Here is a 60,948-nt window from a genome sequence, read left to right as displayed (position 1 = left end):
AAACTAGCGAAAATTTGTAATGTTATTGCAGCTTTAGGCCAGGTTATGCATATACATGCATGCATATATATGCAGTGGATGCTGTTGAGTGTGTAATTATTAACCATATAGCGTTACTATAGAAGTCACTGGGAAAAGATTTTGTTGAATGTAACCTCAATGATAAGTGTACCTTATCTTGGATATATTGTTTGTCAAACAAGAGACAGGGGCCCCTGGAGCAGGATAGGGATTTTACTGAAACATCGGAGCCACATGTACATATATAAACTGTATGGCCCCGATATTTCAGAAACAGGACAAACCTGGGCCTGTGCAAAGGGAAACAACTCTGCACGACCCCCACACAAGATCCGCAACTGAAGAAAATGCCCACAGCCGGAGTGAAAGAAGCAAATAGCAGATCGTGTGTGTGTGTATATATCACATACTTCGCAGTTTGTGTTGTTCCTGGTGTATAACCCAAACTATTTGTTGGAGGTTGCACTCCCAACACGAGTCACGTGTTTGCATTCACACCAGCTGAAGATGAGTCAGACCGGACAATAGGGGATGGTCTTTGATATTTAGAATTATGACCTGACATCTCTAAATGAGCATCGGACAACAAGGTCACATCCAGGTCACATCCAGGTCACACCCAGCTTCCGTGCGATCTCATCAGACTTCCACATCGTCCCCAAGATAAAGCTAAATAATGTTTATTTCTTCTGAAAAGCAACCCCAAAGTATCTTTATTTCAGAGCTAAAAAGCTTGCAATAAATAAAAATATAAAATAAAGATGAATTGTTTTTGTTATAACAGGGAATAAATGATAGTAAAACGGCGCCTAATTATGTGATGTCAATGTTTTTTTTATAAGAACATATCGAATTGTAAGGGTGCAGGCTAAAATGGCACCTCAACAAAACGTCACCGATTTCTCTGGCGAAAACGGCACGGCATTTGGCGAAAACGGCTACTATGTGTCGGGCGAAAACGACACCTCTCTTTGTAATAACGATAACAAGATTTTTGTAGTAATATATATGGTTTATTTACATGGTATTTGATGTATTTACATGTCATTTGATGTATGTGATGTATTTACATGGTATTTCCTGTTTTCACAGATAAGTAAATATGTTCATACAGTTTTGTGGCTTGTCCGTCTTCATCCTGTTCACAATATTGGCCCATGGGGCCTCTCTGATCAGCTCTGGGATCAATCTGTATATACCCAGGGAGTGAGTGAGTGAGTGGGTATGGTTTTACGCCGCTTTTAGCAATATTCCAGCAATATCACGGCGGGGGACACTAGAAATGGGCTTCACACATTGTACCCATGTCGGGAATCGAACCCGGGTCTTCGACGTGACGAGCGAACGCTTTAACCACTAGGCTACCCGACCGCCCCATATACCCAGGGACTGCTCACCCACCTTGTTATTGATACGTCTGTGCCAACCTAAAGCGTGAGAAAACAGAAATTTTAATGTATAATAAAAACATTTTTATTGTTTAATATAGTTTAACTTAAATACAGTTTCAGCTTAAATTGAGTAAAGGTACTTAAAACTTCAAAGCGTATAGTGTTTTCACAATGAGTTAACTGCGCCTCCCAATCAGAGTCGGTGAGTAAATTGGATTAGGGGGCTAATTTCTTACTTGTTTTATGATATCTTATAATAGCCTCACTGGTATAAGCTATTCATTTTGTGATGTAAAATAATGCTGAACCTTAGATCAATAAATCGAAATTGTGATATCGGCAATTCATCTGTTCACATTAACTGCTTCCTTGATTGTGTAGATTAGGAATGTGGGGCTTAGGTTATTAGCAGGATGTCAAAATTTGCTTATGGAATGGCATGAATTCGTGAAATTCACTTTACCCATAACCTAACTGTGTGATAGACGTGACACAATCACGTAGCATATTGTTTGCGGTATGACTTAAGAAGAATTGTTGATATCACAAATTTAATTTTTAGGTATCAATATATATGTTTCGAATTTGTGATATGTAAAAAGACAGTGGTATCGAAAAGTTATTCATTTTATGATATCAGTAATTTTATGTTTTGATGTAGAAAAATACATCGGTTTAATTGATATTTAAAACATGTATTTGTGATAGTAATGAATTTAAATTTAACCTTTGGTTGTGGGTTCGAGAATCCCGGTTCGCTCCGATTATGTAGGAAGGGCGGAATACCAGCACTTTCGCCACCACTCGACCCTCCCGTAACCTTCGAGAAGAACGAGAATGACAAGAGTGCTCACGAATGACACAGCTTGGACAACAGCAACCACGGATTGAAATAAAATCAATCAGCATGTATGATATCATATTCGCCGAAGGAAGTTTTCAGATGTCTTCACTGGTCTGATTTCAAGTAACCTAGACTATTGCCAAAATCCCATTCTCTCATTCATGAGGAGAATTAATAGGGCTAGTTCAGAACTGTTGAATGGGCCATTCACAGCATATACACATGGACAAGTTGAGTATTTTTGAATTTGTCATTCATAGCATATACACAGGCACAATTTGGGTAATGTTGAATGTGCCATTCATAGCATATACACAGGCACAAGTTGGGTACTGTTGAATGTGCCATTCATAGCATATACACAGGCACAGTTTGGCTACTGTTGAATGTGCCATTCATAGCATATACACAGGGACAAGTTGGCTACTGTTGAACGTGTCATTCACAGCATGTACACGGGGACAAGTTGGCTACTGTTGAATGTGTCATTCATAGCATGTACAAATGGACAAGTTGGGTACTGTTGAATGTGCCATTCATAGCATGAACACATGGACAAGTTGGGTACTGTTGAATGTGTCATTCATAGCATGTACACATGGACAAGTTGGGTACTGTTGAATGTGTCATTCATAGCGTGTACACATGGACAAGTTGGGTACTGTTGAATGTGCCATTCATAGCATGTACACATGGACAAGTTGGGTACTGTTGAATGTGTCATTCATAGCATGTACACATGGACAAGTTGGGTACTGTTGAATGTGTCATTCATAGCATGTACCCATGGACAAGTTGGGTACTGTTGAATGTGTCATTCATAGCATGTACACATGGACAAGTTGGGTACTGTTGAATGTGTCATTCATAGCATGTACACATGGACAAGTTGGGTACTGTTGAATGTGTCATTCATAGCATGTACACATGGACAAGTTGGGTACTGTTGAATGTGTCATTCATAGCATGTACACATGGACAAGTTGGGTACTGTTGAATGTGTCATTCATAGCATGTACACATGGACAAGTTGGGTACTGTTGAATGTGTCATTCATAGCATGTACACATGGACAAGTTGGGTACTGTTGAATGTGTCATTCATAGCATGTACACATGGACAAGTTGAGTATTTTTGAATTTGTCATTCATAGCATATACACAGGCACAATTTGGGTACTGTTGAATGTGCCATTCATAGCATATACACAGGCACAAGTTGGGTACTGTTGAATATAATATTCAAAGCATATACATATTGACAATTTGGGTACTGTTGAATGTGCCATTCACAGCATATACACATGGACAAGTTGGGTACTGTTGAATGTGTCATTCACAGCATGTACACATGGACAAGTTGGGTACAGTTGAATGTGCCATCCATAGCATGTACACATGGACAAGTTGGGTACTGTTGAATGTGCCATTCATAGCATGTACACAGGCACAAGTTGGGTATTGTTGAATGTGCCATTCATAGCATGTACACAGGCACAAGTTGGGTACTGTTGAATGTGTCATTCATAGCATGTACACATAGACAAGTTGGGTACTGTTGAATGTGTCATTCATATCATAAACACATGGACAAGTTGGGTAATGTTGATTGAGCCATTCATACCATGTACACATGGACAAGTTGGGTACTGTTGAATGTGACATTCATAGCATGTACAAATGGACAAGTTGGGTACTGTTGAATGTGTCATTCATGGCATATATACATGGACAAGTTGGGTACTGTTGAATATAATATTCAAAGCATATACATATTGCCAAGTTGGGTAATGTTGATTGTGTCATTCATAGCATATGCATAGGGGCAACTTGTGTAATGTTTAATGGGTCATTCACAGCATGTATATAGAGGCAACTTAGGTACTGTTGAATGTGCCATTCATAGCATGTACACATGGACAAGTTGGGTACTGTTGAATGTGTCATTCATAGCATATATACATGGACAAGTTGGGTACTGTTGAATGTGTCATTCATACCATGTACACATGGACAAGTTGGGTACTGTTGAATGTGCCATTCAAAGCATATATACATGGACAAGTTGGGTACTGTTGAATATAATATTCAAAGCATATATACATGGACAAGTTGGGTAATGTTGATTGTGCCATTCATAGCATATATACATGGACAAGTTGGGTACTGTTGAATGTGCCATTCATACCATGTACACATGGACAAGTTGGGTACTGTTATATGTGCCATTCATAGCATGTACACAGGGACAAGTTGGGTACTGTTGAATGTGTCGTTCATATCATATACACATGGACAAGTTGGGTACTGTTGAATGTGTCATTCATATCATAAACACATGGACAAGTTGGGAAATGTTGATTGAGCCATTCATAGCATGTACACATGGACAAGTTGGGTACTGTTGAATGTGTCATTCATAGCATATACACATGGACAAGTTGGGTACTGTTGAATGTGTCATTCATATCATAAACACATGGACAAGTTGGGTACTGTTGATTGAGCCATTCATAGCATGTACACATGGACAAGTTGGGTACTGTTGAATGTGTCATTCATAGCATATATACATGGACAAGTTGGGTACTGTTGAATGTGTCATTCATATCATAAACACATGGACAAGTTGGGTACTTTTGATTGAGCCATTCATAGCATGTACACATGGACAAGTTGGGTACTGTTGAATGTGTCATTCATAGCATGTACACATGGACAAGTTGGGTACTGTTGAATGTGTCATTCATAGCATGTACACATGGACAAGTTGGGTACTGTTGAATGTGTCATTCATAGCATGTACACATGGACAAGTTGGGTACTGTTGAATGTGTCATTCATAGCATGTACACATGGACAAGTTGGGTACTGTTGAATGTGTCATTCATAGCATGTACACATGGACAAGTTGGGTACTGTTGAATGTGTCATTCATAGCATGTACACATGGACAAGTTGAGTATTTTTGAATTTGTCATTCATAGCATATACACAGGCACAATTTGGGTACTGTTGAATGTGCCATTCATAGCATATACACAGGCACAAGTTGGGTACTGTTGAATATAATATTCAAAGCATATACATATTGACAATTTGGGTACTGTTGAATGTGCCATTCACAGCATATACACATGGACAAGTTGGGTACTGTTGAATGTGTCATTCACAGCATGTACACATGGACAAGTTGGGTACAGTTGAATGTGCCATCCATAGCATGTACACATGGACAAGTTGGGTACTGTTGAATGTGCCATTCATAGCATGTACACAGGCACAAGTTGGGTATTGTTGAATGTGCCATTCATAGCATGTACACAGGCACAAGTTGGGTACTGTTGAATGTGTCATTCATAGCATGTACACATAGACAAGTTGGGTACTGTTGAATGTGTCATTCATATCATAAACACATGGACAAGTTGGGTAATGTTGATTGAGCCATTCATACCATGTACACATGGACAAGTTGGGTACTGTTGAATGTGACATTCATAGCATGTACAAATGGACAAGTTGGGTACTGTTGAATGTGTCATTCATGGCATATATACATGGACAAGTTGGGTACTGTTGAATGTGTCATTCATAGCATATACACATGGACAAGTTGGGTACTGTTGAATATAATATTCAAAGCATATACATATTGCCAAGTTGGGTAATGTTGATTGTGTCATTCATAGCATATGCATAGGGGCAACTTGTGTAATGTTTAATGGGTCATTCACAGCATGTATATAGAGGCAACTTAGGTACTGTTGAATGTGCCATTCATAGCATGTACACATGGACAAGTTGGGTACTGTTGAATGTGTCATTCATAGCATATATACATGGACAAGTTGGGTACTGTTGAATGTGTCATTCATACCATGTACACATGGACAAGTTGGGTACTGTCGAATGTGCCATTCAAAGCATATATACATGGACAAGTTGGGTACTGTTGAATATAATATTCAAAGCATATATACATGGACAAGTTGGGTAATGTTGATTGTGCCATTCATAGCATATATACATGGACAAGTTGGGTACTGTTGAATGTGCCATTCATACCATGTACACATGGACAAGTTGGGTACTGTTATATGTGCCATTCATAGCATGTACACAGGGACAAGTTGGGTACTGTTGAATGTGTCGTTCATATCATATACACATGGACAAGTTGGGTACTGTTGAATGTGTCATTCATATCATAAACACATGGACAAGTTGGGAAATGTTGATTGAGCCATTCATAGCATGTACACATGGACAAGTTGGGTACTGTTGAATGTGTCATTCATAGCATATACACATGGACAAGTTGGGTACTGTTGAATGTGTCATTCATATCATAAACACATGGACAAGTTGGGTACTGTTGATTGAGCCATTCATAGCATGTACACATGGACAAGTTGGGTACTGTTGAATGTGTCATTCATAGCATATATACATGGACAAGTTGGGTACTGTTGAATGTGTCATTCATATCATAAACACATGGACAAGTTGGGTACTTTTGATTGAGCCATTCATAGCATGTACACATGGACAAGTTGGGTACTGTTGAATGTGTCATTCATAGCATGTACACATGGACAAGTTGGGTACTGTTGAATGTGCCATTCATAGCATGTACACATGGACAAGTTGGGTACTGTTGAATGTGTCATTCACAGCATGTACACATGGACAAGTTGGGTACTGTTGATTGAGCCATTCATAGCATGTACACATGGACAAGTTGGGTACTGTTGAATGTGTCATTCACAGCATGTACACGGGGACAAGTTGGGTACTGTTGAATGTGTCATTCATAGCATATATACATGGACAAGTTGGGTAATGTTGATTGAGCCATTCATAGCATGTACACATGGACAAGTTGGGTACTGTTGAATGTGCCATTCATAGCATGTACACATGGACAAGTTGGGTACTGTTGATTGAGCCATTCATAGCATGTACACATGGACAAGTTGGGTACTGTTGAATGTGTCATTCACAGCATGTACACGGGGACAAGTTGGCTACTGTTGAATGTGTCATTCATAGCATATACACATGGACAAGTTGGGTACTGTTGAATGTGTCATTCATATCATAAACACATGGACAAGTTGGGTACTGTTGATTGAGCCATTCATACCATGTACACATGGACAAGTTGGGTACTGTTGAATGTGTCATTCATATCATGTACACATGGACAAGTTGGGTACTGTTGAATGTGTCATTCATATCATAAACACATGGACAAGTTGGGTACTGTTGATTGAGCCATTCATAGCTTGTACACATGGACAAGTTGGGTACTGTTGAATGTGTCATTCATAGCATATATACATGGACAAGTTGGGTACTGTTGAATGTGTCATTCATATCATAAACACATGGACAAGTTGGGTACTGTTGATTGAGCCATTCATAGCATGTACACATGGACAAGTTGGGTACTGTTGAATGTGTCATTCATATCATAAACACATCGACAAGTTGGGTACTGTTGATTGAGCCATTCATAGCATGTACACATGGACAAGTTGGGTACTGTTGAATGTGTCATTCACAGCATGTACACGGGGACAAGTTGGCTACTGTTGAATGTGTCATTCATAGCATATACACATGGACAAGTTGGGTACTGTTGAATGTGTCATTCATATCATAAACACATGGACAAGTTGGGTACTGTTGATTGAGCCATTCATAGCATGTACACATGGACAAGTTGGGTACTGTTGAATGTGTCATTCATAGCATGTACACATGGACAAGTTGGGTACTGTTGAATGTGTCATTCATATCATAAACACATGGACAAGTTGGCTACTGTTGAATGTGCCATTCATAGCATGTACAAATGGACAAGTTGGGTACTGTTGAATGTGACATTCATAGCATGTACAAATGGACAAGTTGGGTACTGTTGAATGTGTCATTCATAGCATATATACATGGACAAGTTGGGTACTGTTGAATGTGTCATTCATAGCATATACACATGGACAAGTTGGGTACTGTTGAATATAATATTCAAAGCATATACATATTGCCAAGTTGGGTAATGTTGATTGTGTCATTCATAGCATATGCATAGGGGCAACTTGTGTAATGTTTAATGGGTCATTCACAGCATGTATATAGAGGCAACTTAGGTACTGTTGAATGTGCCATTCATAGCATGTACACAGGGACAAGTTGGGTACTGTTGAATGTGTCATTCACAGCATATATACATGGACAAGTTGGGTACTGTTGAATGTGTCATTCATACCATGTACACATGGACAAGTTGGGTACTGTTATATGTGCCATTCATAGCATGTACACATGGACAAGTTGGGTACTGTTGAATGTGTCATTTATAGCATGTACACATGGACAAGTTGGGTACTGTTGAATGTGTCATTCATAGCATATATACATGGACAAGTTGAGTACTGTTGAATGTGTCATTTATAGCATGTACACATGGACAAGTTGGGTACTGTTGAATGTGCCATTCATAGCATGAACACCGGGACAAATTGGGTACTGTTGAATGTGCCATTCATAGCATATACACATCGACAAGATGGGTACTGTTGAATGTGCTATTCATAGCATGAACACATGGACAAGTTGGGTACTGTTGAATGTGTCATTCATAGCGTGTACATATGGAGAAGTTGGGTAGGTTGAATGTGTCATTCATATCATATACACATGGACAAGTTGGCTACTGTTGAATGTGTCATTCATAGCATGTACATGGGGACAAGTTGGCTACTGTTGAATGTGTCATTCATAGCATGTACACATGGACAAGTTGGGTACTGTTGAATGTGCCATTCATAGCATGTACACATGGACAAGTTTGGTACTGTTGAATGTGTCATTCATAGCATGTACACATGGACAAGTTGGGTACTGTTGAATGTGTCATTCATAGCATGTTAACAGGTACAAGTTGGGTACTGTTGAATGTGTCATTCATAGCATGTTAACAGGTACAAGTTTGGTACTGTTGAATGTGTCATTCATAGCATGTACACATGGACAAGTTGGGTACTGTTGAATGTGTCATTCATAGCATGTACACATGGACAAGTTGGGTACTGTTGAATGTGCCATTCATAGAATGTACACATGGACAAGTTTGGTACTGTTGAATGTGTCATTCATAGCATGTACACATGGACAAGTTGGGTACTGTTGAATGTGTCATTCACAGCATGTTAACAGGTACACGTTGGGTACTGTTGAATGTGCCATTCATAGCATGTACACATGGACAAGTTGGGTACTGTTGAATGTGTCATTCATAGCATGTTAACAGGTACAAGTTGGGTACTGTTGAATGTGTCATTCATAGCATATACAAGTAAGCATCAAGATGTCGCTAAATGCAATAAACCATCAGTCGGTGTCCATAAAGAAGACTTTAGTACATTTCCTTAAAACAAACTTCGTCAGAACATTTATGCAGGACATGAGTTTGATAAATTACTATATATATATATATGGAAATTTAAAGCAAGAAGTGTTTTTTTTATGCGATGATAAAATATAATATGAATAACATTAGGACATTCATGATTATGTATGAGGATGTATGCATGAATCATCCACGCGAATAGGATGCAGAACATCAACAAAACGCTAGCGTACCGGAAAAAATAATGAATAAATCATTGAATACATTTCCGGTAAGTGTATTCAAACATAAGTCTAGATATACAATGAACACTTTCAATAACCAGACAGTGTAATTACATGATTAACTTGCGTACTTCAGTATGGATTTGTTGACATGGTGTTTTCGGTGTAACGCACAATATACGTGGTGGTGTGGGTTATGACATGGTGAGTATAAAACCAACAATATCCTCGCTATATATCGTTGTGAAAGCGAATGGCTGGGGATACAACTAAGACTACTGACAAGACATATCTCTAAAATTGCATGTCAGCCCAACGTTTGAAGTCATATGAATATGTAAATTATGTCTAGTTTGATTGGCGTTAATATTCAGGTCAACAGTTACAAGACGTGCTGTCTTGTTATGCATGGACTTTATCATAACTGACATGTTCCGAACGTAACGTACGTGGTTGCAGTTAAGTCAGGTAATTCAAAGTTAAAGTGCAGTGATAGAACTAGACTGACGGTCAAAAGAAAGTATACATTGTTAGATTGTGAAGAGGTTTCAATTTCACGGCTCAATGAAACTGAATTTAGCTTGAAACGACTTCCAATCACACCCATCACCCCACAGTTTTGACAAGAGAGAGAGGGTCTCTTGGAATGGCGCTGTTTGGGGTTACGAGAGAGAGAGAGAGAGAGAGAGAGAGAGAGAGAGAGAGAGAGAGAGAGAGAGAGAGAGAGAGATTGAGTTGGGTTTAACGCCGCTTTTAACAGTATTCCAGTCATATCACGGCGTGTCAGCTTAATGTGGGAGGAAAGCCCGAAGTGATGCAGGTCTCATACGTTTACCACTTCGGTGAAACCCACGAGCACGGGTATGGAGCTGACAAACCTAGAAACATAATCAGGGCGAACCGGGATTCGAACCCAAAATCATAAGTTTCTGACATGCCCAAGGGACGCAACTCTGCACAGCGAATTGCGGCGCCTTAGACGACTGGGCCACCCGTGCCCCCGAGAGAGAGAGAGAGGGAGGTGTCTCTTGGAATGGTTGGAATGGCGCTGTTCGGGGCTACGCAGGTCCATGTTGCAGGAATGATGCTCGGTGAAGGTTACGGACTTTTATCCGGGACAGGCCACGAAGCGGTAGGCCACGTACGTGTGACCGTCCCGCACCGACAGAACTTCAAAATACATTACATTTTCTTTTTTCAAGCAGTCCAAGTCGATGCATAGTTTCTTTTGAACAGCAGTATATTTCCTATGTCGGGACGCAGTGATTGGATGACTTGCGTCTTGCGACAAAACAATGAGATGGCTTTGATTTGCATAAAATACATATCATCTGGCATGTTATTTTTAATCTCTTCTTGGATCTCTGGTTGTGAAAAATACCCATCACATTTTTGTCCCAGTCAGGTCAACTCGGTTTAATCCGGTCGTTGAGGTGAGCCGACTGCCGTGTGTTGGTTTGACAGTTTTCATCAACTCGGTGAAAAGGAGTTCAGCGCCTGGGTCGAACAGTGCTATCATGCACGACATGTCATCTGAGCGTTGGGTGAGTGAGTGAGTGAGTTTGGTTTAAGGCCGCTTTTAACAGTATTCCAGTTATATCGCGGCGTTTCAGCTTAATGTGGGAGGAAAGCCCGAAGTGATGCAGGTCTTAGTCGTTTACCACTTCGGTGAAACCCACGAGCACGGGTATGGTGCTGACAAACCTAGAAACATAATCGGGGCGAACCGGGATGCGAACCCACAATCATAGGTTTCTGGCGTGCCCAAGGGATGCAACTCTGCACAGCGAATCGCGGCGCCTTAGACGAATGGGCCACCCGTGCGTTAGGGGAAAGTCAAATGTGACTGCTCGTATAGCCGCTTTGGGTCGGGTGTATTCACAGACTTCGATCGTCCCTTGGGCACGCCAGACACCTATGATTGTGGTATCGAATCCCGGTTCGCCCAGCATCACTTGTGGCTTTCCTCCCACATTAAGCTGACACGCCGTGATATGGATGGAATACTGTTAAAAGCGGCGTTAAACACAACTCACTCACAGACCTCGATATGTCTGTTGTATTAAAGACAAATCAGATTGAGTCTGCAATTTCAATGCGTATTTCTAGCAGGACCAAACAGTTAGGACAGTTGTGAATCGATTTTATTTTTCAACATTTCACCAAATATAGCTGTTGTGGTATATTTGTCATAAAAATGGCTGGTTCTGTGTTCTTCACAAATGTGATTGCGGACAATAGATAATTCTGTATTTTATATTGGATTTATTCCATAATTCTTTGTCGCAATCCGATGTAATGCCCTGTCAACTGTGTTTGACATATGTTTAAAAGCATACAGTGTACATGGCAGCCCCGTCATGAGTGAGTGAGTGATGTTTTACGCCGCTTTTAGCAATATTCCAGCAATATCACGGCGGGGGACACCAGGAATGGGCTTCACACATTGTACCCATGTCGGGAATCGAACCCAGGTCTTCGGCGTGACGAGCGAACGTTTTAACCACTAGGCTACCCGACCGCCCCCCGTCATGACTGAACAAGCTGGATGCAAACAGCCTCATCAGGTCGTGAGTGTGAGTGAGTTGAGTTTAACGCCCCATTTAACAGTCTTCCAGTTATATCGCGACGTATCGGCGTGACACTCTACCCTGCGCGGTTCTGTGACGGTTCGGGTGCACAGTAGTGCTAGATCAACTCCAGACAGGCGGGATGAGGTAGGCACGATGTTGCTGCTCCCACAAGACTGGATACACTGTGTTTGTTTCTTGGGCTGTAACGATTCACTGATACCTACAATATCATCGATACTTAGATGCACACAATACTTGAATTGGCAGTGTGTAAGATCTCCCATCTCGTAAGAGGCGACTAACAGGATTGGGTGGTCAGGCTCGCTGACTTGGTTGATGCATGCCATCGTATCCCAATTGCGTGAATCAATGCTTATTATCCCAATTGTGAAGATCGATGCTCATGATATCAATCACTGGATTGTCTGGTCCAGACTCAATTATTTACAGACCGCCGTCCTATAGCTGGAATATTTCTAAGTTTGGCGTTAAACAACAAACAAACAAACATGTCTTTTGATATGATTCGGCCGGGGACCGAACCACCGACCTTCCACCCTCCTGTCAGACACTATCGATTAGACCACGGGGCCCTCGGAATTAAACAAAACATGGATAAAACAAACAGACTCCAGTTAATGGTTTAATTTATCTGACACTTCCAAATTACATAAAGGAATTTCTAAATTCATAATACTGTCACAATATTAATTAACCCATCAAGATTATTTTAACATTCTTTGGTGCAAAAGTCATGAAAATGCAAACCATCTATCAAACCGTTAATTAATGATAATCGCAGGGGTCAAAATTGACCCATTCGTGACTGCTCGCCTCTTTCCGTAAACTGCAAGGAGACCGTTTTTAGACGTTAGATGTTAGAGCACAATGTACCAATCAGAATGTACTTAGGAACATAAGTAGGTCGGTCAAATAATACCTCTGCAAGGTATTACTTATGGGTTACTTAGGTATTCTTCTAAGGGCCAAAAGATTGTAGAAAGTCATATTGCTGTTAAGATTATGTAAAAGCAGCCATCACATCATGTACGTCAATTATTGCCTCTATGGTTTCTTGAGAAGGAACCAAGTCAACAAGATGGCCGTCAAGAGGTCCCGGAAAGACACGAGTTGTCCCGAATGAACCTGACAAAGCTAGTCATTGAGTGTGTAAAACACAACGAAGGAATTACGCTGCTTAACACTCCCTTCAGCCATAACGGCGGAGTCCTGAAACACATGAGCATGGTCACGTGTTTAAAAACAGAATGGCAGTGATAAAAGTACGTCACATATCAAGGTCCATGCATCAGCGTGAACATATCGTCCAAGGCGCATCAATTGACGTCGATGTCGAAGTCGTTAATATGAGTCAACGTCGTTATCGACTGCTCTAAGCTCTAATATTGTTTAGCAATTACAAGATTCCACACCATGACGGTGAACGATAAGAGCGGTTCTAAACATTAACAAGGATATACAAAAAAATCGATTTCATACCTGAAAAGTGAGTGAGTATGGTTGTACGCCGCTTTTAGCAATATTCCAGCAATATCACGGCGGGGGACACCAGAAATGGGCTTCACACATTGTACCCATGTCGGGAATCGAACCCGGGTCTTCGGCGTGACGAGCGAACGTTTTAACCACTAGGCTACACGACCACCCCTCATACCTGAAAAAGAGTTGCTGTTCCCACAATATAAAGTGTAACTGTTATTTATTGACTTCAATTGAAAATCACCCTAAAAGTTGTGGGGTTACTTGCAGACATATTACGTCATCCCAAATTTAACTTCAGATTTGTATCTGACAAAGTTTGAGTGAGTGAGTTAGGTTTAACGCCGGTTTGAACCGTATTCCAGTCATGTCACGGCGTGTCAACTTAATGTGGGAAGAAAGCCCGAAGTGATGCGGGTCTCAGAAGAACTTCGGTGAAACCCATGAGCACGGGTATGGTGCTGACAAACCTAGAAACATAATCGGGGCGAACCGGGATTCGAACCCACGACCATGGGTTCCTGGCGTGTCCAAGGGACGCAACTCTGCACCGTGAACTGCCCCCGTTCCCCGATAAACTTTGAACTGCTCCATAATGTGAACACGCTGCTCAAGTTCCCGGATGTTCAGGTACACATTTAATAACGTAATATACATAACACAATTCACTCATCGCGTCATCTTGAAGATCATTATCAAGATATTTATCACTATTGTTTTGAAGTGAAGACATTACGTCATATTTCACACATAAAAATATTTCTTGATCTGTTTTTTTGTGTGTTCATTACTTTAGTCTTCAATAACGACGTACTTGTAATAAACTGTCCTGAATAAATAGCCTTGTTAAATGGGAAATATTATCAACAGCATCAATTAAACACATGCACAATAATGTCAATGGAGATATAATATTCGTTCAGTTACACTGATACCAATAAGAACAATGTCATAGCACTGAGAATCAATATTTTCTACAAGAACAAACCCATGAAGGCACCGTGAACAGTCATTCCTATGACACGTCAAAGATCACAATTATTCAATTATTAAGTTGTTTCTAGGGTTACTTGTATGTCAAATTTAGGGGAGATGACTCAATTTACGACCTCGCGTGATTTCATTTGAGACGAGGTTGTGAGTGCAATCCATAACGAGCTTCACGTTGTCAAGGTAATAATGAGGATGTTGATACGAGTCAAATCAGTTATTATCGGTTCATCGCAGACAGTGCAAACCGGCAAGATTCCCTGCGGCACTGCATATTGGAAACTTGGAAGCACGCTTGGCCATTCAGACAATGGCGGACAGTGTATTGGACAGATTGTACATCACAGCAAACGACAGCACAACAGTTGACGCTTGCCAGATCTTCTCGAACAGTACAATGTTCTGGGGAGGGTTCCGAAGCCTGTTGATCCTCTCCGCCATTGGTTCCAGCTCTTCGAACACGTCAATGTTAAGCTGGAAGGCTAGGCGAGCCTCTTGGAGAAGGTCGTCAAAGAGCTGCGGCTCCACTTCCAGGTTGTTGATCCTTCCCATCAGGTAGTTCTTGAGCCTTATGGCGTTTTGAACTTTGTCAAACTGGTAGAAGTACAGCCCCTCTCCGGAAGCAGGCATTGACATACAGCGAGACATCTTGAACTTCAAAACCTGTCCCCCCGAGAGATCGCCTAGGTAACGGACGAAGGAGTGGGCAAGAAGCAGACAGGGTTGCCTCTGACCAATCTCGTGTATGTGGTCAGCGTATTTCAAAGCCGCCTTGGTAGGTGTGATCGACTTCCTCCAATTACGACCATAGAAGTAGAGCAAATCCTTCTCCAGAGCGTCTACTCGATTCAGCTCGTCTGGACAGTACATCGGGCCATATATCGGGTCTTCCTTGAGCTGCTCCGTTTCCACCTCCAGTGCGGAGTAGATGACGTGCAGGTCGGCGAGGAGGAGGCGATACTGCGGCCTGGTTATCCGACTCTCAATCATCCTGAGGATGTAGGAACACTTCTCGGCTTTGTCGTGGAGGTCCATCGTTCCCTTCAGCATTGCCATCGCCAACATGTCCTTCTTCTGGGTAGTTTCGACCTCATCCTCTCCCGCCATGGTGATTTCTGAAAGGAACAAAACACCAAGTTAGTTCAGTATTATGAATAGCTAGTTCAGTATCATGAATATCTAGCTTAGTAGTATGAATAGCTAGTTCAGTATCATGAATAGCTAGTTCGGTATGATGAATAGTCAGTTCAGTATTATGAACAACGAGTATGGTTTTAACTTTTAGCTATATCAAAGATGGGCTGGGGAGTATTGTACCCATGTGGGGAATCGAACCCCGGATGAGTTGAGGCTGTCTTATCCATCAGGTTATACCATGGTAGATTCGGACAGACGAGTCCGTTCAGGTGCGGTGTTCACAACAAGGAATAAACCGTTCCTTGTGAGGACAGTTATTGACACGTGTTGTGTTGTGTTGTGTTGCGTTGTGTTGTGTTGTGTTGTATGTGTGTGAGCGCACAAGTCCGTTGTCATGCCGTTTTTTGTGTTCGTCCACTGAAATACCTAGCTCTATATTAACATGGATACCCCACTCAGACACAGTATACGGACTCCGACCAGTCCTTTTATCACGTTAGACCCGTGAAGATCCGGCTTAGAATAGGTCTTCAGCAACCCATGCTTGCAACTAACCGGATCGGGTGGTCAGGCTCGCTGACTTGGTTGATGCACGTGAATGTATCCGAATTGCGTGGATCGATGCTCATGATATCGTTGGTTGGTTGGTTTGTTGTTTAACGCCGCACTCAGCAATATTCCAGCTATATGACGGCGGTATGTATATTATCGAGTCTGGACCAGACAATCCAGTGATTAATATCATGAGCATCGATCCACGCAATTGGGATCGATGACATGCATCCCCCAAGTCAACGAGCCTGACGATCCGATCCCGTTAGTCGCCTTTTACGACAAGCATAGTCACGTTTTACGGCAAGCATGGGTTCCAACACATTATGAAATTAATTTCTTAAAATATAGACACTTTCTTGTTTAAGTTACTCTAAAAACGTAATTGTAAGCATGTTAAGCTAAAAAATGTATTGACCAAAAAAATCTGGGCCCCGTTGCGCGAAGCGATTTCAGCGCAAAGTCGATCATAATTCCTATTCTTTAACACTGACTTGTTGTGGGTGGGTTGTTGAAGACATATTCTAACCCGGAATCTTCACGGGTCAATACTCACTGGACACCAATATCATCAGAACTACTGTCGCCATAGATGTCCGTTCCAAAAATAATACCCCAAAAACGAGTTATATTTTCCTTGATCACTGGTTGTTCAAAAGCAACTAAAAACTATGGAAACCTTTCAGAAAGAACGGTTCAAATTATTGTTAGTGCTTTCGATGTGATTAAGATAATGTGAAATATTCATCCAAAAGGAGACTGCACAAGTCTATGGCCACCTTCGAGGTGAAGGTTCGGAGTAATAGTGGTGGTGGTATTCGTGTCACGTATGTCTAGATCTTTTATTGTTTTTACTCGCAAAACTAGTCCGTCTCTCACTCCATGAACCATATTATATCCCCCCCCCCCCCCCAGTTTCTCAAGGTGCCTTCCTTTTGGTGCGTGAGCGAGTGAGTGGGGCTTAACGCCACTTTTAACAGTATCCCAGTCATATCACGGCGTGTCAGCTGAATGTGGGAGGAAAGCCGGAAGTAATGCAGGTCTCATACGTTTACCACTTCGGTGAAACCCACGAGCACGGATATGGTGCTGACAAACATAGAAACATAATCGGGGCGAACCGGGATTCGAACCCACAATCATAGGTTTCTGGCGTGCCCAAGGGACGCAACTCTGCACAGCGAATCGCGGCGCCTTAGATGACAGGGCCACCGGTGCCCCCTCTTCCTTTTGTCATACAGCTTATAATCACATAGGTCAAGGTTGAGGGGATTACTGGTCTGTATGCTGATACTTTTCCAATAAGATAGACTGACCCAAACGAGTTTGTTGATCAGACACATACACACATTGATAAGGTCGGTCGGTTACCTGGACAATCCGAACGTGACATGTAGTCAAGTCAGCAGTTTCCTGGTTTAGAATACCACGTAGTGTCTCAATCGCGTCAAACAATATCAGGTCAACGGTCAAAGTGGGTTAGATGTCATGAACTGTACATACGTGTACACCTGGTGCTAATTATCTGTTCGTTACGTAATGCAGGGTGTTTCAAGAGTTCAACCATGCACGTACACGTGGTAGATCACATGTCCGAGAAACCTCTTGACCTGCCCAGCAACACGCGTGGCAACTATCCAGGGTTACAAATAGCTGTCTAGCTTGACCCCGTTCCAGACGGCGATCTTAGCGCCAAAACGACAGTCACGCCCATATTTTGACTGACGAAAGTCGGAGCGTTTTGTAGAACGGGCCATGCACTTTGTCACGCGGTAGGTCACATTTCAGACGGACAAGCAATTATTAATGTTTACTGTCATGTCACATAATAAACATTTAACGTTATGTGCGAACCTTAAATGGTAATTCCAAATCCAATTCATGGCGTCTCAACATTAATAATGCTATACAGGGGGTAGAATTAATAAACACCAATGTAACGTTGAAATTAGTCTGTCTTACAGACCCTGATACATTTATATCAACTACAGCCCATGCAAGTCTATAATGTTTGGCAAGTCTAGATTATCACTGGGCTCCCTTTTTATTAGATTTTTTATTAAGATAACTGAACAACTGTTTTTTTCTGTACGATATGTTCATTTCAGAGACTATATGTTAGTCTACGTTGAAATGAATACAGTTAGATTCGGCACACAAAATGAGAGTGGGTGGTAAATTATCTTTTGATAATTTTCGAAGCTAATGTTAGGCGATAATGATTGTGAGGATCGCGCATGGAATAATGTCAACAACATTAACAACATATGTTGTCTAATTTAGAACAAGTATTTGTCACAGAGTGACGAAATATCCCCCGCCATATACACCATAGTACCAAATATGAAGACAATCCAGCGATTAGTTCTTGAGATATTGTGGCAACACCGTTTTCCAACTCCAAAAACAGATTTGCCTGCTGTGACCTTGAAAATGGGGTCAAGGTCACCAAATCTGACAGGTGTATGCGGTGTCTGTATATACACTATAGTTCCAAATATGAAGACAATCCAGCGATTAGTTCTTGAGATATCGCGGCAACACCGTTTTCTAACTCCAAAAGCAGATTTGCCTGCTGTGACCTTGAAAATGGGGTCAAGGTCACCAAAACCGACTGGTGTCTGCGGAGTCTGTATATACACCATAGTTCCAAATATGAAGACAATCCAGTGTTTAGTTCTTGAGATATCGCGGCAACACCGTTTTCCAACTCTAAAAGCAGATTTGTCTGCTGTGACCTTGAAAATGGGATCAAGGTCACCAAAACCGACTGGTGTCTGCGGAGTCTGTATATACATCATAGTTCCAAATATGAAGACAATCCAGTGTTTAGTTCTCGAGATATCGCGGCAACACCGTTTTCCAACTCTAAAAGCAGATTTGTCTGCTGTGACCTTGAAAATGGGATCAAGGTCACCAAAACCGACTGGTGTCTGCGGAGTCTGTATATACACCATAGTTCCAAATATGAAGACAATCCAGTGTTTAGTTCTTGAGATATCGCGGCAACACCGTTTTCCAACTCCAAAAGCAGATTTGCCTGCTGTGACCTTGAAAATGGGGTCAAGGTCACCAAAACCGACTGGTGTCTGCGGTGTCTGTATATACACCATAGTTCCAAATATGAAGACAATCAAGTGTTTAGTTCTTGAGATATCGCGGCAACACCGTTTTCCAACTCTAAAAGCAGATTTGTCTGCTGTGACCTTGAAAATGGGATCAAGGTCACCAAAACCGACTGGTGTCTGCGGAGTCTGTATATACACCATAGTTCCAAATATGAAGACAATCCAGTGTTTAGTTCTTGAGATATCGCGGCAACACCGTTTTCCAACTCTAAAAGCAGATTTGTCTGCTGTGACCTTGAAAATGGGATCAAGGTCACCAAAACCGACTGGTGTCTGCGGAGTCTGTATATACACCATAGTTCCAAATATGAAGACAATCCAGTGTTTAGTTCTTGAGATATCGCGGCAACAAACAGGTGGGACGTACGGACGGACGGACGGACGGACGTACGGACGGTCGTGAATACTATATCCCCCGCTTCGCGCTTTCGCGCGGCGGGGGATAAAAATGACGAACATGGATTCCTACTCATAACCGCACTATCTTGTATCAAGGGCAATGGCTATATATTAAGTCCCTGCGCAGACAAAGGAAGCCCAGTGTACACAACTGTTATGTGTGAGCCATTAACCTGGGCACACAGCTGAAGAGATCCAGATATGCTTTTGGTGTTGTGGGTATTTTACCCATGCATTTTAAAATCATTGGGTATCAGTAATTCTATCTGGGTATTCAAATTTCTGTTACCCACTAGTTTTTAGACATGTGGGTATTTAAGTTAAATATTTAATAACACTATTCATCTAGTCCCTGCAAACTGGTGTCGAGTGGGTTCGAGAGCTTTATAGGACTCAAAAATACCACGATGCTTCCACAAGAAAGTGTGATGGCAAATGATCATGATCGTGGAGTTTGGTGAGGTTGACGGAATACCCGTTTATAATTTCAAAATAAGTTGCTGATTTGCTAATCGAATACGCAGGGTTACTTCACAATATTCTGATGATACGCACAAGTATTTTTGTAGCGTATCTGTGATGTTCGTTGCGTATTTGATACGCTTGGATTTTATTTTACTGCGTATTTCTACATTTCTTATGCGTATTTCACGCAGATACGCAGCTTATCTGGAGCTCTGCAGCTGTGTAGGCATTGCATTGGACTGGAGTCGAGCAGTGACGTCATAGTTAGTCCGGCAGAGAAATGAATATTTTACCCCAACCCAGAATTAGGGGATAAAGTTTTTTTTTATTGCTAGATTTGTTTAATGATGTACTCTAGATTATGAAACTGACTGATGACACTGTCATCTTTGGGCATTTTGAAATATTCAAGATGGCCGACAAGATGGCCGCCGAAACATGAAAATATCGCTACTTTGCTGATAGAATGGGAGATGGACTTACTTTTTGGTGCATATGACTAAAATTTTGCCATCAACTAATTAGAATATGTTATTCTAAATTAACGGGTGTCATTTAAAACATAATTTGATTCTTAAATAAAGCAAAATAATTGGAAAAATGGCTGCCGAAATGTGATAAAAATCAACAAATACGTGATGTTTTTAGGATTACTGATTTTTCTGAACTTTCAAATGTGAATATTGGTTCAAGTATTTCTTCACATACATACAGTCAGTATAGTTTTTTTCCTCCTCATCAATAGTGGTTAGTGAGTGGGTTGAAGCATACAGTCGTTGCTAGAATCGTGCACGTACAGATTACGTCATAATGCACCTTGAGTGAGCGAGTTGGGGGAACACTGAAGTTCGATCTCTATCGCTCACGGATCCTGGTACACATAAAGGAGCGAAACTCTCCATAGTAATTTGCGGGACATAAGACAACAGGGGCTACGCGTCAATATTATTTTGAACAATACCACATGGAATTAGTTATTTAACTGGAGCTTTAAGGTAATCCTTTAACGATGTTTCTTGATAGAATAAATGTTAGGGGTTTACACACAGATAGTCTTCAAGTCGTCCAATTGACATGAGTGAGTGAGTATGGTTTTACGCCGCTTTTAGCAATATTCCAGCAATATCACGGCTTCACACACTGTACCCATGTCGAGAATCGAACCCGTGTCTTCGGCGTGACGAGCGAACGCTTTAACCACTAGGCTACCCGACCGCCCCCCAATTGACATGAAGAATGTTTTGTTGTGGTCCCCTCCAGATTAGTAAATAGTAGACTCCTTAACATATGTAGCCATACGGAAAACAACAACCACGTGTAGCCCTTACGGCACTTGTAGCCATGCTATATTGTTTGTTGTTTGACGCCGCACTCACCAATATTCCAGCTCTATAACGGCGGTCTGTAAATAATACGAGTCTGGACCAGACAATCCAGTGATTGACACCATGAGCATCGATCCACGCAAATGAGTGAGTGAGTATGGTTTTACGCCGCTTTTAGCAATATTCCAGCAATATCACGGCGGGGGACACCAGAAAAGGGCTTCACACATTGTACCCATGTCGGGAATCGAACCCGGATCTTCGGCGTGACGAGCGAACGCTTTAACCACTAGGCTACCCGACCGCCCCTCCACGCAATTGAGATGCGATGACATGCATGAACCAAGTCAGCGAGCCTGACCACCCGATCCCGTTTGACGCCTCTTACTACAAGCATAGTCGCCAAATACGGAAAGAATGGGTTGCTGAAGACCTATTCGTCAAAAGCAGCCAAGTCATTGGATAGTACAAGGGCAACATATATCAAGTAATAAAGTGGAGAAAAAATGAAGAAAAGAGGTTCTAATGGAATGTAAATATATGGTGGCACGGGTTCCAGATGTTTAGCCTTTGATGAAACCAAAGATCACAAATATTGTTCTGATTCGAATTCCCGACCAACGGATCCGGACACGGCTAAGGGATGCAACTCAGTACAGTGAGTGGTGATGCAGAGTTCTAGAGCTTATCCATGTCCACATGATATCTATATTTCAAAAACAGGATTTCAAAACGGAACCAAATCAAACAAGAAAACAACGTTATTACTACCCAACGCCTTGGGGCACAGTAGAGTTTTGGTTGTTCATATGGCAGTGAAAAATATAAAGCTAGTGTTGAAAATCATGGAATAATGGCCTTAACTGGGTAAAAATACATGTAGCAAGGGACGTAACTCTGGAAAATAACATTTATGGCACAAATATGTTAATAGTTTTTCCCTTAGTTATACTGGCAAAGTTTCTTTCGTGTAACTTCGGTAGTTTCTGAGAAAACTAGAGACACTTTGCAATTTGTAAAACAAAACAGCAGAATTAAGTTTTTTTGAAATACCCAGACTTCCAAAGGCACCAGTTCAGCATGTATTTGACGCCTTGCAAAGATCATAATAAAATATTACACGATTTCAGAGTTTTGCTGCGAAAACGAAACGAACGGACGAACGGACGGACGGATAACGCCATTCCCATATCCTCCTCTCCCACTTAGTGGCGGAAGATATTGAGGAACCCACATCACCATGTAACATCAGTATTGACTACAGGGTCCCGTTCCACGAATCGATCGTAGCGTCAGAGATCGTAACTCCCATGCTTCACCATAGACCTACGCTGTCGTAGCGTCAGAGATCGTAACTCCCATGCTTCACCATAGACCTACGCTGTCGTAGCGTCAGAGATCGTAACTCCCATGCTTCACCACAGACCTACGCTGTCGTAGCGTCAGAGATCGTAACTCCCATGCTTCACCATAGACCTACGCTGTCGTAGCGTCAGAGATCGTAACTCCCATGCTTCACCATAGACCTACGCTGTCGTAGTGCTGAGACGATCGTAAATCCCATACTTTAACATAGACTTACAACAGACGAAGCGCGACGACCGCTTTGAGGCCTAGGGGTTATGTTTCACAAAGCGATCGTAGCGCTGAAGTGATCGAAACTCCCATACTTTAACATAGACTTACGACTGTCCTAGAGCTACGATCGCTTTGTGGAATGGGGCCTAGGTCCAAAGTCAGTTGTTTCGCATGGACGACGTCTCTGCGTTGTACTTCGTGGTCTAGTGGTAGAGCGTCCCCCCCGGAGAGCGAAAGGGTCGGAGTTTGATCCCGGACCGCGTCAAACCAAAAGACGTTGAAAGATGGTACTTGTTGTTACCCTGTCTGACGCTCGGCATTAAGGGGCTAAAACAAGGACTGGTCGACTCGGAGTCGGTATACTGTGTCTGAGTGTGGTGATAGCACTATAAATCGGCATCAGTCCTGACTAGTACAAACAGCCACACACACACACACGCACGTTTCTATGTAATTGCAATAGCCTTGAACGCGACGTTAAACCGTATTTCACCTCAAGTCGCCTTTCTCTACGTTGTACGGCCTGAGGTTCAAAACTGGGCTGTACCAGTGGGAACAACTGGACCGAAGCATGACCTAGCCAGGTGTCATAGGTCAAATGTTATAGGTTAACTGTTTTGAGCATCATAATCTATTGAGATATTTACAAAGGACTATTCATATTTTAAGCTGCTCGAAGGCAAATATTTAAAAAAAATATTTTTTGTATTTTATTATGTTGTCAATCTAGCAACTACTCAAAAAAAAGTAAAGAACACAATATATTTATGCGACGATCGTTGCTTTGTCATGGTTGGTGGGTATTGCAACACACTGCCTTCAAATTGTGGGTGTTGTTTAACTTGTTTTGAGTAGCATAAATAACTCCTTTAAGGAAAAACGTGCATTGTATATAATTTCAGGCGAAACTCAAAAACAAAAGTCATTTTTCGTTTTCGTCAGTGTTCTTGTTTTTGGTACTATGACATTGCGGCTGAATGGCTTTGTATTTTTGTTTGTTGTTGAACACCGCATTCAGCAAAATTCCAGCTATATGACGGCGATCTGTAAATACTATCCAGTGATTGACATCATGAGCATCGATCTGGGTAATTGGGATACGATGACATGCATCAACCAAGTAATTCGTAGCATTTAGAGCGCAGACTGTATTCGTAGCATTTAAAGAGCGTAGACAGTTTTTGTAGCAATAAGAGCGTGGAGAGTATTCGCAGCATTAACAGCGTTGACAGTTTTTGTAGCAATAAGAGCGTGGAGAGTATTCGCAGCATTAACAGCGTTGACAGTTTTTGTAGCATTTAGAGCGTCGATAATATTCGCAGCATTTAGAGCGTAGAAAGTAATTTTAGCATATTGAAAATAATCTCTGCCTTTAGATATAGTTGCCATAAAAAAATCTGTTAAACCAAGTTATATAACAGCCAGTCAGCCAGCCAGCGAGCCGTATCTCGCCCACGTACGGAAACTGCTCTTATTTGGAAATATCAGCAAACTTATGAAATCTTACAATGTTCATTTAATTCAAATAGATCGAAACACAAAATCGCAAATATCCCCGCTTCAGGAATCCTATGTCAATTCCCCACATCTGATATTTAAAAGTAGTCAGATACAAAAAGGAACCGAATACCAGTAATATACTACTCAAAAGAAGTTAAGGATCACCCGATTCTTCCATATTACTATAGTTAATCTCTCATGTCATGACAGATTAACTTTACCATTATGAAAGAATCGGGTGATCCTTAACTTCTTTTGAGTAGTATATACATATACACTAGACCCGTTAAGATCCGGGGTAGAATAGGCCTTCAGCAACCCATGCTTGGCGTAAAAGGCGACTATGCTTGTCGTTATATAGCTGGAATATTGCCGAGTGCAGCGATAAACAACATATCTCACTGGTCTTCATTGGTTTCAACAAACATATTCAACCATAAGCAAATACATTCGTCTGTGTAGGGAACTGTCGGAACCCCACATCGTAATACATGTACTGTACTTGCTTACCGACAACGTCAGCGCACACTTGCTGTCAACACTGATTTAATGTGAAAAAATATGTTTCGAGTTTCTATAGCAACGACTTTGACTTGGACTAAAATGGCGGTAGTGCTCGTTTCTGGAGCAGAACTTCAAAACCGTACAATAGTTTTTGACTTGCACACAACCGGACATTATTTCATGCTTGTTATATTTACTATCATGGTACACAATTTAACCAGAATAGCAAAGTTATATTTTTTACAAGAAACATGAAGATTAATTACACTTCGAATATGCAATATAACAAAACGATAACAGATAGAATAGTGTATATTGTTTTAGTAATCCTGAACCTTTTCCGACAGACTTTTTTTTATGGCAAAGTGGACCTAATCTTTGGTTACTTGGTTCAATTCAGGCCATTCAAATATTGCTACAGTCAGTTTGACTGTAGAATTTATTAATTGCATAAAAAGGCTTTGTTCTTTCTGCTTCACTTCTAAAGAAATCATACACATTCAACACCAACTGTTTAACATCTGCTGAGTAGCGCATCTTGTCATTGAATGAACACGGTCACTGTGTAGCACGTGCAGACCGTGCTTGCGCTGTTCCTTCCATGGTTTGTCCCCCTACGTGTCATGTACACATTTCGATACAAAACTACATGATAGTTTCTTAAAGAACTTCATCCGTCATGGGTCTTAAAATAAACAAAATTCAGATTTTGTTGGGTACAGGGTATTCATGGTCAATTACCGTATTGATGTTTCATACACTTTTCTGGATTTCGAGTTATTTTGCAATTCATCGTTCTCATTTGGAGTCAAACGGACTGTATCTAAAGTTTTAATATCTTCCACAACCTAACAAAAATGGATTAGCGCTATGTTATGGCATCAATGTTTTATTTCACACAAGGCACGAGATATAACGTAAATATTGACACTGAATTGGCGTATCATCAGACTGTATTGTTTGTTTATTTATTTAATGTTTAGCAATATTCCAGCTATATTTACTCTGTATATAATCGAGTCTGGGCCAGACAATCCAGTGATTGGCATCATAAACATCGATCCGCGCAATTGGGATCGATGACATGCATCAACCAAGTCAGCGAGCCTGACCACCCGATCCCTTTAGACGCCTCTTTCAACGAGCATAATCGCCCTATGCGGCAAGCATGGGTTGCTAGCTGAAGATCTGAAACGGCCTTGTCGGCGACTTAACGAGCGCTTCCAGTGGTGTCGTTTTCACACACCGGTGCCCCCATATAAACCTACATTTATTTGAAGCCAAACGATGCTCACCAGCTGTGTCGTTGCTCCGTTTTATGGGATGGAGTACAATGTAACGAGCGCTCTGTTACATCAACACGGGGCAATGACACTGACGTGATGGGAAACACATTGCTGAAGGCGTTATTACATCGATTGCAAAATCTTACACAAGCTTACAACAAAGTGACACGAACAATCAGCACGACCACACATATATACAATGGCAACATCAGGTGAAGACCAACTCTGCTAATCGATGCGCCTTCAGGTATTCTATATACAGGCTCCTGCTGATGAATATGTCATTTGAATTACGTAACATGTGGCGCGTTGAACGTTACCAAAGCCTACATCAGCAAAATTACCAATGTCATGGTAGTCGAAAACGTAGGTAGTGGCATATGTCGTTTATTCAAAGGCACAGGTCGTATGCCCAGATAGCACAGTATTGATATACTACACACATTTTACCATTATTTCGCCTTCACGTGTAACGACTACAATAGGTTCTTAAGACAGAATGGTAAATTTGAGAATTGTTTCGATTTGAGTGAATATGATTTTATGCCGTTTCGGCGTTAGCAAATAACCATAGGTTATATCTGACGCTGTTCGCTTCACACAGCTGATATATGTAGATAGATATGTATATAACCACGGTAGATCATTTGCGAGTGGCATACCCCAAATACATCTTTTCAACAAAACGGTTTAAATAGGATGCCACAAGATTGTTATCGAAAACTAACTGATCAATGGATAGACGCAACATTCCAATACCCCATGGAGATATCAACTTTGTCCACCTACTTGGTAACTTCGTGTTTGTTTTTGACAAGGAAATACAAATACCCCCTTTTTTATACATCGCTATAGTTAATAAATTACACATACCATTAACTTGTAATAATTTGTAACTAGATTCTTGTTACGCGTAGTAAGAAAGAACATACATACATGCCCCGTCAAGCTTGCATACAAGTTCAGTAAACTACGGATATAACGAACTCAAAGGGACTACTAATTTTAGTTCGTTATAACCGTAGTTCGTTATAAACATATATACAGCATAACTGCAGCAAATAGTCGGGACCAAAAAGTAAGTTCGTTATATCCGTCAGTTCGTTATAAGCGTGTTCCTTATAACCGTAGTTTACTGTACAATAATGGCTAATCTTCATACACACCCCGAGGATAATCGAAGCTTATTTTCCATGTACAAATGCTACAACATAGTGTTTTGGAATGCTAGTAGTCTGTCAAACAAACCTTGATACAAATATACCCAATACAGCCCATGCAAGTCTATAATGTTAGGCAAGTCTAGATTACTGAGGTATCTGAAAAGGAAAAGAGTCTCTGGGCTCCTTTATATTATATTTTTATTGAGATAATTTAACAACTGTGTAAGTTATGTTCATTTCAGAGACAAGATGTTAGTCAAGAACGCTGGGCCAGACACGATACACTGACAGCACGTCATGATATATAGCATCTGTGGTTTATAGACTGTATTTACATTTAAGAAAAGATTTTCATATCGTGTTGGTTTACTGGAGTATGAACTCTCTGAACCGTGCAAGTTAAAATCGTTTAAACGCCGGGGCTCTGGCAAACCAACACATTATGAAATTAATTTCATAAAATATATACGCTTTCTTGTTTAAGTTACTCTAAAAACGTAATTGTAAGCATGTAAAGCTAAAAAACTGTATTGACCAAAAACATCTGGGCCCCTTTGCGCAAAGCGATCTTGGCGCAAAGTCGATCATAATTCCTATTCTTTAACACTGACTTACGACCGTCGTAGCCCTGATCGAGTTGTGGGCGGGAAGCTTTAAGATCATAAGTCTCTGGCATTCAGTCTTTATTCGGTAATACTGTCCAAGTTCCCTATATGACAAAAATACTACCATTACGTTTTCACTATTAATCTCCTCTTTGTTCATATAGAGTGAAGCGAAGCACGACTATCGTAAGTTTATGTCATAGCATGGGAGTTAGGATCACCTACGATCGCTCTCTGGAAGGGACCCTGGTCCATAAACATGACTAGAATGGTTTTACTTTTAGCGTGTTCGAAAACACTGATTAAACGATATGGATAGACAGGTACAAAAATCGCCGATCCCGCAACCGATATTCATAAAATGTACATAATCCTCCATAATCTGCCTATATTTTTTAACTTAAGAAGCATTTTCCTCAATGATAGCATAAATACAGTAAACTACGGTTATAACGAACACGCTGACAACGAACTGTCGGATATAACGAACTTACTTTTTTGGTCCCGACTATTTGCTGTAGTTATGCTGTATATATGCTTATAACGAGCTACGGTTATAACGAACTAAAATTAGTAGTCCCTTTGAGTTCGTTATAAACGTACTTTACTGTAATTACATTTATTTTCAACATGTAAGAATTTATTCATCCCAAATAAACCAAGTCAGATGTCATTCAAGCTGCCACATGACACGAGTTAAAGTGTTGTCAGTTTCACGTGTCATATTCACAATATCAACGCGGTAATCCGGGATTATTATCAAGGTTAAGTTTCGAAGCGTGATAAACGAAACGAGCGATATACGATATGGATAGCACGCCCTGTCACCATGGTGACTGACTTCATGCACGTCTTTGATGTGTGTTGCTAGCATGTTTATTTATTATTTCTATCAAGTCTTGTCAGGTCTATATATATATATAATGTTGTTAATTCAGGTGAAATGAATTGTGAAACGTACTGGAATACTTAGAACAGCACAAGCACTTTCACAAAGTTAATATCATGCTTTTGTATTTAAATTGCATCGTATGAATTTGTGGAAAATTTGTCAATACTTTATTCCGAAAATAGAAACAGACCCAAACATATAGTTTAATATACAAGTATAGATTGGAAGTTTTGGCGTACCAATAAGGATGCGATTTGGGCTGGACCAGAAGTATGTTATTATTCACTTTAAGTAATAATAAACACGGGTAAACATGGGAGAGTTCGTTCGTAGATTTAGAAAACTTCCGTAATATCGCAATAGGTATTGCATACTTTAAACAGCAGGTGTTTGTGTTGTGTGATTGCGGTGATTTCGTAACCCTCAAAATGAGAAACGTCATCACCCAAATGAAAAGTAATTCCGTAACCCTGTGTAATAAATTACGTTACAAAAGCATTATTTAGATCCCGCACCATACAACATTTAACAAGAGTAAACATTAGGAGTGTATCTGTTGGTCAATTAACGATTACTCAAATATTGATCCAACACCAGCTGACTCATCTTCCCGAGGCAAGGGAGTTAACTGACTATGAAAGTCCAGTTTCCACCCTTGCCGACCATGCACGCAGGAATTATGGCGTTGTAAGGGGCGATTAACGGGATCGCGTGGTCAGGCTCGCTGACTTGGTTGATGTATAGCATCGTATCTCAAGTGGGTGGATCGATGCTCATGATGTAACATCATGTTAATCACCAGATTCGATTATTTACAGGCCGTCGTAAAGCAGCCGGAATATTGCTGAGTGCGCATTTATCAAGAAATAAAATAAAACACACACAAAAAAAACTGAACAATACTACTCAACTGATAGGGTTCCTGTGTTAGCTCACACTATGACGAAATGCGGGACACAACGACGTATATAAATGTTTACTTTTGTAAATCATGAAAAGAAGCTCAACAGCCCAAATCGCATCCTTTTTCGTACATCATCTCAAAACCTCCTCAAGACTTGTATATTAAAGATATGATTGGGTCTGTTTCTTTTTTCGAAATTAAGTATTGACAGAATTTTCCACAAAGTCATACGATGCAATTTAAATACAACAGACATGATATTAGCTTTGTGTAAATGGTCGTTATTCGGACAACATCATCTCTAACATCACTTGGGCCCACTTGCACAAAACGACTTTATGTAGCGCCATGATGATCGTAACTCCCATACTTGAACATTGGCTCACAATGGTCGCTGCACTAAAATCCCTTTGTGCAAGTCAAGTGGGCCCTTGACACGCATCCCCCGTCAAATATTTTGTGTATACAACACTTTGAATAACAAATTGTATAACACGTTATATATAACACATTATATAATTCTTTGTACAAAAGGCAAAAGAATGAAAGAGATACGCATCAGTCGGAAAGCGCACGTTAAATCTCCAAAGTAAGTAAGTAAGTAAGAGATATCGCTTTCTGCCGCATCATCAATTTTGCAATCATAATTGACTAAATATGGGAGGTCGACCGTGGCTACCACACATATGAAAGAAAGTATGTTTAAAAGAACGCCCAAGCTGTTAAAAAGATACCATGGTCTATTGAGAGTCCATAGTACTGCACTGGGCGGAATAGTTAGGCCTTCGTTAGGTTGAGCCACGGATTCTATATACGTCTTTGGTTGAGCCTATGAATGTGTACATTTGCCGACGTAAACAAATGCGTTAAATCGATGAAAGGGACGGTTTCGCCTGTATAGTTAGCTTGCAAAAACTTAAAGAAACCGGTCGAAAATATGTCACTACTTTTTAAAACCCCAAGCCAAAAGTTGTAGTGATGAGAAGAAAGTGTCAGTTCTGAGACAGTACTTGACAATGACAGACTGTCAACATGGACTCGCTTTAAACTAGGATGACTTTGTGTTCAAATATAGTCCTAACAATCTTCATATTAATTTCCTTCGAAGAAGGAAGAGAAATAACTATACAATCAATCCCAGTACAATACACGCAGTGCAGATATTTCCGGCACAGCACATTTAGAAAGCATGTCCGTTCCTTCATTGTTCGGCGATCACACATCACCATGGCTCGGGCAATGCGGGATATTTCAAAATTCAGTCGATTGTGTGACGTGAGGTTTAGCTTCAAATCCTAGCAAAAGAACTTCATATACCACACAGCTCATATACACTCCACATCTCGCGCTAAAACATCCCCTACCTTGATAATAGTTGATGTTCCCAGGCGGCTAAATTCGCCACAGTTGTCGCTCGCTGACTCGCCGGCAGTGAATGTTTCCCGACCTGCCTGGTGGGCCTTTTGTCGGCGAAGCGTGACCAATCTCTTGACCGTGACGTCACGTGATACGAACTGCACTCCACATTAAACCTGGATTACGTGCGCTTGTGTTAAAAGCACAACTAGTCTGAGTAAAACAAAATATTGCGACAATGGCGGTAATCAACCGATGAGTCGTCTGCACTTGCGCAGTGATGTCGCACATTAACTCTCTCGTTATAAGGCGGTATCGATTCTTTGTTCTGTCAGACAAAACGAGTTCTCGTCTCAGGATGTCATAGAAACAGCCCGGAAACGTTCTAACATGGACCTGTTATTGCGAAACACAACAAACACGACTGTTTCTGCATAACTGTTGGCGATAGCGTTATAATGAATTGTTCATTGGCCAGGCGCGTTTGTTTATATCTGACATCACAATCCGGATTGTTTCTATGCAGATGATGGAAATACGAGAAGATTGTTCAGTTGCAAATATAATTTTTAATCCGACTAGGACTTATAGCCTCCGTTAAGCACAATTCACGTCTAAACGTAAAACCCAATAGCGGGTTTATTTCGGCCGAGACAAATCCCATTCTGTTTAATAATATTGTTTGTTGTTTAACGCCGCACTCAGCAATATTTCAGCTATATGAGGGCGGTCTGTAAATAATCGAGTCTTGACCAGACAATCCAGTGATTGATTTCATGAGCACGCAACCCACGCAAATACGATGACATGCATGAACCAAGTCAGCGAGCCTGACCACCCGATCCTGTTAGTCGCCCCTCACGACAAGCATAGTCGCAATTTACGGCAAGCATGGGTTTACTTGAAGACGTTTACTTGTCCCCGGATCTTCAGGGATCCTGTTTCATAACAATGTAGCTGATTCCAGCGACAAGTAACATTAGTATATTCTTGAAAAAAGTGTGATTATGAAATTATAAAAAAAGAAGAAAAGAAACAAATACATTCTGGTTATTAATTATAAGGACACTTTTTCCGAGGTAACACGTAATATAATATTATCACACCTACACCAAATTTAGCAATATTCTAGAAATATATTGACCGGGACACTTAAACCAGTTATATATATTGTATCGTCACCTCCCGTAAGTGATTAAATGCGAACGTGCGTGCGTGCGTGCGAGAGTGCGTGCGAGAGTGCGTGCGTGCGTGCGTGCGTGCGTGAACATTTCGAAGGATATTTTTAGTGAAGATTGTGCGCACAATTTCAATACCCTTATCGGCGGAATGGCTTTTTTTCATTTAATATGTATAGGCACACATGCAGCAATCTTCGTTTTTTAATCATCGCGATTCTATTTTAAGTGACTAGAGACCCGTGAAGATCCGGTTTAGAATAGGTCTTCAGCAACCCATGCTTGCCATAAAAGGCGACAATGCTTGTCGTAAGAGGCGACTAACGGGATCGGTTGGTCAGGCTCGCTGACTTGGTTGATGCATGTCATCGAATCCGAATTGCGTGGATCGATGCTCAGTGTACTATAAAGTGTAATACTTTACATTTATACACAAGGTTTCAACGACGCCTGTACCCGTACCCGTACCTGTGTCTGTACCTGTGCCCGTGTCTGTGTCTGTACCTGTGCCTGTGCCTGTACCTGTACTTGTACCCGTACCCGTACCTGTGCCCGTTCCTGTGTCTGTGCCCCTGCCCGTGTCTGTACCCGTGCCCGTTCCTGTGCCTGTACCTGTACCTGTACCCGTACCTGTGCCCGTTCCTGTGCCTGTACCTGTGCCTGTGTCTGTACCTGTGCCTGTACCTGTATCTGTACCCGTACCTGTGCCCGTTCCTGTGTCTGTGCCCCTGCCCGTGTCTGTACCCGTGCCCGTTCCTGTGCCTGTGTCTGTGTCTGTGTCTGTACCTGTGCCCGTGCCTGCGCCTGTGTCCCTGCCTGTGTCTGTACCTGTACCTGTGTCTGTGCCTGTTCCTGTGCCTGTGTCGACATCGACCCCTACAGCATTACTGAGTCTAAGGTAGGCGCACACGTGGTTGAGAGCAGCATAAACATCGATCAACGCCATCGGGGCACGATGGTACACATTCAGCCATGTCCAGCATTTGGCGCGAGGATCCCCACCCCTGCACGTGACGACCGCGGTTCGAACCCAGATATGTTATATTCCCAATACTACAACATTAACAGTCATCATTCATGATGCCGTCGGATCTATAAATGAACGGGTAATCAGATACCAACGTGATCAGTTTGTAAACACGATCAGCACATATGTTATGGCAGATTTGTAACAATAAAATGGACACACAAGGTATCGTGAAATAGGATTCTGCACGAGGACAGTACGACGTGACCGCATTCACGTGGGAAGCATTACAACGTACATGACATCACTTTGTCATGTGACATTCATCCATCTGAGGTTTTACGCCGTGGCATTCATATTGTTCTTCAACTATCTGCACTATATGACGCATTATTGCACTACTTGATGCGTTATTGTTTATTTATCTACACTATGTGTTGCATTATTATTTTATTATCTGCACTATATGTTGCATTGTTATTTTACTATCTGCACTAGGTATTGCATTATTATGTTATCATCTGCACTATATGTTGCATTGTTATTTTACTATCTGCACTATGTATTGCATTATTATTTTATTATCTGCACTATATTTTGCATTTTTATGTTATCATCTGCACTATGTATTGCATTATTATTTTATTATCTGCACTATGTATTGCATTATTATTTTATTATCTGCACTATATGTTGCATTATTATGTTATCATCTGCACTATATATTGCATTATTATTTTATCATCTGCACTATATGTTGCATTGTTATTTTACTATCTGCACTATATATTGCATTATTATGTTATCATCTGCACTATATGTTGCATTATTATTTTACTATCTGCACTATATATTGCATTATTATGTTATCATCTGCACTATATATTGCATTGTTATTTTATTATCTGCGTTATATGTTTTATCATTTTATTACCTGCACTATATGTTGCATTATTATGTTATCATCTGCACTATATGTTGCATTATTATTTTACTATATGCACTATGTATTGCATTATTATGTTATCATCTGCACTATATGTTGCATTATTATTTTACTATCTGCACTATATATTGCATTATTATGTTATCATCTGCACTATATATTGCATTGTTATTTTATTATCTGCACTATATGTTGCATTATTATGTTATCATCTGCACTATATGTTGCATTGTTATTTGATCATCTGCACTATATGTTGCATTATTATGTTATCATCTGCACTATATGTTGCATTATTATGTTATCATCTGCACTATATGTTGCATTATTATGTTATCATCTGCACTATATGTTGCATTATTATGTTATCATCTGCACTATATATTGCATTATTATGTTATCATCTGCACTATATGTTTTATTATTTTATTATCTGCACCATATGTTTTATTATTTTATTACCTGCACTATGTGTTTTATTATTTTATTATCTGCACTATATGTTGCATTGTTGTTTTATGATCTGCACTATACATGGCATACTTATTTTATTATCTGCAATAAATGTTGCATTATTATTTTATTATCTGCACTATGTGTTGCATTATTTTATTATCTGCACTATATGTTGCATTGTTATCTTATCATCTGCACTATGTGTTGCATTATTTTACTATCTGCACTATGTGTTGCATTATTTTATCATCTGCACTATCACGCCGAAGACCCGGGTTCGATTCCCGACAGGGGTACAATGTGTGAAGCCCATTTCTGGTGTCCCCCGCCGTGATATTGCTGGAATATTGCTAGAAGCGGCGTAAAACCATACTCACTCACACACACTCATCTGCACTATATGTTGCATTAGTGTTTATTGTGCGACCTTTCAGATCTCTTACTCTGATCGGATGCCTCTCTTCAATGCAATCTGAGTACAACACAGACGGTCGAGTCGGGTGAACTCTGTCTGAATGTTCACCGCCCAATCAATAAGAAGGGTGCCTGGGTTTTTGACCAATAAGCTGTCAGCTTTCTAAAACGATTCGGCTTCATTTTTATCCCAGCTTGGTTTGGAAATTCTGATTCGTACAAATGAAAACCCACGCATGACACAACTGTCCCTTTCATCGCAACACGCTGCGCCGAGTTCCAGAATCCAATGATCGTGTCTGAGTTAACACAAGCGACCAAACACATTAAAAAGCCATAACAAAGCTCTGCCAAAGTACGCCGTACGATATCATTCGCATGTGTGTACGAATCACTATCAAATACGAAAAGGTATCCTTACCCAAAGGTGGCATCGGTCACAAACACATGTAAAGGTAAGTCAAGTGTTCACCTGAAAAACATCTCGAAATAGGCAGTTTCATAGGACTTTATCTTGGTCAGCGATTCATCAAATTTGAAAATGCCCTCAACACTTCTACCATGTAACGTTTTGAAAGCATTAACTAAAGCCTTGCATGTTGTATACCTGATTGAGCAACTTACGAGAGTCGTACCACAGTGGCTAAGCGCTGTCCATGCCAAACCCGAAGTTAGTAGGTAGCAACTAGTCAATATTTTGAAGTAAATCTAACGTATATCATGCACCGAAGGGCTTCCGGATCACAATCGTTACACCATTATATACGACACCCAATAATAAATTCAATATGTTTACTTTATTTCTGGTGTCATCTGGGGCGATAGAGACGAATCGAAAACCAGGTGCTTTTCAGCGTGAAAACGGCATTATAATTTCATACCATCGTGCGTTTGTGTCAATTGTTATTAGGCCGTTGTAGTTGGTTGGTTTATTGTTTAACGCCGCACTCAGCAATATTCCAGCTATATGACGGCGGTCTGTAAATAATCGAGTCGGAACCAGACAATTCAGTGATTGATATCATGAGCATCGATCTACGCAATTGGGTTATGATGTTGTAGGATTTGTATCAATGTATAACCTTTATGTGAGTGAGTGAGTGAGTTGGGTTTAACGCCGCTTTTAACAGTATTCCAGTCATATCGCGGCGTGTCAGCTTAATGTGGGAGGAAAGCCCGAAGTGATGCAGGTCTCAGACGTTTACCACTTCGGTGAAACCCACGAGCACGGGTATGGTGCTGACAAACCTAGAAACATAATCGGAGCGAACCGGGATTCGAACCCACAATCATAGGTTTCTGGCGTGCCCAAGGGACGCAATAACCTTTATGTGATGAATACATTCTGAGATATTTAACAAAACAAAAACCCTACGAGTCAGTGGTTGTTGGAATAATACCGGTAGGGTAATGTGCATAAGAATGATACATATATATCAAAAGACTTAACCTGCAGTACCGCCTCCGTGGTCTAGTGGTAGAGCGTCCGCCCGGAGAGCGGAAGGTCCGGGGTTCGATCCCCAACCGCGTCATACCAAAAGACGTTAACAGATGGTACTTGTTGCTACCCTGTCTGGCGCTCGGCATTAAGGGGCTAAAACAAGGACTGGTCGGCTCGGAGTCAGTATACTGTGTCTGAGTGGGGTATTCATGTTAAACTGCGGCATGGTATCTCAGTGAGCTAGCACTATAAATCGGCATCAGTCCGGACTAGTACAAGCAGCCACACACACACACATACACGTGCATGCACGTCGCTATATAAGTGCAATAATCTTGGACGCGACGTTAAACCCCATTTCACCTCACCTCACCTTAACCTGCAGTGATATTGATGAAAACATTTTTGTGGGATACCAGATGTTCGTGAAAAGGTGAGTGTATCCCGCCTCGCCGGTTTCTTTCCTGAGGCCTTGTATGTTGTAACCTTGATCAAACAACTTTTGAGCAAGAGTTGTATGCTCGCTTGTACCTCAAAAGATTTGAAATGTGGCCACCAAAGCCTCGAGCTGTAAGAAGATCGTTCGACATAAAGGGAAAGTTGACTCTTGGAACGTTGAAGTCATCATTCTTGTCATACAGTCTTGTGGAGAATGTTTTGTCACTCTGAATCTTTATGCCTAGATCTAAATAGGAAACAGATGAGGCGGTCTGATCCCTCTTGTCATACAGTCTTGTGGAGAATGTTTTGTCACTCTGAATCTTTATGCCTAGATCTAAATAGGAAACAGATTAGGCGGTCTCATCCCTCTTGTCATACAGTCTTGTGGAGAATGTTTTGTCACTCTGAATCTTTATGCCTAGATCTAAATAGGAAACGGATGAGGCGGTCTCATTGGTCTCCTGGTCTCCTTTTGTCTAGTTCTTGTATTAGCTGCCTCTTTGGTCCCGTGGATAGGGCTTCTCCCCGGAGATCGGAAGGTTAGTGGTCGGTCCTCCAGTGGATTCCTTGGTCTGGTGGATAATGAGTGAGTGAGTGAGTTGGGTTTTACGCCGCTTTTAACAGTATTCCAGTTATATCACGGCGTGTCAGCTTAATGTGGGAGGAAAGCCCGAAGTGATGCAGGTCTACCACTTCGATGAAACCCACGAGCACGGGTATGGTGCTGACAAACCTAGAAACATAATCGGGGCGAACCGGGATTCGAACCCACAATCACAGGTTTCTGGCGTGTCCAAGGGACGCAACTCTGCACAGCGAATCGCGGCTGTTACGACGTAAATTGTAATAAAAAGGTAAATTGTAATACTTGCAGCAAATTGTAATAATTTTGACGTAAATTGTAATAACAACGTAAATTGTAATAACAACGTAAATTGTAATACGCAAATTGTAATAAAAATGACGTAAATTGTAATAATCCCAACTTGCGGTAAAATGTAATAACGTTTTACGTAAATTGTAATAACCTTATGAGTTTAGTCTCAAAGGCGTTAAATGACTAGAAACTATCTTTGTCAGGGCTGGTACAGGGTTTATCGTACAATCGTCATTAAAGTATGGGTGTGGGGGAGAATTGAGGTCATTATCGTACATTGTTGTATAATTATATGTATATATAGACGCATTGGAATTTCATTTCTATGGTTGTCCAGGATTAAGAGGATTACAGTTATTCAAATAAACAACGAGCACTGTAATGAAATTACAACATACTTTGTTAAAATTCTGATGAAAAGACTAGTAACTATCTAAGAAACCAAATCATATCATACCCATACTTTCCACACAAACACTATATGTGTGTATACATGTACGTATGTATGTATGTATGTATGTGTGTGTGTGTGTGTGCGTGCGTGCGTGCGTGCGTGTGTATGTATGTATGTATGTGTGTGTGCGCGCATGTAGGTGTGTATGTAATGAAAGTAAATGTGAGCTCTATGTCATTGGTATCACATATATGTAACCCATCATTTTGAACCCGAGGATGGATCTTTCAGTCATTTAAATTCATCGATGTTGACACCACCCTTTAATGACGATTGTACGATAAAGCCTATACCAACCATCCCTAACTTAACAGTTTTGTACGTTTGTCATCACACACAGTATTTCTTGAATTGTACATGTGAAACGCAAGCTCAACTGATAAAGATAATTTCTAGTCAATTGGCGTCTTGGACACTACGGTAGTAAGGTTATTACAATTTACGTAAGAATTTATTACATTTTACCGCAAGTAGAGATTATTACATTTTACGTCAATTTTTATTACAATTTGCGTATTACAATTTACGTCAAATATTATTACAATTTACGTTGTTATTACAATTTACGTCAAAATTATTACAAGTATTACAATTTACCTTTTTATTACAGTTTACGTCGTAACAGCGGCTCCGTAGACGACAGGGCCACCTGTGCCCCCTAGAGGATGGTGCGTCTACCCGAAGTGTTGAAGGTTTGTGGTTCGAACACCTGACAACCTCCGGGGTATAGTGTATAGAAGTGATTGATAGATAGAATAGATAGATCGATGGTTCTTTCCCCGTGTCGCGTCATACCAAAAGGCGTTAAAATAATATACTTCTTGTTTCCCTACCTGGCGCTCGGATTTAGGGGATAAAACAAGGACGGGTCGGTTCGGAGTCCGTATACTGGTCTTCATGTTAACCTGTCGCATGGTGTCCCAGTATGCTACACTATAAAACCGGAGTGCGCCCGGACTGGTACGTTGTACAAGCAGTCACACACAAACATACATACACTCCACACGTGTGCAATAATCATGAACGTGACCGCCTCCGTGGTCTAGTGGTAGAGCGTCCGCCCGGAGAGCGGAAGGTCCAGGGTTCGATCCCCGACCGCGTAATACCAAAAGACGTTAAAAATGGTACTTGTTGTTACCCTGTCTGGCGCTCGGCATTAAGGGGCTAAAACAAGGACTGGTCGGCTCGGAGTCAGTATACTGTGTCTGAGTGGGGTATTCATGTTAAACTGCGGCATGGTATCTCAGTGAGCTAGCACTATAAATCGGCATCAGTCCGGACTAGTACAAGGAGCCACACACACACACACACACGTGCATGCACGTCGCTATATAAGTGCAATAATCTTGGACGCGACGTTAAACCCCATTTCACCTCACCTAATCATGAACGTGAAGAAACACCTTTTCACCCCATCTCACGCCCAAACAGATCCCCTTAACGAACCTATTTCCCCTGTGCTGTGAGTTTTACCACAGTCCATTACCAATCTATCATCTCCTTGGTGTTATGGGTGCACCACAGACACTAACAACATGGCGTGTCTCACGATGATATATATATCTGTACGTTGTTTCATAAGACAGTGCACAAAGTAGAATATGTTGTGTACCACGTGTTTAATGTGGGTCACATTCCTCTGTATCACGTGTCACGTTAAAAAGGATATGTAACGCGACCATCCATGCTGATGTTATGTAAGCATTGTCGGATTTCAGTGTGAGTAAGTGAAACTGCTATATTTTGCATCAGCAACGCTGATTTAAATTCTGGTTCGAGTACCGAAGCAATGGGACCTTAACACGGTGTGAATTATTTTTTTGACAGGATCTGATTATCGTGGGTTCGAAATCAGATTCAACTTGATTTTGATACTTGATTTGTCACACCCTGGTATATACTACTCAAAGAAAGTTAAGGACCATTGTTTCATAATACTATAGTTAATCTGTCATGCCACAAACCCTACTTGAGTAGTTTAACTGAAATACTTGTGACCCTATCCTTGTTGATCTATTTCTTTGTGTATATGATTGGTTTGTTGTTTAACGCCGCACTCTTCAATATTCCAGCTATTTGACGGCGGTCTGTAAATAATCGAGTCTGGACCAGACAATCCAGTGATTGACAACATGAGCATCGATCCACGCAATTGGGATCGATGACATGCATCAACCAAGTCAGCGAGCCTGACCACCCGATCCCGTTAGTCGCCTCTTACGACAAGCATAGTCGCCTTTTACGGCAGGCATGGGTTGCTGAAGACCTGTTCTACCCCGGAATCTTCAGACATATCGTTGATGTGATATTGATCCCTTCCAATGATTCATCCACCTGAGTGAGTGAGTATGGTTTTACGCCGCTTTTAGCAATATTCCAGCAACATCACGGCGGAGGACACTAGAAATGGGCTTCACACAGTCTACCCAAGTCGGGAATCGATCCCGGGTCTTCGGTTTGACGAGCGAACGCTTTAACCACTAGGCTACCCGACCTCCCACATCCACCTGACGTAGAAATAACCATGTAGAGAGATAACACTGGCCAGACGGAATGATGAGGGAGGTGACTTTCCATTATCAGTATCCCTATTTCACAACTTTGAGCTACCTACACTTTCTACGAAGATTTTAAAGTGCGACATACCCAAATGCTGCCCATGTCAAACCGGAAATTGGTACGTAGCAACTTCCATCTTCCAGATGGACAGTAAACATTGGGATTAAACCCAAGCACTTTGAGCATGATTAAGCAGGTTTTTAGCTCTTTTAGTTCATATTTTGAACAAAATATAACTTAAAAATCGAGTCTGGAGCAGACAATCCAGTGATTGACATCTTGAGCATCGATCTACGCAATTGGGATACGTTCATATGTATCAGCAAAGTCAGAGAGTCTGACCATTCGATGCCATTAGTCGCCTCTTACGACAAGCATGGTCTGCTGAAGACCAGTTCTAACCGGTATCTTCACGGGTTTAGCTTCAGGTACGTCAATAATGTGATATCGTTCAATAATGCTCAAATATTGCTCACTGATTTACCCAGCTGAACTAGAAAGAAAAGAGACAGTAAAACTGACTCTTCTGTTTCATATTTAGATCTACGCATAAAGATTCAGTGTGCCAAAAACTATCCACAAGACACTATGACAAGAGGGATGACTTCAACTTTCCAATAGCTAACCTTCCCTTTATGTCGAGCAATCTTCCTACATATGATACAAATGATCCATCGATATCTGCTTCCCCAGAATATTGAATAGCCAATCCTACGTTTCAGGCAATATTAATTTTAGGTGGACAAATAATCCTAGTTTGTTGAAAATTGAATTTAAGTCGCCGTGAACAATATAATTACATGAAAGCCTTTCTATCGGTTATGTGAAGTTCAGAATTAATATATATGTAAACGTCAGTCCCCATATTCAATTGAATACTATACAAAGTCTATTGTTTTCATTCTATGACGTCTTTATTCTATTCTCGAGTTTCTACAGAACAACACCATTTCTTTTTTACTTTACAATCCCGAAACCCATGTGTAGAATTATCCGGGGGAACAACATGTATTCTTAAAAGAGGGATATGTTCCTATAAGTGAATTTGCAACCTGTACCTCACCAACTGTTTGATTGGCATTCTAGAAGTTGGTGAGTAAACAAGCAAACATACAACTTTATGGATGTTAACGTCTTGTTTATTCCATATAGCGACGTTTCGACGTTGATTCGTACACCGTTATCAAGCTGGAGTGACAACAACCAAGTGATGAGAGGTATATATGTTATAGGCATGAAATAATAGATGAAATAATAGTAATTAGCAACTCATTAAGACACTTACAGTAATTATATCAATAGGCAATATGAGGGGCTAAAAGAGTAGGATATGGGTACAACACATGGGAGATATATTGAGGGCAGGCGTTGAAGGAGTTGAAGAGCACAGGAAACACAATGGGCCACTAATAACCAGGGGTGACGGTACTAGGTCGAGGGTTGGAGTACCAGAGCAAAACAATAAAAATAACATAACAAAGGAATATGCGGGTTGCTAGAGACAAAATAGATAAAGAGAGGAAACGTAGAGGAAATTGCCCTCGGGACCATATATTGTCTTAGGGGGTGGGGGGTGGGGGGGGGGGGGGGGGGGGGGTTGGGGGGGTGGGGGGTGGGGGGGGGGTGGGGGTTGAGATGGTTACATTATTTTTTTATTTTTTTTATTTTTTTACTTTTCTCTTTTATATTTTAAATGTACCATTATGTAATTAGTGTCTCGTAGGCCAACTGGCCGGGTGCTGTTTTTTTAATGAAATATTTATATGTCTATATTTTTTGTACTGCAGCATGTGACACTTTAATAAAACAATTTTCTCTTCTTCATTACCACAAGTCCTAAAAAGAACCTGGAGATTAGACAAGAGTGGGCTAGGACGACCTTATGTCAGGGGAGATAGGTGGATGGCCAATGACAAAAGAAAAAATGAGTAGGTCGGGAGTAAAAAGACGAGGGAACCCAAGGTTCGGGGCGGCTGGAGGATTCCACTTGGACACTGTAGTCTCGTTCTAAATTTCGGAAAGCCATACAAAAACCTCCAGTATTTTGACAGGGACTGAAGCCTGGCGGTCGAAGTCTCTTAACAAACAGAGTGACCATAGAGTGGGTTGACCAACAACGATAGAATGAATAGAAAGCTGTTGAACGAAGATCACTCTTTGTGCTTGTTGGGGTAGCTACGGTAATAGATCCAAGGCCCTCGGGTACTGACGTTGTACCTCTACATCCCTGATTGCCAGCACCAAAAACGAGGGGATTACCGTAGCTCAAGTGAGTGAGTGTGAGTGAGTGAGTTGGGTTTAACGCCGCTTTTAACATTATTCCAGTTACATCACGGCGTGTCAGCTTGATGTGGGAGGAAAGCCCGAAGTGATGCAGGTCTCAGACGTTTACCACTTTGGTGAAACCCACGAGCACGGGTATGGTGCTGACAAACCTAGAAACATAATCGGGGCGAACCGGGATTCGAACCCACAATCATAGGTTTCTGGTGTGTCCAGGGGACGCAACTCTGCACAGCGAATCGCGGCGCCTGAGACGACTGCCCGCCCCCCCCCCCCCCCCCCCCCCCCCCCCCCAGCTCAGGTGAAGAGGTACACAAATTGCTACCTTTAATTAACAACAATTACCGCCAATTAGCAACTTAAAATTACCTTGGATATATATGCATGACATGTATTGATAAGCTGCAGATAACATTGACAACAACGGTAATAGATAAGAAGTAGCATGCAGATAATTAGATGAAGCCAAGGTACAGTTAGACTGACTGAGTATGGTTTTACGCCGCTTTTAGCAATAGTCCAGCAATATCACGGCGGGGGACACCAGAAATGGGCTTCACACATTGTACCCATGTCGGGAATCGAACCCGGGTCTTCGGCGTGACGAGCGAACGCTTTAACCACGAGACTACCCGACCGCCCCTAGGTACAGTTAGAATAACAAATACCACACAGATAATGAAGCAAGATGAGGATTAGAAAAATTAATTTTAAAATACTTTTTGGGTACTATTTAAAAAGAACCAATTGTTTGAATAGGTCATAGGCAGACGGGACATAATAACCTTGATCCCATATTATGTGTGCGACATTTTCAAACGATATTTGCTGTGTACTGGATCATTTTTTAATTAACAACATGTTTTTTTCACGATTACTTATGACGTATTTCCAGATGCCGCAGGCCAAGAAAATGATGTACAATAAATGTACAGATTTAGTTCCTATATTTGACAATATAAATTAATATAAACGTCTGAAACTCGCAAATGTGCAAAAAAAGAAGTGGCGACAACCCTAGTCAGTTTTTACAATCACAGATTAACTGCGTAATTATTCCTATCACCTTCAAGTCTGTTACATAACATATACACGACATTGTGGTGCTTGGCTATCTGCTTCAGTACTGTTTAAGAACCTGAGATTGGAACAAAAAGTGGAAACTGTATTTGTCTAACGTGACATATGTTTGTCGAACACGAAGTACATTTCCTCACAAAATGTGAATACTACTCTGATCTACGATATGACTATTCCTATATGTTTTCTCCAATACATACTTGTCTAAGAAGTTTAACCCCAGAAGACCAATGTATATATGTTATGCAGAATGATAGTCTAGCTATTCCCCTAGCCGCAGTTGTTACTGCTATGTATAAAAGAAGAAATTTCAACTTGCATTGTAAATAGTGCACTTCTGATCCATAAGTAATTGTTATTCTTCCTTATAGGATTTAACCACATGTTTATACAAGTCTAAACATATTTAGTTTGTATGGTATTCTTCCTTAAAGGATTCCTCAACAGTTACAAAAGATATTAACAATGGGACATTTTCAAATAAGTACTTATAAAATAGTTCTGTTACCACACGTTCGTATATATTTTGCATTTGTATCTCACTAAACGATACTAGTATAATCTCTTTACATAGAACTGAGTTATTTTTTATCTCTCGTGTCTCATAGGCCAACTGGCCGGGTGGTATATTATATATTTTGTCATGTACTCTGAATGTATGTTTTTTATACTGCGTGACACGCAAATAAAATATTATCTTATCTTATCATATCGACTTTGGCCTGCAATAGGCTTATCACTGCGCTAAGCGAAACTTTCTCAACAACAGCAATGCATCAGATTATAATTGACACAACGTTTGAGTAAACATCAGGCTAGCTAGGTTACATAATATCATCTATTCATACTAGACCTACGCGACTGACGGATTGTGACAATAATGTAGATGGTACAATGTCGTGTATTTGTATATTCAAGGATGTGTGTGTGTGTGTGTGTGTGTGTGTGTGTGTGTGTGTGTGTGTGTGTGTGTGTGTGTGTGTGTGTGTGTGTGTTTTATATTCCACCCTGCGTTGGTACGGTGGCATATTATATAAGTATAAAATCCACTTCCATAGCGTGTGTACATCGTTCATGTCTGGCTGACGTAAGCTCGCGGACCACTATTTTCAAGTATTAACCACTATTTTTTTCTATGATGTTTTCAAATGTGATTCTTACATAATATGCATAATATGTATGCACGTTTGTATCGTACCATATGTTATGATAATTTTGAGGTATTGATTTATATAAGGCATTTCTGTTGCATTAATTGGTATTACCCATCTGCAAAATTGTACGCATATGTATCATATATTTGGGTTTTGATTGCAATGTGCCTACACACTCACTTGTCCCTTTCCTCTAGACATATAAATATAATTCATTTGTTCATGAGGTTACATATGTAGAGTGTGCACTAGTGCACATGTGAATCAGTGGAAATAATAATAATAATAATAATAATAATAATAATAATAATAATAATAATAATAATAATAATAATAACAATAATAATAATAACAATAACAACAACAATAACAACAACAATAACAATAACAACAACAACAACAACAACAATAATAATAATAATAAGTAGTGCATTTATAATGCGCCAGATTCCATTCACCGAGTGGATTCTCATAGCGCTACACTATGGATCAGTGAGCACTCGATTTTTCATTCTCATCGTCCTGGGGGGTATACAACCCAAGCTGCCTGTGAGGCGCTAGAAAGTTAACAGCCACGTTACCACCTCAGCCTACCGGGTACCCCCTCACTGCTGGGTGAACAGAGGCACATTTCGAACAAAGTCACTTGCCTAAGGAGACACCACATGTGGTACATGTGTTTCAGTGTGGGGGAGGACCGAAGCCCTATAAACTCTCAGGAGTCAAGCTGCTTAACGCGGTCACCCTCAAGCGTTGATTTGTGATCTGTGCGCTGTGCACAGGACCACGTGCCACCACGTACAAAATGAATATGTTGTTGTTGCATTAAGTGTTTATGAGGTCGCCTTCTGCCTAAACAATTTCGGCTGACCTGTCTGTCCCTCCTTGGGACTCCTGTAGGGTACACATATCTATTGTGAGTTTGGTATTCGCATAATTTCTAACTTCTTTCAGTGGCATTTAGAAGTTGGTGTGATGAAGTAAGACAAGTTCTATGGATGAACAACTTCTTTATTACAATTAGTGCGACGTTTCGGTGTTGTGTAGATCCTAACACCTTTATCAAGCAAGTGATGGATAGTGCTAAACAACATAGGTATATATACTTATTAAGATCAATGTTTATACAGTAAATTGATTGATGGACACAGAGAGCTAATTTCTGTTTTTGTATTGATATGATTTCTATTTTCTTGTATTGATACGATTTCATTTTTATCCTTGGCTGCTCTGTTTATATACAAAATGAATACCCCCCCCCCAAAAAAAAAACACAAACAAAATCAATAAAAAAATCATTTAAATGAACAGCGCGCATGCTGTCATGCATGAAAACACAGTTGTGACTGCACACTTGTAGCTTCATAAACTGTTGATGAAACAATATGTCAGATGTGAGTTATATCACTTATTCTTTTGAGATGTGTGAGCATTACGGAAAATGGTCCCAGTAAATACAGAACAAGAGGATATATAATTGCTGACGATGCTGAGCCCGATACAGAACAAGAGGGTATATAATTGCTAACGATGCTGAGCCCAATACAGAACAAGAAGGTATATAATTGCTAACGATGCTGAGCCCAATACAGAACAAGAAGGAATATAATTGCTAACGATGCTGAGCCCGATACAGAACAAGAAGGTATATAATTGCTAACAATGCTGAGCCCGATACAGAACAAGAAGGTATATAATTGCTAACGATGCTGAGCCCGATACAGAACAAGAAGGTATATAATTGCTAACGATGCTGAGCCCGATACAGAACAAGAAGGTATATAATTGCTAACAATGCTGAGCCCGATACAGAACAAGAGGGTATATAATTGCTAACGATGCTGAGCCCGATACAGAACAAGAAGGTATATAATTGCTAACGATGCTGAGCCCAATTAGGAGTCAATGGGATTAAAGCCTATTGATTTGGGATGAAAGAAGGCGGGGGTTGGCAAGCAACAACAAGATTACAAGTGTTAACGAAACAAATCATTATGCCAAACAATGCTAGTTCGTTAACAGACATAACAACAGCATTACTCCAAAAAGACCCGAACGTCATATCAGTGATCAGTGCAGCGTGTGTTCGAGTGAGTAAGTATGGTTTTACGCCACTTTTAGCAATATTCCAGCAATATCACGGCGGGGGACACCAGAAATGGGCTTCACACATTGTACCCATGTCGGGAATCGAACCCGGGTCTTCGGCGTGACGAGCGAACGCTTTAACCAAAAGGCTACCCGACCGCCCCAGAGTGTGTTCGAGGAAGGTAATAGAAATTACTCCCCAGGAACAGAAGAAGCCCTTTCTTTGCTGCACCTTGCGAAATAATATCTGGTGATCAAATGCGTCAAGCAGGACAAAAATGTATTTACATCTTTCGGCCATGGTAGCCGTACCAATGTATACTTGTCAGAGGGGTACACAATGTACTTGATCCAGACTACCAGGTGTCGGATTTCCATTTTTATGGAAGCCTCGGTGGCTGAGTGGGTCAGATCGTGTGTTTGTGTGCTAGCGATAGGCTGCCCCAATATGGGAGTGAAGGTTCGAATCCCGGATGGGACTCAACCCAACAAGCATTAAAATTTGTACTTTACGAAGAAAGCGTTATCCCAAATATAGCATTGGTTACAAGACGAAATGTCCATCTTTCGTATTGTCAATCATAACATATCATTCCTTATTTCAATAGCCAGTCAACTGAGACACACTATCGGTGTATTTCATTAGAGATTGCGGCCCGTGAAGATCCGGGGTAGAATAGGTCTTCAGCAACTCGCACTTGCTGTAAAAGGCGACTATGCTTAGGCGATTAACGAGAGCGGGTGATCGGTCTGAAAATAATCGAGTCTGGACCAGACAATCCAGTGATTAATATCATGAGCATCGATCTACGCAATTGGAATCGATGACATGCATCAATCAAGTCAGCGAGCCTGACCACCCGATCGCCTCTTACGACAATCCTAGTCGCCTCAAGCATGGGTTAACGCACTGCCACTGTGACTGACTTACCGAGATAGTTTTTAGACAATAATGATGAATTTTTTTGAATACTTGTGTTGTAAACAAATTACAAAAGATGTCAATGATCATGCATTCGTTCAAGTCACTTATCATTTTATACCGCGACACACCTTGTTGTTGTATGGCTGTTAATGTAAAAATGAAGTCACGCGTACTAAAGGAAAGTGTGTACATCTGAAATAGTGATATAAATGATTATAAGAATAGTAAATTCAGTTTGGAATCTGAACCTATACAGAGTGAGGGCCAAACATTGTATGAACGTCGCCGCAATGAGGTGAAATGAGGTTTAACGTCGCGTCCAAGATTATTGCACTTACGTAGCGACGTGCATGTACGTGTGTGTGTGTGTGTGTGTGTGTGTCTGCTTGTACTAGTCCGGACTGATGCCGATTTATAGTGCTAACCCACTGAGATACCATATCGCAGTTTAACGTGACTACCCCACTCGGACACAGTATACTGACCCCGAGCCGACAGTCCTTGTTTTAGCAGCCCCTTTAAGGCCGAGCGCCAGACAGGGTAACAACAAGTACAATCTTTTAACATCTTTTGGTATGACGCGGCCGGGGATCGAACCCCGGACCTTCCGCTCTCCGGGCGGACGCTCTACCACTAGACCACGGAGGCGGTCGTTCCTCATGATAAAGAAACTGACATCCATAAATTCTCTCTGTTATGTCTACCACCTCCAAATTCCACTTAAAGGCAAACACAAGACTTGTTCATAAGAATGACAAAAACCTTTTCGTCTCACATTTGCAGGTTTTTGACATTTGACAGGATGAAGAACACGAGAATGCCTACTTTGAGTGGCAAGTATTATATGGAGATGGAGATATACTTCGAACTTTAAGAGAACATATTATTGTGAGTCCGTCACCCAAGATACATCCTTCATTACATATTAGTCCAGAAATGAACTTGAACCTGCAGAACGTTTGTGATGGACCCAGAACGCTTATGACTGAATCTTATGTCAGAACATTTATGACTGAATCTTATGTCAGAACATTTATGACTGAATCTTATGTCAGAACATTTATGATTGAATCTTATGTCAGAACATTTATGACTGAATCTGATCTTAGAACATTTATGACTGAATCTTATGTGAGAACGTTTATGACTGAATCTGATGTTAGAACATTTATGACTGAATCTTAAGGACGAACGCTCATGACTGAATCTTGTGTCAGAACGCTTATGACTGAATCTTAAAGCAGAACGATTATGACTGAATCTTATGTCGGAACGCGTATGAGTGAATCTCATGTCAGAACGCTTATGACTGAATCTCATGTCACAACGCTTATGACTGAATCTTATGTCAGAACGCTTATGACTGAATCTTATGTCAGAACGCTTAGGACTGAATCTTAAGGAAGAACGCTTATGACTGAATCCCATGTCAGAACGCTTATGACTGAATCCTGCGTCAGAACGCTTATGACTGAATCCTGCGTCAGAATGCTTATGACTGAATTTTAAAGCAGAACGCTTATGACTGAATCTTATGTCAGAACGCTTAGGACTGAATCTTATGTCAGAACACTTATGACTGAATCCCATGTCAGAACGCTTATGACTGAATTTTAAAGCAGAACGCTTATGACTGAATCTTATGTCAGAACACTTATGACTGAATTTTAAAGCAGAAAGCTTATGACTGAATCTTATGTCAGAACGCTTAGGACTGAATCTTATGTCAGAACACTTATGACTGAATCCCATGTCAGAACGCTTATGACTGAATTTTAAAGCAGAACGCTTATGACTGAATCTTATATCAGAACGCTTAGGACTGAATTCCATGTCAGAACGCTTATGACTGAATCCTGTGTCAGAATGCTTATGACTGAATCTTATGTCAGAAAGGTTATGACTGAATCCCATCCCAGAACGCTTATGACTGAATCTTATGCCAGAATGCTTATGACTGAATCTTATGTCAGAACACTTATGACTGAATCCCATGTCTGAACGCTTATGACTGAATCCTGTGTCAGAATGCTTATGACTGAATTTTAAAGCAGAACGCTTATGACTGAATCTTATGTCAGAACGCTTAGGACTGAATTCCATGTCAGAACGCTTATGACTGAATCCTGTGTCAGAATGCTTATGACTGAATTTTAAAGCAGAACGCTTATGACTGAATCTTATGTCAGAACGCTAATGACTGAATCTTATGTCAGAACACTTATGACTGAATCCCATGTCAGAACGCTTATGACTGAATTTTAAAGCAGAACGCTTATGACTGAATCTTATGTCAGAACACTTATGACTGAATTTTAAAGCAGAACGCTTATGACTGAATCTTATGTCAGAACGCTTATGACTGAATCTTATGTCAGAACACTTATGACTGAATCTTATGTCAGAACGCTTATGACTGAATTTTAAAGCAGAACGCTTATGACTGAATCTTATGTCAGAACGCTTAGGACTGAATTCCATGTCAGAACGCTTATGACTGAATCCTGTGTCAGAATGCTTATGACTGAATCTTATGTCAGAACGGTTATGACTGAATCCCATCCCAGAACGCTTATGACTGAATCTTATGTCTTAATGCTTATGACTGAATCTTATGTCAGAACGGTTATGACTGAATCCCATCCCAGAATGCTTATGACTGAATCTTATGTCAGAACGCTTAGCACTTAATTCCATGTCAGAACGCTTATGACTGAATTTTAAAGCAGAACGCTTATGACTGAATCTTATGTTAGAACGCTTATGACTGAATCTTATGTTAGAACGCTTAGGACTGAATTCCATCCCAGAACGCTTATGACTGAATCCTGTGTCAGAATGCTTATGACTGAATCTTATGTCAGAACGGTTATGACTGAATCCCATCCCAGAACGCTTATGACTGAATCTTATCTCAGAACACTTATGACTGAATCCCATGTCAGAACGCTTATGACTGAATTTTAAAGCAGAACGCTTATGACTGAATCTTATGTCAGAACGCTTAGGACTGAATCTTATGTCAGAACACTTATGACTGAATCCCATGTCAGAACGCTTATGACTGAATTTTAAAGGAGAGCGCTTATGACTGAATCTTATGTCAGAACGCTTAGGACTGAATTCCATGTCAGAACGCTTATGACTGAATCCTGTGTCAGAATGCTTATGACTGAATCTTATGTCAGAACGGTTATGACTGAATCCCATCCCAGAACGCTTATGACTGAATCTTATGCCAGAATGCTTATGACTGAATCTTATGTCAGAACACTTATGACTGAATCCCATGTCAGAACGCTTATGACTGAATCCTGTGTCAGAATGCTTATGACTGAATTTTAAAGCAGAACGCTTATGACTGAATCTTATGTCAGAACGCTTAGGACTTAATTCCATGTCAGAACGCTTATGACTGAATTTTAAAGCAGAACGCTTATGACTGAATCTTATGTTAGAACGCTTATGACTGAATCTTATGTTAGAACGCTTAGGACTGAATTCCATGTCAGAACGGTTATGACTGAATCCTGTGTCAGAATGCTTATGACTGAATCTTATGTCAGAACGGTTATGACTGAATCCCATCCCAGAACGCTTATGACTGAATCTTATCTCAGAACGCTTATGACTGAATCCCATGTCAGAACGCTTATGACTGAATTTTAAAGCAGAACGCTTATGACTGAATCTTATGTCAGAACGCTTATGACTGAATTTTAAAGCAGAACGCTTATGACTGAATCTTATGTCAGAACGCTTATGAATGAATTTTAACGCAGAACGCTTATGACTGAATCTTATGTCAGAACGTTTATGACTGAATCTTATGTCAGAGCATTTATGAATTAATCTTATGGCAGAACGCTTATGGCTTAACGTCTCTTAAGTCAAATTCACTCGTCACGCCGAAGACCCGGGTTTGATTCCCCACATGGGTACATTGTGTGAAGCCCATGTCTGGTGTCCCCCACCGTGATATTGCTGGACTATTGCTAAAAGTGGCGTAAAACCAAACTCACTCACTCACTCACCCCTCCCTCGTACGTCACAATCCCGCACATCTCGCCTGCGGTAGAACTACAAGCGGATGAGGTCCGTCTGTGTGGCAACTGTTGTCAGTCTGTGTGTGAACTTAGCTTTGTGCGACAATCTGAGGCATTGTCTGCGTGTAACAAGGATGTTCAAATAGATAATAAAACTTGAGTTGAAAGACAAAGTTGGTTCCGAATGACTTTAATTTAAAATGCTGGCGGTGCCCGGGGCCTGAGTTTAGTACCCCTTTAATGACATGAGAACGCTGTACCGAGTACAAGTACATCCCAAGTCAGACCGCCTCTGTGGTCTAGTGGTAGAGCGTCCGCCCGGAGAGCCCTGGGCCTGAGTTTAGTACCCCTTTAATGACATGAGAACGCTCTACCGAGTACAAGTACATCCAAAGTCGAGGCTCGAGATATTTATAGCGACAAGTGAGACATCAAAGCTCACTGCGCGATCTGATTGTAAACAAGGACCGACGTAACTCATTTAATCATTTCGTTGCGCCAAATATTAAACTGCAAACGCGAAAGACGTTTGCACGCGTAGTTTACTGATCATGCAATAACATGTATCGCTAGAAAGAAATTAACATGCTCTGCGTTTTGAAGATGCCAGCAGAAAAGGTTTAAAGTTTAGAATGCATTACGTTTTTCAGGTTAGGGGGTAATTGATGCGTACTGGTGTGAGTGAGTATGGTTTTACGCCGCTTTTAGCAATATTCCAGCAATATCACGGCGGAAATTGGCTTCACACATTGTACCTATGTAGGGAATCGAACCCGGGCTTTCGGAGTGATAAGCGAGCGACTTAACCACTGGGTTACCGTCCCGCCCCCATACAAGCTAGAGACGAATCTTCTCCCGCGGACAAATTTAAAATGACTCATCTTTTGACTATAACGGCTTTTAGCATCGTCAGCAGCACATACAATCACCACTGTGACGATTGCTATGCCTGGCTATGTCGCCACTGTGAGTACGTGGCTGTCGCTGCGGATGTCGAAACTGATGTCCCTGATGAGTGGGTTCAACGACGAAGGACTGTTGTCGTTGTGTATGCGGGTCGTTGTGGTTGCCAAAGCTGCCCTTGATCCCCGCGTTGTTAATATCCTTGTTTACCGGTTTAGCCAGTCTAGGCTTCCAAACGATCTCTTAAAATACGCCCACCTACCTTCACGTGACTGCTCATATACCGTATTACTTCACTCGGTTTGTGTCTGAACCATCCTTCGGGGCGGTCGGGTAGCCTAGTGGTTAAAGCGTTCGCTCGTCATGCCGAAGACCCGGGGTCGATTCCCGACATGGGTACAATATGTGAAGCCCATTTCTGGTGTCCCCCGCCGTGATATTGCTGGAATATTGCTAAAAGCGGCGTAAAACCAGACTCACTCACTCACTCACTCACTGAACCATCCTTCATTACAGTCTTTCACGTAATACTGTTGCACTGTTATTATATATTATAGCTAAATCAGATAGAATTATCATTAAACCGCCCTGGTGTTATCAGAAATGAGCGGGCCACTGTAACTTGATGATGCCCTCATATTGCTTGACGACGGACCATTGTCACGCCCGTTGTTAGGTGACGTCATAGGGATAGGGATCGGTGACGTCAAGTTCAATAGTTTTTTTAAAAATATTTTTTTAATTTTTCTAGAGCATTTGTTTTGAAAACAATTTACAGAAATAAAGCATGACAGCTTGACCAAAGCTTAAAGTAATCTCTATTACAATTAATGACGGAAGTATACTTTTTTAACTTCAGTGATCATGAGCCCCTTCTTTATAAATTGGAATGTTGGTGGATATTGATTATTTCTAAAGTTGAAAATGATTCGTGTTGACAAAAAATGATAAGGTTTAAAGGATTGTTATTTTTCGATAAATAACCTAAAAGAACATTGTCTTTGGATATGTTACCGGTGTTTTCGTTTTTTTGCAAAATCCAAATTTCCATGTCTCGCCAGATGGAGCTTACTTTGTTACTTTGTTACATTCCCAAAATATATGTGATAATATCTTTTGTTTCGTTAGAACAGTAGCTACAACATGTACTGTATCCCATTTTATTTAGAAGACATTTTGTTGGCAATATATGATGTTCAATTTGAAACTGGAACCATTGTAGTTTAGTCACGTTCGTGCACGGAAACGGGATAGAATTGACCATCTTCCTGTCTTGTCCAAGTTCGTACTCCCATTTGGCAAAATGATTGTTTCTCTCACATATATTTTTTATAAGTATTTTATAGAAAAATACTGTGAACCTTTGTTTTTGTTTGTTCAGATGATATATATGAAATGGTAAGAAGTGAGATTGTAGGGTTATGGCAAATTGTGATAATCGTTGGCTTCGACAGTATTTTTTAACATCGAGAAGAACACCTGTGTAGGTTAAAAAAATGGTTTCAAATTGAAAACGGTTTTAAAGGTTTCGAGTGACATAAATTGTCCGTTATTATCTAGAAGATCATTAATGAAACGTATACCTTTTACAAACCATTCTTTATAGATATACTGGTATTTCCTTTTTATATGTTCTCGTTATGCCACATATATTGTGCTAGGATACCCTTGTTATTTATACGCTCAATTTGGGTGTTATCTATGAATTTCCACCAGGCCTTAATAAGGTCCTTATAGTATATATTATCTTGGTAATCATGTGTAATCTTAATGTCTTGCAGGAAATGTCGATGGCATTAAAGGGTCCAGAAAGAGGTATATTTAAGAAGAACAATCACCACTTTGATTTTGATTGTGATGCTCCACGTACTATTTGTATTTTTTGCGCATGTATTAATTCTAGTACTTTGGGACATTGTATACCTCGATCTGATGTTTCACATATAATTTGACTTCCTTTACTTTGCCGGGTTTACCTCCCCAAATGATGTTTTTTGAAAACATTTAAGCTTAGTATCTACTGGATCTGGTAGAGATGAAAACAAATCGTCACATTGTGGTAGAATTGGTGACTTTAGCACGGTTTTCCTCCGTAAGGGAGTAAGGTTTCTTGAAGACCAAATGCACATGCGTGTTTCGCATTTTCTAAATGCATTATCGTATTTCAAGCCAATCATTTCGTCGAGATCAGTACATATTTTAATTCCACGTAGATCGAACGGATCTTGCCTCCAATCCATGTTCCATTCTTGACAGTTTTATTCTAGAGCGCGTTTTTATCCCATCCAGAGTATCCTTGTTTTGTCTATGTTAACCTTTAAGCCAGGAAATCCAGCATAGTCTGAGAACCTGTAGTACATGATAGGAGCATTGTTCTGAAGGGTCTAGAGAACAAGTTGTGTCATCTTCAAATTGTGAGAGTAGATATTCAATATTACCAATCTTAATTCCCTTTATGTCACGTTCCGTAGTGACGTGTACTAATTTGTTCTATGACGTTTCCATATTTGTAAAGTGGGTCAGTGACATTTGTGTTGATTGCAGTAATTGTTTCTAAATTGATATTGTTGTTTCTTTTTATTTGATAACTAATTCTATCAATTTTAGCTATAATAACGGTCTTTTCGTCTGGCAGTTAATGTAAGACCTCGGGCTTCTGCAAATGATAATGCCCTGAAAAATAGCGTTACCCTTATAATAATAGAAGAACGTTAATTCTCCAAATCCTTTATATTTAATTCAATGGCCGAAACGTACTCAATAAAAGTGTCAGATCGTTTGAAACCCTTAGTAAGTTCAAAGAAGGCATATATATATTTGGCTTATGACCGACTTTGCGATGGAATATTATCAGCTTCTGGTTGTTTCCCAAGCCAGAACTAAGTCATTTGGCGACTGATGTTTTGCAAAGGCTGGATTTAACACTTTGGAACAACATTCCCATCGACCTCAAGAGTGCCGAAGAAATAAATGAATTATTCAAAGAACAGTTAAAACACATCTGTTTCAATCCAACTATAGCTCTCAGAGACGCTCTCTTCACCACCACACACATGCAAAAGCGCATGGATATTGGTGCTATGTAACTATATAACTACATAACAACATAACTATATATACACATAACTATCTAACTACATAACTACATATACAACTATATTTATTACTTGCCCGTGAAGAGATCACCCGTTTTATAAACATACAGCTGTATTACACATTGTGTAATACCAAAACGCGTGCTTATGTACTCTCGGAACACGTTTCACGAACAAATATTGAAAGCTCTCAACATCCCTTGGCTTATTCAACGACATTGCGTGTGGAGATGATAGATCACTGAAAGGAGCTTATGCAAACTCGATGACCCCAGCAACCTTGTTGCTAGGCTGACGTCACATGGCATTGTTTCGCCGAAGGATCTTGCAACAAAATTCCACAAATTACGTCATCCGGTATTGTGACGTGTTTGTAAACATTGAGGTGCAAGGCCCCGTTCCAAAAGGCGATCGTACGGTAGCGCAACGACAGTCGTTGGTCTAAGTTAAGGTATGTGAGTTGCGATAACCTTAACGCTACGATAATTTTGTGGAACGGACGCCTGAATTCTAAAGGTGGACCGTTGTATGGTATTAAATTCATACGTTTCAACTGTTGACGTGTTTGAAGTATTACTGTGTTAAACTCAATTGGATTATGCCGTGGATCGTGTAGGTGTCAGCCTATTCACACTCAACAGTATAATTCTAAAAACGTTATAAATGGCCAGTAATAAATAAAATACTAAACTCGCTCCCGTGTAAAACCAATTTTATGAAACTCGTGAATAGTTGTGGTATCTGACTCGCTTTCGCTCGTCAGGTACCAGAACTATTCACTCGTTTCATAAAATTGGTATTACACGGGAGCTCGTTTAGTATTCTATATATAAACAAGCCAGAGGGAGTAGATACCGTCACTAGTTATCATGGAAAACGTAAACACTGTTCACGCTCTTTCTAGGATCCAAAAGCGCGACGACGTTTTATTGTCATAGACTGCCAAATTAATTCTTTAACTTTTTCGTTAGCAAAGTTTCCATCATTATTCCGACGTTTGCATGATTCTCTAAACAAGCCACTGTGAAACCACTTGAATAATAAATTTTCCTTAATAACGAGTGTTTTACAGGAATTAAATTGGTTCAGAAATGTTTTACGAACAGAAGTCAGTATAATGAGAGTCAATCCACAAACGCAGCAGCGAATAAGGTATTTTTTTATTAGAAGCAGACTATTTGTTTCGTCACCCGGGCGCACAACCCTTGTCTCTGGTAAGGAGACAACCAAAGGAGCTCTACATCGATGAAGTATTGTTTTACGCCGCTTTTAGCAATATTCAAGCAATATCACGGCCAGGGAAACCCGAAATGGGTTTGACACATTTCGGGGAATCGAACCCGAGCGAACGCTTTGACTTCTTGGCTACCCTACCGCCCCTAAAGGAGCCCTACAACCCATGTTTGCAAGATAAGCAGCGGGAACATCAGTATTGACTTGTAAACCTGGGACAGCATTATTCTAGTAAGTTTCGAAGCAAGATCCAAGGCACCCTAAGAATATAAAATCGTCGAATTGTGTACAAAAAACCCGACCGTACCAGATGATAAGGGTATTGAACTCGGTGACATGCACACCAAAGCAATTATTGAGCATATTTACCTATCTCTCTAATATGTGTGCAGAAACACTTGATTATTGTTTATTTTCCAAGACATCGGCGTAGTTAAACTGCAAAGGAAAGTATACACTTGAAAATTGAAATTGACCAAAAAATTACAAACATTATTAAAACGTTACCAGGCCGAAAACGGTCGCTACAACCCCACAAACCTGTGTGACTGAGTGAGTGAGTTTGGTTTAACGCCGCTTTTAACACTTTTCCAGTTATATCACGGCGTGTCAGCTTAATGTGGGAGGAAAGCCCGAAGTGATGCAGGTCTCAGACGTTTACCACTTCGGTGAAACCCACGAGCACGGGTATGGTGCTGACAAACCTAGAAACATAATTGGGGCGAACCGGGATTCGAACCCACAATCATAGGTTTCTGGCGTGCCCAAGGGACGCAACTCTGCATAGCGAATCGCGGCGCCTGAGACGACTGGGCCACCCGTCGAACCCACAATCATAGGTTTCTGGCGTGCCCAAGGGACGCAACTCTGCATAGCGAATCGCGGCGCCTGAGACGACTGGGCCACCCGTGCCCCCCCCCCCCCCGCAAACTTAAACAAAAATGATACCCGTATCAAATGCATCACTATCGAATGTCGATTTCTTGTTTGCTTCATTCTTAGCCACCATCAAACTAGGGTGTATACTTTCTTTTGCCCGGAGACCCACCCGTGAAGATTCCGGGGTAGAATAGATCTTCAGCAACCCATGCTTGCCGTAAAAGGTGACTATGCTTGTCGTAACAGGCGACTAACGGGATCGGGTGGTCAGGCTCGCTGACTTGGTTGATTGGGATCGCGTGGATCGATGCTCATGATATCAATCACTGGATTGTCTTGTCAAGACTCGATTATTTACAGGCCGCCGTCATAAACCTGGAATATTGCTGATTTCGGCGTTAAACAAAAAAAACAAACCAAAAACATCTTTTCCCCGGCAGTCTTTTTAAGGCTGCATTTAAGGCGTTCATGTCAAGCGTTGGTCGTGTTGACCTTTGATTACACGATTATTTCCATGATCAGTAGATGTGGGATGTACTTGTACTGTGTTTTATCGAGAAACTTTGAAAACCCTTTTTAACCAATAAAAATATAATTAATTTGAACTTATCATTTATTATAGGGAGGGGTAATGAAAAGAACTGTTATATAAATTGGAAATGGCATGCAAAAGCGTTACATAAAATATGGGGTGGGGTTCAGCAAAATATGATACAGTTCTATGACCAGTCTCCTCCCCCACCCTTTATTAAATGATCAGTCTATGAATACTTGTAATGCATGCTGATTTATCTTTATTGAGAACAATATGTATTCAAGATCTCCAAATGTTCAATCTTGTGTGAACATTTTTTTGCGATAATCTTGTATCGATAAACATTGGGACCGAGTGAGTGAGTTTGGTTTTACGCCGCTTTTAGCACTATTCCAGCAATATCACGGCGGGGGACACCAGAAATGGGCTCATTTGGACCGAACATTAATATTCCGGGGGAGATCTTTAAGACAAAGTTATTTTTTCAAAAGAAATCCCATGCCTCTTTGTCGAATCCGTTGTACGGTGTACCTTTGGTAAGGTTGACTACCCAGTGCACATTCGGTTGACATTAAGTTGTTGTCTTGGCTCGAACCGACAAAAAGGTGAAATCTATGACCAGTTTTCATGTTCTTCACCCTAAAATGTGCCTCGAAGAACACACGAAACACTCTCCCGGGCCCTTACAGTTTCTCCTGAACAGCTACAAGGGAAAATGCTGAGGTAGGGATTTTGATGAGGTCAGGTCGATTCTGTTTAATGCCCCGTACGTCGCACGTCTGTATAATGATATAGCTGTCAGCTGTCGTGCCTATTATCTACCTGGTTATTGGACGTGGTCGGTAATTGCTACAAGTTCACCAGTCTTCAACAAAGACATGTCATACGGTGTTCCGTTCCCACACGAGGCGAGCACGCTGTACTTGGTGGCATTTTCCAGTTTGTCAGGTTGAAAAATAAGTATCTATTAGGCGTTAGGTGTTGCCGCAGCCATGCTCTACAATGTGAACCTTTGTTGTGTCAGCCGGAATGTTATACAAGTTTGTGAATGAGGATGCGTATTCACTACGGTGTTAAAGACTGTCCCACTGCTCCCAAACAAGATAACACAACGAAAGCAAGAAAAGAAAATTACACAAAACATGCCCATTCAGCAAGAAGAAACACAAACAAAACAAACGTCATTAAATATATCATGTTTCATATCATATAAAGGTAGAGTACGGGCGTGGATTGTA

General features: G+C 40.7%; 1 protein-coding gene across 1 annotated transcript; it reads right to left on the bottom strand.

Annotated features, from left to right (window-relative positions):
* Positions 1-13,102: 13,102 nt before the first annotated feature.
* Positions 13,103-32,029, bottom strand: LOC124120013 (heme oxygenase 1-like). Its single transcript, XM_046482736.2, has 2 exons — positions 31,765-32,029; positions 13,103-16,077 (listed from the first exon to the last, which is right to left on the bottom strand). The coding sequence occupies exon 2, from the start codon at positions 16,067-16,069 to the stop codon at positions 15,266-15,268; it is 804 nt and encodes a 267-aa protein (XP_046338692.1). The 5' UTR covers positions 16,070-16,077; positions 31,765-32,029; the 3' UTR covers positions 13,103-15,265.
* Between the last annotated feature and the right edge of the window lie 28,919 nt (positions 32,030-60,948).

Source organism: Haliotis rufescens, unplaced genomic scaffold, assembly GCF_023055435.1.
Source record: "Haliotis rufescens isolate VD_foot unplaced genomic scaffold, xgHalRufe1.0.p SCAF_91, whole genome shotgun sequence".
NCBI lineage: Eukaryota > Metazoa > Mollusca > Gastropoda > Lepetellida > Haliotidae > Haliotis > Haliotis rufescens.
The sequence above is the reverse complement of the archived record's forward strand: the minus strand, read 5'-3'. Positions and strand labels throughout refer to the sequence as shown.

Excerpts from the sequence above, each read along its gene's own strand:
- LOC124120013 (XM_046482736.2), bottom strand. The coding sequence starts at position 16,069 with ATGGCGGGAGAGGATGAGGTCGAAACTACCCAGAAGAAGGACATGTTG.